Source organism: Furipterus horrens, unplaced genomic scaffold (genome assembly GCF_987537825.1).
Source record: "Furipterus horrens unplaced genomic scaffold, mFurHor1.1.pri manual_scaffold_9, whole genome shotgun sequence".
In the NCBI taxonomy this organism is placed as follows: domain Eukaryota; kingdom Metazoa; phylum Chordata; class Mammalia; order Chiroptera; family Furipteridae; genus Furipterus; species Furipterus horrens.
This window is the reverse complement of record NW_028327179.1, coordinates 31,681,952-31,754,040: the sequence shown is the minus strand read 5'-3', so window position 1 is coordinate 31,754,040 and position 72,089 is coordinate 31,681,952.

Here is a 72,089-nt window from a genome sequence, read left to right as displayed (position 1 = left end):
TCCTGGGGGCACAGATGAACCAGGGATATGTGAAACTAAAGAGATAACTTCCTACATACAATTTTGGGGCAAATATAGACTGACAGTTATAGTAATTCTAATCCAAAAATGGCATAAATGGAAGGTAAAAAGGAATAATGGGACCAGTGCAGTTCTGAAATTAAGCCAGGCAAACTCTAGCCTGAGTTCATCATTTGAGTTTCAAGACTTGGGGATAATCCTTCATGCTCTCTGCTCTGCCCCTTAAGCTCTTATTTGTGCTCTGGAGGATCTTGGCTATGTTCTCTCTGCTCTTGGTTTACCCTCTTAGTTATATTTCCTTTTTTAGTGAAAGGTAACATGTACATGCAACTGACTAATTTCATCATCTTGCCTCCTTCCAGTAGAATTTTGGGCAACCAACAGCCTCCTTTCATTTTTTATTTTCTCTGTTCTTTTATAATTTTCTCAAGGACCTTTATAGTTCATACTTATTTTTTTTTGCGTTTATATTTTTGAGAGATATTCTGCAGTAATTTTCTTGTGATATCTTTGTTTATTTTTTGATGTCACAATAAGTATCACTCCATAAAATAAGTTGGAGCATATTTCTTTGTTTTAAATTTTCTGAAAGACAATGTATAAAGTTGGTATTTCTTCCTTAAATATTTTGTAAGTTTACCAGTGAAGCTATTTGGGCCTGAAGTTTACTTTGTGATAAAGTTTTTAAATATAGATTCCACTTCTTTTATAAGTATAGACATATTCCAGTTATGCATTTTTTCTAAAGTGAGCATTAGTAGTTTGTGTTTTTCAAGAGATTTTATCATTTAATTTAAGTTTTCCTATTTATTTATATAAAGTTATTCATAATGTCTGTAAGATCTGCAGTGATTTCCTTTCTCTCATGCCTGGTACAGACAATTTGTGTGTGTGTTTTTTCCTCATCAACCTTAAGAGAGGTCTTCAATCTTATTGATCTTTTTAAAGAATAAACATTGGTTTTATTGATTTTCTATGTTAATTTTTTGTTTTCAATTTTATTGATTTCTGCCTTTGTATTTATTACTGTCTTCATTTTGCTTGGTTGGATTGTAATTTGTTATTATTTTTCTGATTTCTATTGGAGAAGATTAGATCTTTGATTTGATAGCTTCCTTTCTTATATAAGCATTTAATGACTGAAATTTCCTTCAAAGAGGAAGGAAGAGAAACATCGACTCGTTGCCTCCCATACATGCCCTGACCAGGGATCGAACCTGAAATCTAGGTATGTGACCTGACCAGGAATTGAACCCCCAACCTTTTGGTGTACTAGATGACGCTCCAACCAATGGAGCCACACTGTCCAGGGCAATGTGTTGTGCTTTGATTATCAACGGTTAAAAATATTTTCTAGTAATTTTCTTTGTGATTCCTTCTTTGACCCAAGGGTTGTTTACTTTGCAGATATCTGTGGCTTTTCTAGATGCATTATTTTTGTGACTCGTAATTTAATTCCATTTGGCTAGGAAACACATTATGTAAAATTTCAATCTTTTCAAATATTTTTAAGATTTAGTTTATGGTCTATCATATGGTCTATCTTCATATATATTTTACAAATGCTTTAAAAATGCATCTTCAGTTGTTGGGTGCAGTGTTCTTCATTGGCAGAAGGTTAATGTTGTTATTTAATCCAGCTTACAATTGGTATATAGTATTGTACCATTTAAGGTGTACAATGTGAAAATTTGATACTTGTATATATTAAAAAATGATTACCATAATGAGGTTAGTTAATATATATATTGCTTTACATAGTTACCATTTAGATTAATGAGATTGTTAGTTTCATTTGATTTTTTATGTCTCATTGATGCAATATATATTCACATCTTTACCATTTTAGTTTTTAAAATTTCTTTCTGAGGATTTCAGTTACCCTCTGGAGTATCCTTCTTTGGTATTTTTTATAGTGCAATTCTGTGAGGTATAAATTCAATTAGTTTTTGTTTACATGAAAGTTTATTCATTTCATTTTCATGTTTAGAGTTTATGTTCCCTTGACATAGAATTCTTAGTTGACAACCTTTTTACTTCAGCCCCATGAATATGTCATTTGAATGTCTTCTGGCTTGAAGAGTTTCTAAGTCATCTGGCTTCAGAGGGAGGGTCTCATCCCCTGTTGTGACAAGTGACTCATCTTTATGCAGGGTCCTCAGTTCCAGCTTCTTTCCTTGCATGATACAAAAGCCTTGTTGCTTCCTGGGCTTTGAACTACAAGCCTTTTGGTGACAAAACTCAACATTTGTCCATTCTGTAAAAGAACCCAAGTGCTCTTTAAAGAGATGCCATGTGGGCCTTGTTTCCTTGTTTGAGTGACAAGTAAAATTCTGGATAAATATGTTTTAAATTCTATTATTGGTGGTGACAGGTGGTTTTGATCAACACTATATTAAATAGTCATATGTAAGTGGTTTTTACTTTTAATCAGAGTTAAATAGAAGCCAATGACAATCTCATTTATAGTCAGAACAACAGGAAGTTAGCTCCTCATCTAAGACTTTAGGAAATGAAACTAAGTAATTATTGTAGGAATAGAGGTAAAGTACCAGTCCCTGTATTGTCCAATATTTCTTCTCTTGTGAAATTATTCTGAACTAGAATGCTCAAGGAGCTACAGACAAATTTTTCTTGGGGGAAACAAGCTTTAAGTTGTTTGTGGTTTATTTCTGGTTCCCATTCTTGGGAAGGAAAATGTATCAATTTGTATTTTCAAATTTCTAATTAAACTTATATGCACACAAATTACTATCAATATAGATTTTATATTCTTTATAATTTGTCCTCTTTTCTATGCTATTAACATCAAAATTTTCCTTTAGCTTGGTTAATAAATCACAGTTCACATTTTACATATGTCTGTTAAAAATGCACTGCAAAAATATTTTTATTCATTAAAGTATTTTTTTAATTTAATGGATTGGATAAAATAATATACTTAAGATCTCTGAGAATCCGTGGAGTAATTGTAAGTTCTTAAATGTATGAACTGTTTTCTGTGGACTAAAAGGGGCTCATATGTATGCAGTTTAATTTTCAAATGTAAATGGATGTTCCTATGATTATCAATATTAAAATAATTAAGTTTAAATGTCCATTAAATTAAAGGAAAATGATTTAAAAGATTTTTTGCATTGCACTGTTCTAATAGCTTATGTAAAATTTAATTTGTGATTTATTGAACAAACTAAAGGCAGCTTTTTTTGGTCATTCTGAGTTTTCTAAACAACGTACAATCAAAATAAAAGTGCTCTCATATAGGGATATTTGGAAATTTTAGTTTTTGATAATGTTATAAATACTCTCTTCTATATTTTCAATTTCAATATGGGGTGTCTCTAAAAGTAAATCCAAATTTCAGTTTTTGGTAAGTTTTCTGCAAGATTACTAAAAGAAAAAATAAAGGATAATAATTTACTCTCCACTCTATACCCATAGCACTCTGTATATACCTTCACTTTTTACTTTTTGACACTACTATTAGTTGATTATGTCCATCTTCCTACTGGATATGGATTTCTTGAGGATTGTAATAGTTGCTTCCTTACCATTGATTTCTCCCATGGTGTCTACCATATTATGCTGCATAGATAGTAAGTGCTTAATAAAAAATCTTTGGATTGAATCAAATGAAATTTGTGATTCTACCAGTAGCCCAGGCAGCTGTCAATAGATCAGAAAGAACAAGATGTCCCTGTTATTGAGAAAGTGGATGTGACCAAAGAACAAGGCTCCTGATAAAGTATCATTCAATAAAGATCAGTGTCCTAGGATGCCCCCAAGAGTATCTTGATATTTGGGAAGTTAAAAGGCCCTAGATAGATTTGTCTTATTCTCTGAGGTTTTCAAGTTTAGGTTATCAGATAGATGGGAGTGGGATTGAATCTGCCTAAGGAAGGTTAGGTGTTAGGGATGTGTTACATGTGTTTAATATTTTATAGTTTTAAAAATACTTTAAATAATACACATTTTGTTTAGGGGTTGATTTTCTATGAAACATATATTCTATTTAGGTATTTCATGGCTAGGTTGATATCTAAGAAATTAAGGTTGGGAGAGTTCCAGTTTACTTGGTTCTTCGATGATGTTAATGTCCTAGCAACAAGCCTAAATGTAGTTATAAGAAGAGTAGATATGGGAATACTTATCGAGTGATAAAGTGGTAGTTTAGTAAAAATCAGGGTCATTGAGTTAATGTTTTGTTAGATATCTGAATGTCACTAGAATTCTTTCTTTTTCTTCCAAGATATCTGCCTACTTTGTGGTCTGGCTTATTTTATATTTTTCTTAATGGCACCTCTACTTCTTGTATATATTTTCTTACCAAATTCTTCTCTCACATTGCTGCTAATTATCCTTTTGAGCACCAACCAGATCATGTCTATCACCTGTTTGGAAATTTTGACACTGCTCCTACCCTGGAGAATGAAGTATACTTCTGTTAGCGTGGTGGGGAGAAGCAGTCTGGATTTCTCTGATATGCAACCTTGGATGATCCTTCTTTGTAGCCTGACTAAGGGATGAAGGTCTCCTGTTCCTAGTGGCTGAGCCCACCAATATCTTCCAGTGGGAAGGTGCCTGACATTTCTCATGCTTTTCTGAGCAGCTGTTACACTCAGACTTTAAAATGACAAAGCAGTTAATTTTGACCCAAACTCTGCAAGGACGAGAGCTAGCCCCATAAAAAAAGAGTAACTCAGTGTGGCAGTGGACCATGGAGGGAATGATGTGGTTTCTCTGCTAAAGCACAACAGTGAGGTATGTCCTGCCGAACCCTCTCCCCAAGGAGCCTCTCCAGAGGATGCCATAGGATGGAGAACGGTGGAGAATCTTTGAAACCATTGCACTTCTGTCCTTCAGTTTCAAGCGGTACCAAATCCTTTGCAGTACTCAAGAAAAATGAGATTCTTCACCATATACTTCAAATATGCCTTTCCAGTCCCCCTATTTCGCTTCTTTTCCCCCTTTTTATCCCAAGCCATTTGCTGTTTCTCCCATATTCTGTACATTCATATCTTTATCACTTCTGTTGACAGTATTTTTTTCCTAGCCCATTTACCAGGCAGTCCTACTGTCCTGGGTCACCATAACAATTAAACAGAACTGCTCCATAGTTATTGGCTATCTAGAACACTAAAATCCCATTTCAGTTCATTGTTCTTCCATGGGAGCAAACTGTTTTTTCCTCATCTGAAAAGCTGTCTTTGTAAGCATAACAATTGGGTGATTGTTTAACCATGAAACTATGACTTATTTACCCCAATACGGGCAACTATATCAATGGAAGGAAAAACAGGCCTGCAGTATTACAGAGTTCTAAATATGTATGTTGGGATTTTCATACTTATACAAAACTCCAACCCTCTCTATTTTTCATATATATATGTATATATTTATTCTACCAGGTTTTCACTCAGCTTTCATTGGGCTGTGTATATGAACTATCCCCCGATGTGGCTCCCAGTACTGCCTACTTCTGTAACCAGATTTATAATTCAGTTGAACAATCACGCCATTAGAAAATAAGGAGTTGTCTAATATTTGAGGCTATTTTATATGGGCCCCATGCAGTTCTTCCTTGCTGATAATCCTTATCCTAGATGATTATCATTTAATTCTTTGGAAATGATATGCTTCTTTGATGAAAATTATTCAAAGACTCAGATAATTTACTTTCCATTTTATCTTATCTAGATGCCAACCAAAAGCCATGGAGTATATTCAGTGTCAAGTATGAGGAGTGGAGTGTTTACTTTAGCTGAATCATGAATTAACTGCAGGAGGGACAAGAATAAGTGTGGAGACTATCATAGGGAAGATTTTTAAGATGGCCCCAACATTCCCCTTCTCTTGGTGTACACATACTTTCTCCCAGTTGTTCAATTAAATACTAATATTGGTACTCCTGTGAAGATATCTTACCGATGAATTAAGACCCCAAATCTGTTCAATTAAGATAGGGAAATTATATGTGTGGATCTGACCTGACCTTAAAATTACTTAAACACAGAGAATTCTCTTTAGCAGATTACAGAACAGTAAATCAGAGGTTCAAAGCACAAGTAAGATTTGGTTTGCCACTGTTGGCTTGAAGATGGAGAAGAAGAAATGAAGGAAGCCTCTAGGAACTGAGAGCAGTTCCTGGATGACAGATAGCAAGGAAATGGGGACTCAGACCTACAAGTATGAGGAACTTAGAGTTAGATTTTCTTCCAGAGTGTACAGATAAAAACTTAGCCTACTTGAGACCTTGGTTTCAGCTTTTTGATGCCCTAAGCAGAGAACCTAGTTATGGCTGCCCCATGCTGGGTTTGACTTACAAAACTGTGAGTTAATAAATTGGTGTTGTTTTAAGACATTCAGTTTGTGGTAACTTGGTACTCGGCCATGGAAAATGAATACAGAGGGCACTGAAATTATTGGAATGAGTGATGATAGCAGTTAGCTATGGTGGTGGCAGTGAAGATAGAGGAAAGGTAGGCAGAAGTGAGAGATATTCAGAAGCTAAAATTGACATGACTTAATGAGAGATTGGGGGCAAGGAATATGGGTGTGTTAAAGCAGGAGTCTGGTTTGTCACCATTCATGGTTTGTCACACATTGGAAGATCACCATGCTCAATGGGTTATGAAGTGGTTGTGGGAGGTGAAGAACATGAATTGGGCTTTACACATGTAGAATTTGATGTGCTTTTGAGACAATTAACAGGAAATGCCAAGGAGGCAGTTGGATATGAGCCATTGGTGTGTCGGTGATAAGCAAAGTCATGGGTATGGATTATATCACTTGTGGAGAGTATGGAATGAGAAGAGGATGGAACTTGAAAAATTTTAACATTTGATGGTCAAGTGGGTCTCAGTAAACCTACATGGGAAACAGAGAGGCAATATCTGTGAAACTAAAATACGTTGTGTCATGAAGCCGAGAAAAGAAGTCTTTTAAGGAAAAGAATATAGTGTGACAAATGCTCATAAGATATTAAGTAAGAAATATTGCTTAATATTGGGGTTAGTTAAATGAGATTATTAGTTACAGTGTACCTTAAAAAGAGCTGTTTACATGTAGTGATGAAGGCATAAATCAGAATGGAGGGTGATGAAAGCTGAAGGTGAGGAAAAGAAAACACTGGGTATAGAAAACTCTAAATCAGTTGGCTTGTGAAGAGATTAGGCAGTGGCTGGAGATGTTTGTTATTGTCTTCTATATAAAAAAAACCAGTCCCTGGCTGCTGTGGCTCAGTGGATTGAACGTCGGCCTGCGGACCAAGTGTCACTGGTTCGATTCTCAGTCAGGGCACATGACTAGGTTGCACATCAGGTCCCCAGTTGGGGGCGCAAGTGAGAGGCAACCACACAGTGATGTTTCTCTCCCTCTCTTTCTCCCTTCCCCTCTCTCTAAAAATAAATAAACAAAAAAATATATTATTTTAAAAAATAACAATGCAAAAACTCTACGATTAATGGAATATCAAAATTTTAAATAAAGAAAAATTTGACCCTGCAAAAACAAAATAAAACAAAACAAAAAACCCAAACAACACTTAACATATTTAAAAGCCAAATAGAAGGATCCAGTTGAAAGTTGTTAAATATACAAGAGAGAAGGAGAAATAGGTAACACAGGTAGAGGAGGTGATATCCAAAGAGCCCAGAGGTTAAGATCCTTTAGTGTACCAGGAACAAAAGGGCAGTGATAGATTTCATATGGACAGATTTGCTCATTAGGAAAAAGGTAATTAATGGAGTTCCAGCCCATCGTCATCTGTGACAGCGAGGGGAGGAAAGGAGGCATTAGAAATTGGAGGAGGGGTGGCTAAAATCTAAAATAGTCATGTTGCAAAAAGGGGGACTCAAATGAACAGACTAATACAGGTAGTTTATGGGGAAGCGTAAATGTCAGGATATTAATGGGGATTTTTCCTTTCATCTTCCAAGCGGCTGGCACCCTTTGCCTTCTCTCACTCTGAGGTAAAAATAATCTATAATATCTCCTTCCCTTGAAATGCTGTGGCATATTTTTCATACTATGATGATTTCACTATATTATAACCATCTGCTAACAGGATTTCACCAGTAGGCTGTGAACTGCATGAGACCATTTCTGATGTCCTAATTGACCTATGTACTCCAATAGCTTATCAAAGAATAAAAATAAAATATCATTATTAGGGCCTGACAAAAATAATAGTAATTTTTAAGAATGAAAATTAACCTTTGTTGATCACTAATAATTGTCACTTCACTTTGTTAAGTACATTTTTATTTTCTTATTTATAATTTAATTTGCCCTTACAATCACCCTAATTTGCCTATTTAATAGATTAGGAAAGTAAAGCTTAGAGAGGCAGGGTCTCCATGGTGATACTGCTACTAAATGGAAAACTCTTGGAAGCCTATATCTGTCTAATTCAAAATCCCGTGCTTTTGACCATCACCTTCTATGGCATTTATTAGAAGTTTAATTAGTGAGATATTTTTACCAGCTGTTTAGAAAATTTTCTTTCTTAACCTATGGAAAACAGAAAGATTACAGAACAAAAACAAGGAAAACTGATGTGGGGATATTCCAATTGTCTTAGTCTGCTTGGGCTGCTATAACAAAATACCACAAAATGGGTGGCTTATAAATAACAAAAACTTATATTTCTCATGGTTCTGGAGGCTGGGAGATCAGGGTGTTGGCACTGCCAGGTTCTGGTGAAAGCCCTTTTCCGGGTCACAGATGCTGACTGTCAGCCGTGTCCTCACATGGTGGAACCAGGGCCAGGAGCTCTGTCAGGCCACTTCTACATGGGCGTTAATTCCATTAATTGGGCTCTGCCTTCATGACTTAGTCCTCTCCCAAGTCCTCACTTCCTAGTACTATCACCTTGGGCATTAGATTTTCAACATATGAATTTCAATCAAACATTCAATCCATAGCACTAACCAAATGAATTAGAATTCAATATCACCATTACTGCATCATACAAAAAAACATAAAGCAACTTAGTTTGGTCAGGCATAAGTCTCTGCTTAGCCTATGTAGTAATGAAAATGAAAACAAAGCTTTGGTTCCAAGGCTTAACATGATCTTATTGTTAGTTACTGAGACAAAAATTGGATCACCTGAGAAGCAGGTTCTAAAATTAATTTGGAACATGTTTTAATGCGTTGTAGAAATTCAAGCAGTTACCCAATCCAAATTAAATGAGAAATGGCGGCCTTGTTGCTATTCTCTCTTGTGCTGTCTTTAAGGGAAACATGAAGAAAAGAAAGGTACAAAGATACAAAGATAAAGCACAATTTAGGAGTGAATGGAAACTGTATATGTGAATCATTCCTGGGCTGATCATGTAATGTATATTTCATCAGTCATTGCCATTCTTTCTTCATAGCAAAGAACACTATATGAAAGAATGAAAAAGAGAGAACTTCACTCATTACATTTTGTCACTTATAAGAAAAGAAAGAATAACAATAATAATGTTTAATAACCTCTGAATGTGACATTTTCCAAAATACATTGTCTAATACCACAAATCAGCATTCTCAAATTTAGAAAAATTTATCCCAAATATTTGTCTATCCATCATTATATATCAAAAAACATTTAGATGTGTTGAAAAGAATTTAAGTTAATATTTTAAATGTTTATATTTAAGTCTAAAATATGTTATATAACTTCAGATCAGAATGTTTTGATATTTATGCTATACCTGTTTATGTATATGTTTTTGAGTTAAATTAATAATACTTACTTAAAGGTAAACTTCACATATATACCACTTAACAATTAAGGATTTTAGTTTAATTTATTTAGTTTAAGTTCTATTTTTTTGGAGAAAAATACTAGCAACAAATTAAGAAATGATGTATCATTTTTAATTAGGAATTGAATATATGTTAAAATGTAGGTTGAAGTATAATTGTAGTTGAACTGTGGAAATATGTGAAAAATATTTTATAATATAATTGTTTGATATGCATGAGTTTTATACATAAAATTATTGACTGGATTACCCATATATATTTTCTATATTGTTTATGATTGATTAGATGTATCAGTAAAGATGCTTTTGGAAGCAAGTAACAAAGTCAATTCAAATTGGTTTAAAAGCAAGATTTACTTTCTCACATAACTAGAAGACAAGTTAAAATGCATTTAAATATTGATCCAATAACTCCAACTTCATTTTTTACAAGTCTACTTTTGTTAGTCATTTATATGTGTATTTGCATACAATAAATATAACCATTTTAAAGGTTCTGTTTGATGAGTTTTGACAATTATATACAACCACAACCTTAACCAAGGTCAAACATTCTCTTTGCTCTCAAAAAATTCATTATTGGCTTTTGTAGTCAACTACCCTCCCCCACCTCCAGCCCTAAGCAGCCCTGAGCTTATTTCTAACATCATAGACTACTTTGTCTGTTGTAGAATTTTATAAAGACTACTTTGTCTGTTGTAGAATTTTATAAATTATCAGTCATGGCTGGTTTCTTTTGCTCAGCATAATTCTTTTAAGATTCATTTTGTTGTATGTATCAATGTTGTGTGTATCTGAAGCTGATGCTTTTTAAGTTCAGAGTGGTATTACATTTTAAATATATACTACAATTTATAAATTCATTCACCTGTTGATGGACATTTGAATTGTTGCCAATTGGGGGGCTATTATGAATAAAAGGCTTATAAGCAATTGAGTTTAAGTATTTGTGTTGGCATATGATTTCAATTTTTTGGATAAATGCTAAAGGGGGAATTGCTGAATTTTATGAGTGTATGCTTAACTATTTTTCAATGTGGCTGTACCATTTTATAATCCCACCATCAATATATGAGAGTTGAGGTTATTCTATATTTAAGCCAACACTTGGTATTGTCAGTTGTTTTAGTTCTTATTTTAGTCATACCTTGTGGTATATCATTTGTGATTTAATTTGCATTTCCATGCTGAGTAAAGATATTAAGACTCTTTTTTAGGTGCTTATAGGCCATATATATATCGTGTTTAGTAAATATTTATTTTAAACTTTTTACCATTTCTGTTGGGTTGCTTGCCTTATTAATGAGTTTTAAAAGTTTTTATATATTCTGGATATAAGTTATGTAGAAAAAGGTTAATCCAGTAGGCCTGAGTTGCTCATCCCTTCCATATTTCCAAGAAGGGCTTGTTTTCATTGATGGTCTTTGGCTAGCTCTTGGAAATTTAGTTCATGGAATTCTCTGACTGGTAAGAGTATTTTGCACACTTAGGTCCCTGAACCACACTGTAACAGTTTGTCTATGTAGTTTGTACAAATAATATGATTTATGTTGAACACTTGATATATGTTTTTTGGAGATTAGAAACAATGGTTGCATTCCATTGTGAATATACTAAATGTCACTGAATTATACATTTTTAAATGATCAGTTTTATATTGCATGAGTTTTATCTCAATAAAAAAAACAACAGCAAATTTCATAATGGACAATGGATTTGAATAGACATCTCTCTTTAAAAAAAAACCATATAACTGGCTATTAAGCATATGAAAAATTTTCAACATCAGTAGTCATTAGGAGAATGCATCTCAAAATTACAATGTTGTACCACTTCACACCAAGTGGGATAACTATAATCAAAAAGACAAATGATGATAACTACTGGTAAGTATGTAAACAATCTGAAATTTTCATACATTGATGGTGAGATGTAAAATGGTGCAGTTACTGTGGAAATCAGTTTAGCAGTCCCTCAAAAAGTGAAAAATAGAGTTACCATGTAGTCCAGCAATTCTGCTTTTAGATGTATACCCAAGAGAAATAGAAACCTGTGTCCACTTGTATGCAATGTTCATAGTAGCATAATTCATAATAGTCAAAAAGTGAAAACAATACAAATATTTATTAACTGATAATGGGTAAATAAAATGTTGGATATCTATTAAATGGGATATTATTATACACTAAAAATAAATTAAGAACTGATATTGATTACAACAAAGATAAATCTTTAAAGCAATATTCTCAGTAAAAAAAAAAAAAAGCCAGCTGCAAAAGACCATGGATTATATATTTACATTTATATGAAATGTCCAGGATAAAAAATTTATAGAGACATAAAAGTAAATTAGTGGTTCCTCAGAGCTGGTGGAGGTGGAGAGGGGGATTGGAGAGGAGTGGATATTTACTGTTAATGAGCACATGATTTCTTTTATGGAGGACCAAATACTTTAAAATAGGTTGAGATGATCATTGCACAGCCATGGGAATTTAACAAAAAATGTGGAATTGTACATTTTAAGTAGGTGAGTTGTATGGTATGTGAACCATAAATCAAAGCTGTTGAAAAAGCAATTACTGTGGTGGCTAGTATCTTTCAGTTGAGTTATAAACCAATTGGTAACTAAGTCATGAATATATTCACTATATAAGTGATGAATATCTCCATTCATACATATCCAATACAACTCTCACTCTTTTAAAATGAAATTTGAATACTTTTTACATATACTGAACAAATAAAAATGGAAATACTGCGTTATTTTGCTTAACATCATAAACACCTACAGAAACTTTTGTGAATCATTCTAAAAATGATCAAGAATTTCTTCCAGTTTCAGAAATATTCTTCTGAGAGACACTATTAAATTTAAAATATATATAAAATAATTTTATTGTATAATATAATTGATAAAATATCTAGTATTACCAGTGGTGAGACCTGAAAGGAGTAAACGATGCCAATTAGCTGTTTGATGTAAGTTCTCTAAGTCTTGTCTTCCTTATTTGTAAAATGTGTACTATAATTCTATTTCAGAGAATTGTGGAAATTAAATTAAGTAATGCATGTAAGTCCACAAATAAGTGTTTGACATTAGTACAGCCACAATTATTATTAGTGCTTTTCTGTATGTATGTACGTATTTATATTGGTGTCTTGGTGACCAGGTCTAGAATGAATAATCTCTGACTCTATAGGACCATCAAGTACTCTGAACTTATTAGAACAGATTCCAAATGGTCAGATACTTTCCTTTCTACATTCAGGGTCAGTAGATTGTCAAAGCTGGGGAAGGTGTGCAAGAGAATGGCGCTTCTATGGTCTTTGTGGTTGCATACTATGAAGTTACATTTTACCACTGAAATCTTGGAACTCCACTTTATTTTCAGTGTTGGGTTCTCCATTTATGTGTAAAAGAACTAGATGTCATGCCCTGTCCTATGATGAGAAAATAAAAACCCCAAACTCTGTGACAACCAGTTCTGAGGATACACAATGACATGACTAATTAAACAATGAGTTGCTATTGGGAAATTTAGAACCTTTTTTGTTTTTTGGTAACCCCTTATAATTGTATGCATTGACCATAACACTGAGCAGCTCAGTTTCCCCTCACTACTGCACAATGAATTCCTCTCCAAATACAGAGATACATCTCTATTGTGTGATATTCTCACACCTAAGTTACTTCTTAATTACTCTTCCTTAATACATTGTTCATAGAGTAAAAATGAACAAAGGAAACTACTCAAGTAGATAAATTCTTTTCTGTTTTTAAATGGAACTACATAAGAGATTGGATTTTCATTCTGGTTAACATCCAGTTATCTGGGAATGGGAAAAAAAGAAAAGAAAAACTAAAGGAAAGGAGATTGGAAATACTTTAGAGATTGATTCTGTCAAGTGCTCAAGCAATTCCTTTCTACTAGGCTGAAAAGAAAAAAAAAAGAAAAGCTCCTTAGCTGCAGGTATATACTTATGAAATAGGAAAAGAAGTGTTTCCACATTGTTGGAGCTAATGCAAACTTCACTTTAAAAGATCATTGTCTTCTGTACATTTCTTTGTAATTATCTCAGAAGACTAACTATGTAATGGGTGGCTTTACTGCCCCTTGTGCTTAAGGGAAAACACAGGAAAATCACTGCTTTTTTTTTTTTTGCTGGGTTGTTCTCTTTTTGGTGCTTTTCTTCTTGCTTCTGTGATAATTGAGCTGCCCAAACTTATTTTTCATCCCACTCAGACTTACTTCCTGATAGTCTATATTTTCTTTTTTGCATGGTTTAACATTTTTTCTTTTAGATTTTACACTAATATTAGTTCTGGCTTCCTTATAATATGCATAATTTTATTTGCCTGTATCATATCTCTAAGAGAGTCCTATTTCTCATTTTCCTCTGCACATGTCTAGACAGTTATTAAAGAGAGAATATTGTCAAACAAAGGGACATAAGGGATTCCAGGACAAAGAATATTAGAGGTAAAGCAACTTGGAGTTCAGCTGCTACAGATTTTTGCTTTATAGGTGAGTATACTGAGGTCTAATGGGTGAAGTTATGTTTTCCAAAGATCACACATTACTTAAGTGTCATTAACTCCTCTGTCCCAATCATCACATATGATGATGTCTATATTAGGCTTTCTTTTTTGTGTTGCCAATAGAGGTCATTGATATAGTTATTCAAGTAAGTGATAGCAGTGGTGAGTTCAGGCCCTTTTTCCACAGACCCACTTTGTGGACGTTTAACTTGCTATTGGATTAACAACACTACTATGCATCAGAAAGGTTATCAAAGCATGTGCTGGCTTTGGGGAGGCATGTGGCTACTCTCATCTATTCACACCAGAATAGTGGAAACAAAGAACACTTTTTACTTTGCTGTTGCTGATATAGGGAGCTTCAGTTCTGAGTTTCCTGGATGGGTATCTAAAACACGTTGGTCAACATCACGCAACATAGCTCCAGATATCTGTTTTATGAGCTCATCTTGGTGTGAGTCTCTTGCAGTAGACCTATTTATTGGGTCCTGAATTTCAACTAATTTAACAATATATATTCTGATTTATCTCAAGACAGAGCAATGATACATTATTTTAGAAAGGCATTAATTTTTAATAATATGCATTGTGATGTAAAACTTTAGAAAATTAACAGAACTTGCTAATTTGTTAATGATTCATAGGAAAAAAGAAGTTGCATTAGGCTGGCTCATCTTTCAAAAATATGGCTGCTTCTCTTTTGAAGCACTCTTTAGTTGCCGTCTCTTGATAAAAATCGATGTCTATTTCATTTTATTTACTAGCTACTAATTAATTGGTAATTTATTATGTCAAACAGACCCGTTCAAGTTTCTGACAAAGCCAATCAGAAATTGAAATATACCTAACGAATTCAAATAATGAAAAAGCACTTACTAAATCAGAGAAATTAGCGTTATGCTCCCCAGTGTGATTTTCAGCACTATATTATCAATAAAAATAGAGACAATGAGACTTCCGTAGTGCTACTAATTGCTGTCATCATATGTTGAATGAGCAAGACAGGAAATAAAAGGATTTTCATAAATTATGTACTTATTTTTTCTTTTTATTTTCTTATTTTAATATTTACTGTATTATTTTTTCATTACCATTTAGTCCCCTTATGCCCCTCCCCCAGCAATCACCACACTGTTTTGTATTGAGAAATTTTTTTCCTATTGCATTTGAAGTTTTTGAAAGTTTATTACAGCAACATATAGGCACTGGGTGATACTAACTGATTAATCAAAAAATAGTTAATGTATTAATCAAACTCCAAGTAAAAAAAAACAAACAAACAGACACCTCTCCAGGTCTTTCAAAAAGGGGAGCACCAATGTAGAGAATTCTTACTGGACTCTGGTATCTATTGTTTTGTTTTTAATAGAAAGAATAGCCAAGACACCAAAAAAGCAGAACAAAGCAATCTAGAGGTTTGCAACAGCAGGACTGCACTGCCACCCTAGTGCTGGAGGGACAAAGTGAGATGTGATATCACCAGAGTCCAGGAGCTGGATCTTTCTGTGCAATTAGAATCACAGGGGAAGGCGGAGGCTGTGTGATGGAAGTGAAGCCAGCAGGCTATGTTACTCCTGCCAAAGATGTCACCAGCAGTAGAGAGAGAAGGATAGACATACCCTGGATTTTACCTTGCTCTTAACCCCCAATGTTTTGCTATTCTTCTAATAGTCCTGCCTTCTTGGAAGTCAGAGGGCAAGGGAATGGCAAATGAATGCAGTGCCCTGTGAAACCGAGACGATCAGAAGTGCTGCAAGTGAAGAAAACCTGCACGAGTGCTCACTAAAATATGAAATAAGAAACCTAGAGATATTCAGAAAGATAATACTTATATTTTAAGCAAAGAAACAAAGGATGTCAGGGAATTTCCATTTAACTAATTTACTAAGAGACCACTCAAATTACAACAAGCAGCATTTGTCACTTAATCTTAAAATACAGGGAAGTAGAATAAAACACCCCCCAGCTTTAATTTTGTGTTAAAAGCTCTTTACCAAAATGACAGCTTTGCTTTCATCAAACCTCAAATGAATGCCAAATATTTGTAAAGTTAATAAGTATGTCTCTGTATTCATATTAATGTTCAAGAGGTCAATTTTAATCATCACCATTGTATAACCCATGCAGATGTGTCCAACAACTGGTTGCATTGGCAACAATTTAGTCATAAGTCAACAAAACTCTCATTGTTTTAGTCATAATTATTATGACTGTTTTCTTTATTTACTTAGGGAAAGGTCTAGCCCCAGAAACTTAGAGATAATAACTTCATTTTAAATGAATAAGTCTATGTGATTATAATATGGTAAGTATTTTAGGAGTAAGAGAAATGACAGCCCCGTTTCTATTCTTAAGAGACAATGACATCAAAAACTGTATTCAAGTGCTTACTCATATTGACCAAAAGAAAGCATATGATTGACTGTAATATTGAATATAGATTGGCTTAAAAGTTTAGTCTTCATAGTCTGGCAATCTTGGCTCAGCTACATTCTAGTTGTATAATATTTTGCAAATTGCTTTTGAGCCTAGTTTTCTTTATAGGAATAAGGACAATATGTCCTGTCACATGTAGTTGTTATGAGAAGTGACTAAACAAGGAAAACAGCACAGAATATGGCATGTGAAATGCTCAATAAATGGTAGTTAATAATAACAGTATTAATAATAATAATAATAATAAATATAATAATAGCAAGAGTAGATGGGCAAGACTGAAGGGAAATTAGAACTGGGCTTTGAGGAATCAGAATTTGAATAGGCCGAGGAGGACAGTAGTCCAAAAAGTGCAAATAGCTTTGGGAAAAGCTTATAAAGAAGGAAAAACATATTTGGGGAGAGAGATGTATGGCTATTGGACTGGGAGAAAGCTAAGCAAAGGAGGAATATCAGATCATTGAAGATGTCAAAATTAAGATAATGATAGGTCTCAACCTCTCTAAACACAGGACCAAAGCAAGGAAAGTCTACTTTCAACATTAAAAAAAAAAAAAATTGAGGTATAGTTAACATGTAATAAAATACACAGAACTTAATTGCTCAGTTTTAACAATTGTATACACCTCTGTAAACACCAAAGAACACAAGAAACAAACCATTTCCAGCACATCAGAAATTTCCCACATGCACCTTTCAATCATACCCTCTCGCTTCCATGACTCTCTAATATTCTGTCACTATTAATAAATTTTATCTTTCTTGGAATTTATATAAGCACAATTATTGCAAAGTATCTTCCATGCCTGGCTTCTTTAATTTAACATGATGTTTTGAAAACAGCCATTTGCTGGGTATTGCATCATATTTTTCCACATTTAATTTGATTTTTTATAATATTTCCTTATTATCACTTAAATGTTTTTTCTGATGTTAATTTATATTTCTTATACTTAAAAAAATATCTTTTCCTAGATTAATCTTTTCAGAAAACCACCATTTCACCTTTTTGATTTTTAAATTGTTTGTTCATTCTCTATTTCTGTGCTTTCCCTTCATTTTTAATTTTTCTTCTATTTGCATATAATTTGCTCTTTTTTTTCCTAGCTTCCTTCCAGCTATAAGTTTCTCTTCTAGTGTTGTTTTAACTATATCTTACATATCTTTATGTGCTTTGATTTTCTTCTTATTATTCAAATATACACTCTAATTTACTTGTATGTCTTCTTTGACCTATGGAGTATTTGGGCATACTTGGTTTAATTTCTACATTTTCTACATAGCTATAATTTTTATATATTTACATATTATATTTACTTTAGTATGTATTTCTGTATTTACTTAAATCTGTATTTATTTATTTTTTAATTTTCTATGTTTTAAAATATCTACAATTTCTATATACTGTCTATGTTTCTAGATATATTTAGTGATTTCTAATTTAATATTGTTGTAGCCTGAGAATATATTTTGTGTGATTATAATTATTTGATACCTACTGCAATTTGTTTAAGGTCCATTCTGTGGTGTTAATGAAAGTTCCAGGTGCATTTGTATGTGTAGTTTGCATTTGGGAGTAATATTGTATAATTGCCAATTGAGTCAGATTGTTTAATAGTTCTTTTGAAATTTATGTTTTTGCTGACCTTTTGTCGACTTATTCTAATAGTTACTAAGAAAGATTTGCTATTGTCTGTCTCCAATTTTGATTATATATTTGTTTATTTCATTAGTTTTGTCAAGTTCAATTAATGTATTTTAAAGCTCTGCTATAATTAGGTGTATGCATGTTTAGAATTTGATGTTATCTTGATAAGTTTTTATTTTGCCATTTTTTGTCATCAGTTTTTGAAAGTTTTCAGTCATTATCTTAAATGTTCTGCTTCATCCTTTTACTCTTTTTGTGACTAAACTTACACATAATTGTTTTGTTGTGTTCACTTTTCAAAAAATCTGAGTTTTAGTTGCGATTCTTTCTATTTAATCTATCCTTACGTTTTATGATCCCTCCTGCTATTAAGTTCATTAAACACGTTTAAAAAATTTTTCACATAGTAATTTCATTATAAACATTTCCATATGGTTCTTATTATAACTTTCATGCCTCTGATGAATTTACTACTTTGAAATATCTTCTCCACCTTTTCTCCTTGATCCTCTAGCATTTTCATCACAATTATTTTAAGTCAGTTAATTTCACCACTATGGAAATCACTAGGTCTGAGTTTATTAACTATTTCTTCCTTTCTCTGTGTCATACTTTTTAATAAAATACTGATAATAATTTTATATAAAATGTGAGTAGAGACATAACTACGTAATATTTACCTCCAGAAAGGCACATCACTTTTATCAGGCTGGAACATGTAGGAAGCCCTGTACACCTTAGGGACTATATATCTGAGGCCTCCTTCCTGTCCACAGGTTTTGGTATACTATTGTTAAGTATTTGGTGAAAATAGGAGGTAAATAATTGGTAAGTGGTAACAGATTCAATCTGTAGCTGAGGTTCCGTGGGATATTAATATGTCACACTAATCCTCATGCAGCTATTAAAAATTCAGTTGTTTCTCCTTATTTCTATGGCATATTCTTCTTCCTTTCACCATTACTATATTAATGTCTTATAATTTTATGTATTTTATCTCATTTGCATTTCTTTGTCTTTAGCTCAGTATTATTTTGAATGTTGTGTAGATTGTATTGTTTGGAGTTTTTAGAGTAAACATGATGGTCTCTTGTGACTTGAAACATCTGAGTGAGAAGAACCTAGGAAGCTTTATATTTCAAATTAAATAAATTAAATATCACAATAAAAATGATATGAATGAATGAAACTCAAGATGTAAAGATTTGGAAATATATGTACACGTTAAAAAGATTTAAATGTACAACAAAATCTAGAAGTATCCTCTCACCTTCATGCAATGATCCCCCAAATTATGCTGCTGAATAGAATTGATCAGGATGGAAGTTTACTGTGTAAGGTGAGAAAAATAAAATAAGCTCACTTAGTAGAGATAGAATATAGTAAATTTTAATTTATTATTGAATTCAAGGAACCATTAGGAAATGTAAAAAGTTAGAGAAAGATATAGAATGCCATATACTTAATAATTTTAACACGAGGAAAAGCCAGGAACAGGTGGTGGTTCCATTAATAAAAGAGGAGTATTGATTTCTACTTCTGGCAAATGTTGGACAAAGTTATCCATTTTAATCTCTTTTTGAAAATGGCTCAAAGTATAAGAGAAAATATAAATATATTTTTAAAATACATAGAAGGGTAGTATTTAAAGGAAGAAATAGCTTTTGATGCATATAGTATTTTTAAAAAGCTGAAAATAAAAGAACTACAGTCTTTCCTAAGATATTGGAATAATAACTAAAAAATATTATCAGTAAGGATGTTAACTTAAGATTGACTAATAAAATAGAAAATAAACATGAAATTGAAAAGATCAGTGAGGACAAACATTTCTTTGAAAAAAAAACATAACTAGCAAAATTTCAGTGATGCTGATTTAAAACAATGAGGCACACATATCAGGAATAAAAAAGGTGACATTTATAAGTGATATAGACATTAAAACTTGTAACAATGTACAGTAGTACTATGGAAAATTTAATACAATAATTCTGAAACTTTAGGCAGTGAATAAATTTCTAGAAAATTAATAGCTACTATAACCAACTAGAAGAAAGAAAGAATCTGAATTTAAATTAAAGAATTAGACTAGCAATTAAGATTTTTTTCATAAGTGTAATGCAAGTTTCAGTGACTTCACAGGTGAGTATTACCAAATTCTCAGGGAAGAAACTGTTCCAATTTTATACAAATCTTCCAGATAATATGAAAAAACTTCTCCAGATTTTTTTTTGAGTCTGGTATAATATTGATGCCACCACTACTTGAAAAGAATAGAATGAAGAAGGAAAATTACTGGCCAGTTTCAATCATGAATAGAAATGTAAAAATGCTAAATGAGATATTAGTAATTATAATCCCAGAAAAATAAAAAGATAAAAAAGAATCAAATTTATGTAAGAAACCAAGTAGTTTGGTTTAATATTAAAAAATCAATTAATATAATTCATGACATTAGGAGTTTAAAGGAGAATAATTATATATTTTTAATATGTGCAGAAAAATCCAACATTCATAGAAGATAGAAATCTTAGAAAACTGAGGAAAAAAAAAAGCAAAGTCTATTAATCTAGTACAGGTTATATAAAAATATCTGTAGTAATCTTACACTTAATAGCAAAACCAGAAATTTTTGCTTTGAGATTAGTAATAGAAAAGCTTGCATTTTAATGTATTGATAGACAAATCTTTAGAATTAGTAGGTGAGTTGTTAAAAGTTGTTGGATATAAACTCAATTTTTAAACATTGTCAGAATGATATCAGTGGAAATTGCAGAGTAAGGACCTCCTGAAATCCTTTGTCCATAAAGACAAAAAAAAAATACTAGTAAAAATTCTTCTAATTAAACTTACCAGAATTCTGGAAATTAACCAATGGTTTGCAGCAATCTGGAAAGTATTTATTCATTTTACAGATGAATCTCCATAAGATCACTGAATTTTGTGACATTTAACTTGCCTTATTCCCAAAGTAGGTGAATGTTTCTTACTAATATTAAGATTATTACTCATTTCTAATAAGTAAAATAACATGACTCAATAACAGACATTAGAACAGTGGGAAGAACTAAGAACCTAGAAAAAAAAGTATGTGTAAACAGACACTGAATATATGAAAGAGATGCATAACTGATCAGTGAAGAAATGTGGAATTTTTAAAAAAGATTTTATTTATTATCAGAGAGAGGGGAATAAAAGGTGGGGAGAAAGAGAGGGAGAAAAACACCTGTGTTCAAGAGAAACATCAGTTGCCTCTTGAAATTGACTTGATTTGAGAATATAACATTCCTACACCTTGTGAAAAATAAAATATACCTGGACAAAAAAATGTGAAATGTGTTTAATCACTTTAATAATCAAGGATAAGCAAAATAATACTATAATATCAAAACACTACTTATCATAAAGATTTTCAAAAATTTTGAAAGTTAAGGGTGGTCTGTGGGCTTTACTTTAAAACTGGTTTCTCTTTTCTATCCTAATGGTTTGGACAGAAAGGGCCCAGAGGTCTGAGAGGGGGGAAACCTAAAATATTTTCCTCAGCCCGAACTACGTATAATGGGCAAAAGGGTTTTGGACAGGTGAGACGTGCCTGGCACACCTTCCTCCAAAGAAGCCCTACTTTTTTCCCTAATGTGGGACATTGAAAAATTAATACCTGCCTTTTGTCATCTAGTGGTTATGGATTGAATGATGCCTTTTAACCCTGTTGCCAAATCTGTTGCCCCAGAATACAACAAGGATGCCAGCCTGTTAAACCAAGCACGCTGCTGTCCAGGGACAGCCAACTGACCTGGAGTCTGCACCGTCCTTCCCCGTGTGGGAAGGCAACCCTCCCGTCCACACCCCCACTCTTATTAGGGATTTCTGGACCCAAGGGTAGGTAAGACGATGACCATGTCCAGCTTAAAGCAGCTAGAGGAACTCGAGACCTTCGCCCATTGTCCTTTATAAGATTATAAAGGCCTCGAGTCAAGTGTCGCTGGTTCGATTCCCAGTCAGGGCACATGACTAGGTTGCACGTCAGGTCCCCATTTGGGGGCACGAGTGAGAGGCAACCACACAGTGATGTTTCTCTCCCTCTCTTTCTCCTTTCCCCTCTCTCGAAAAATAAATAAATAAACAAATAAATAACTTTTAAAAATTAAAAAAAAATTTTAAAGGGTCTTAAGTCTGAGAGGGGAGGACTGTTATTTTTTTTATTGTTAAAAAATTAACTAATTAATTATTTAAAAAATAATAATATAGGAAAAAAATTGAAAGTTAGAAAGTACTAATTATGGTAGTTTGAGTTATTGATTCCAGTACTTCACTCCTCTGTAATATAATTACTCATGTGCATCCTTGCCATGGTTTCCTGAAATGTAAAATGAATGTCTTCACTCCTTGACTTTGGGCTTATTTGTGATTTGCTTTGACTGAGGGGATCTAAGTGTACATGGCATAAACAATGGCTTAAACTGGGCTTACAATGTGGGGCTTGCCCTTACGCTGCCCAGTTGTTCCCAATAAAATTTCTATGCATGTACATAGGGCACATGGCATCCACAATATTAATAATATGTACTTTGAATTTGCTTTATCAGTGAACAATCTGTAAATTATGAGATGTTGCATACACATACACATACACACACACATCCCTTTGGTCTCTGTATACTGTTTGCAGTGTTGGGTCATGATCACCCAATAGCTATTTTCTTAGCAAAATGACAAAGTCCATTTTGTTCATCCTGAAGGAGCTGCCTTTCAAGTATTTTTTATCTCTTGCCTTTCCAAAGACAACAAAATTGACCCAGAAGAGTTAGTTTAGTAGTCTACAGAATGACTTTCCCTCTGAAACTTTGGAGAAGGGATAGTGATGTCCTCTGTTTTGAGTATAACATTAGTACAGTGTCTATTGTGTGTCAAATGCCATACTGGGAGCTATTTCATTCTCTGCTTTTGTTTCCAGTGGCCTTTACTGCAGGTCTCTGGCCAATTTTTGTAGGATGACATTCATTCAACCAATATTTATTGAACACCTGTTGTGTTCTAGGAACTATGGACATTAGAGTGAAGGACTAAATCTCTGCTTTCCTACAGTTTCCATCCTATTGAGAAATATGAAATCTAATGCTTTAGTATCAGATTCCTCAGCTCAATAGGTTTCATTAAAACTTAAAATTTTGTCATTCCCTTTTCAAAGTTCTTTGCCTGATAATGCTTGCTGCATTAGTCAGCCTGGGCTGCTATAACAAAATATCACAGACCAGGTGGCTTAAACAACAGAAATTTCTTTTCTAACAGTTCTGGAGACTAGAAGTCCAAGGTTAATGTGCCAGCAGGGTTGATGTTTTGTCAGTGCTCTCTGGGTGGGTTGCAGACAACTGTCTGCTTGCTGTGTGCTCACATTTCTTTTCCTTGTGGGTGCATGAAGATAGAGCTTTCTGTGTCTCTAATGGATGAGGACCCCACCCTATGACCTCCTTTAACTTTAATTATATCCTTATTCCAAATACAGCCACATTGATGGTTAGGGCTTAAATATATGAATACTTAGGGAGAGTGGGTACATACATTCAGTCTATAACACTTGTTAACCTCCTAGTTCCACTCTTGGGACCCCCAGTACCAACTTCAACACTACCTATAGAATAGTACTTTTCCCTGTACTACCTAACTCAAACTCTTAGCCAATTCTGGATCAAAGCTTATTATCATCATCAATCACCATAGATTAAGTGTCTACTTAGTAAGTCCTCCTATTGAGGCACTGTAAAGCTTGACCTTATGAGACTGATTCTTAGTGAATGCCCAAAATCAAGCCTGTGACATAATTTCTTCCTGCCTCCCTATTTGCCCTCTCTGAGGCTTCTAATTTCTGCTACAAGTTTCATACCTATGGCCTGATGCTGTTTACTCCTTACTATATGACAAATGACCTATCATTACTAGAAATGCTGCCTAGTAATTCTGTATCACAGATATTTCCCTGTGAGACTTTGCAGGGCCACCTGTGATATCAAGGGGCTTACTCTAATTTCATGTCCTCGATTGTAGTACATTTGTTAGCACCAAGGTGAGTGATTGTCTCAGAATTTTTTCCAAAACCAGGAAGTCAAACAAATGATTTATTGCTGTTTATACCACAGTTGTCTCTGAGAAACACACAACTGTGCATGTTATTCATGTCAGAAAGAAAAAGGTGGCATAGAAACCAGAGGTTCCTTATGGAACTGCAGAAGATTGTATCAACTGTGTCCTCTAAGATGAGTCCCATATTGACACACAGTTGTGTCATAACTATGGCTTATATTCTCATCACAAGATAAACAAAACCCCATGAGATCTTCTCTACTTGAATGGAATGAATTATTCACTTGGCAAGGGAGATTTAGAATGCTTTATCAGGCAAACTAATATATGCTCATTTTTCTATTCTGAATATGCCTTTCTAAAAAACTTTTCATAGGTAAAGACTATTCCAAGTTGGATACTACTAGAAATATTTTCTATTTTTATGAATGATGGCTCAATATTTCAGTCACAGCTTAAGTCAATCCATAGGATTCTATGTGATTAGAGATAGACTGTGTTTCACTGAAAATACTCCAGTAGGCACAGAGAAAATCATAAAAGCAGGTTCTTTCTGTAGATTCATTAAATTATTAGCTTATTGCCAGGTCAGTCCAGAGATTTGATAGGCACATGTCACTGGTTTTATCTTGAATAAAGGAACATGTCTTTCAGAAACAGATCATTCAGTTCTTACATTATTCTAACTGCTCTGAGATCCAGATTTTTTTCTCCTAATCCCTACCCTTGTGATACTGTGGTAACCAGGGAAATGCTAAAGTGATTATTCATGCAATGATAATTAATATCAATCACTTACACTGTAAAAAAAATTTGTGGACCATAAAGATAAATCATTTGAACTTACAAGCTGAGTAGGGTAAATCCAGCTCCCACAAAATTTATGAAGTAAACTTTTGGTAGAAAACTATTTATATATTACATAAAATCTGTAAAAATGGTTCTAAAAGTTTAGACTTTAATTTACCATTTATCTCTTTATTTTATCATTTGTGCTTCTAAGTATTACAGGCTTTATATCCCCCTATCATTTCAGCTATAGTAATTTATTATGTTCACCTATTTGTCCATTTCCTTGACTTTATTACACTCAACTAAATACAAGCCTTTTTCTTCTTTGTATAAACAAGCACCTAGGTAAAGTCTAGCACTTATTTTGCACTCAACATAAGTGAATACGTTGCTGGCTTACACACAAATGTCCTTTTTATCTTTGAAAGAATGGTTAGAAAAGCTTTCCTATATTGCCAGGAGTTTAGCAAATAAAAATTTTGAAATAAATTTCTGTAAACCCATTTTTAATAAATCTTTAAAAAACACGACTTATTTTCCTTTATGTGATACCATGTAAAATTTTAGCTCATGGATGAATGGGTTGAAGATTTCCACTCAAGATGGTTAATGATAACTGGGCCCAGCTTGCAACTTCAGGTATTTAAACTTTTATATTCGGAGAATAAATCCAATACATTAAGAAAACCCATCCTAGCATTCTTTCTCAGCTTCTACTTATGCCATCAAATAAATTAAGTTTCATAGTCGAGTCATAAAAATTTTAGAAAACCTATTCTCTTGTTTTAGTTCTTCTATTACATATCTTCCAATAAAATGACATCTTAGCCCCCTGTACTTTTCTTTAAAACAGATATAATGATAATAGTCTTGCCTCCCCCAAAAAGATGATTTTGAGTATAAACAAAATGACTATATAGAAGTGTTTTTGAAAAGTATAAAGTGCTAAGCAACTACAGGGGACCCAGACAAATACAAATACAGGAATATGATTATGAAAGTTCTGAGGCTAATTAATACCTTTTATCCTTGGCTCAGTTTTCAAGACTCTTAAAAATGATTTAAGCCCTGGCTGGTGTGGCTCACTGGATTGAGCATTGGCCTGTGAACCAAAAGGTCACTGGTTTAATTCCCAGTCGGGGCACATGCCTGGGTTGCGGGCAAGGTCCCCAGTTGGGGGCCTGTGAGAGGCAACTGATAGATATATCTCTCACACATTGATGTTTCTCTCCCTCTCTTTCTCTCTCCCTTCCCCTCTAAATAAATAAATAAATAAATAAATAAATAAATAAATAAATAAAATAGTTAAAAAACAAAACAAAACACGATTTAATTACATGTGGTTGGGTCTTGATGAGCACTGCTTCCTTCCAGGTCCTAGATCATGGCACTGTGACTTCTACTTCCCCTGGCTAACACTTCCATATCATTCTGAGCTCTTTCCACCACCCCAGCAAATCCATTCAAACGTAGCCACTTCCTATGAGTGAGGAAGGTATCTTTCCTGTTCCTAATGTTTCTCTTCTGTGAATGGAACTCAGTCAGTGTAACCTAGATCTCTCTCTTCTGCTTGGGTGAACCTGGGTAGGGTAACTGGGCGGGCTTGGCTCAGCTCCACTTGTCTCTCTCAGGGATAAAGGCTGCTTACAAGACAAGTTCTCCTCTACTTCACGCTGTGAGTCCTACTTGGGCAAATCTCCACAATGCAGACAGCCTGCATCGTCCAGCACTGCTTGCCTATGTCTGTCTAGTTCAGAGGTCCAGTAATGGCAATTCTGTTTCACTCTCCCACCTGAAAGTCTTCCAGCTTAGCTGCTGATTCTGATTAATAAAAGTAAAAATTTGCTCTTCATAACTACTGTTTATTTTTTTTCTCAACTTGTTCAGAACTTGGGCGTTGAAGAGATGTGATGATTATTGCTCTATCTCTTTCTTGTACCCCAGAATTCTACACACATATGTTGGCAGTGTCTCAAAGTTCTACCTCAAGCACTGACCCTCTAGCTCCAGTATTTGTTCACATCCTCCCAAACTCACCTCTCCATATTAACTTCTTGTTCTTCATTCCTGTATTCCTGGTTCTCTGGCCCCAATTATTGTCTATGTTTTGGTACTCAGTGACCATTTCAAGCAACCTTTCCTGTTATAATGCATTTGGTAACCCAACTTTGTGCGTTTTAACATTGAGGAAGAAAGCACCCACCCTAGGAACAGCCTCGACGGATCCCAGAGAGTCACCACACTTGCCCTAACCAAACCTTCCCCCTGAAAAGAGAGGTTGGTTGGCACATCCTCCAGCAAATGAAGGCCATGCTTACCTGACCTTCCTTTGTCAGCCTTTTCTCTGTTATCCCAGAGAATTTCCTAACAATGTTGGGAACTACTTCCTTGATATGGAGGAAATGTTTTGCTTTTCTCCAGTCCTGCCAATAGACTGCTTGCTCACACTTCCCTTGTGCGTGAGGTTGAAATTGCTTATGAGAAGTTTGTAACTAACTAACATTTCTATTTGGATTCTGAATGGAATATGGTATAGGAGACCTCAGCAGTACACTTCCTTTTTTTTTTTTTTTAATTTGTTGGTATTTAGTTTAAATGTCTTGTTTCGTGGTTTTGACAGTGCTATGATATGCTATTACTTTTCAACTATCATGGTGCCAATTTTTCAAAGGTCACTGAGACACTCAATTTGTGTTTATATTCCATTCCTTACAAGTTGCTGAGGCTTTGGAAGACCTCTTTGAAGCCAGAAATTTCAAAAAGAATTAAAAATTATCTTGGATGTTTAAAATATAATAGGCTGAAGCAAAATTAGAGCTCCTTTAAACTCTAAATTTAAAAAGATAAGTCGATAGGACACAGATTAAGTGATTTTCCCAATGAAAGTTATGCTAAACATGCATGTGAAGATTGTAACAAAGTTGACACTGTGCCTGATTTAAAGCTTCTCCGAACTTCACATTAATTACTGTCCTCTCATTACCAGAGAAGGTAAACATATTTCATCAAACATGTTCTATTAAGTAATTTACTCACATTTTCTACCTAATTAATCATTGGAAAATTTCAACTTGTTTTGCACATTTGGATATTCTCCACATAGAGCAAAGGCAGTCATATAGTTCTTAAGTTCTTGCTCTGTGGAATTGAGGTTTAAGAGTAAATATTCTGTTGGCTAAAGACTCATAGAGATTAAAACCCTTCTGATACTGCTTACTCTGATTTAAGATTATGAACAAGTAACCCACAAAACCACTGTGGGCTTCAGTGGCAGTGGGCTCATGCTTTTGAAACATCATCTACTTTTATAAAGGGGCAAGGAACTTTACTCTGCTCCCCTGGAGTCCATGCAGAATTATGGTTGGACAATTCCATTGCAGGAAAATGAAGAATTGGGAACAATGAGGCCCATCCTCCCATCTTTACAGTAAGGTTAGTATATCCATCCAATATGAGAACAACTCCACTATAGAATTACATTTTGAAGGTTTTTTTCAGCCTGATATAAATTATTGTATCAGATACGAAGTCAGCAGGAAAAAGCAACATCCTAAGGGATTATTGAAAAGAATTTCATAAACCAGTTTTTTTAAAACAAAAATATGTGGCCAGATTTGAATGAAACTAATAAAGAATGGCAAAATACTCAAGAGCTAGCAAAAGCAAATAGCTGTCATTACCTGCAGGCTTGAAAGGGGGCAAATGTTTACTAGGACCTTCTGAGACCTCCAACTATAGGAAAGACCCATCTAAATGAAGCTGAAGCCTTGGTCAAACAACACAGTCTTAGCCAACTCCTGACAAACCAGGGATGAATTGCAGATATAAATACCGTGAATTTTCTCCTCCTGGCCTTAACTGTTCAGACAATGCCTCCTATTGGCAAAACAGGTCAAAACTAGAGGACAAGGAAGCCTGATTTACCTGAATCAGCCCTGAAGCATATAGTAGGGTGGAGAAGGCAGGAAGTCTGTGTGGAGGGGCAAACAGATACGGTCCAGCCTTATGCAGTATCAAAATTTGTTGAATAACTAAATTATTTCCTTACTAGGAAAAATACCTTCAAATTTAATCATCTTACTTTCCTCAGCAGAAACTTTTACTGGCTTATAATTATTTTCTAATATTAATGCAGGTTCTCACACTCATTTTTAATCACCATAAGAATTATCTCTCTTCCATAACAATCTCCTCTTCAAAACACAGCTCTTAAATTTTCCAGTTAAGAGAACCAATAAATTATATTTTCTTGTTTTGCAAAAAGTTTGAGATTCTATGTCTTGTAGCCAAGAGTCCTAATATGACCTTATTTGCTTCCTTCAGTCACACTTGTATTCAGTTCCTTAAAAATGCTCCTTGTGAATGTTTCAGAAATGACTGCAGAATAATAAGTGGCTGAAATTGAAAGTGTCATTCTTTTGGCACCTCATGAAAAATAAAGGAGACACAATAAGCACAGAGGACAAGGTGAAAGACATGCTGGCTTGTATAGTTTCCTTAGTAGAAGTCCAAAAGATATCACAAGAGAGAGATCACTTTATTTAAAAACCAGCATATTCAGAGTTTTGTTCATTGTACAAAGAATCTTGGGGATATATCTGAATTTCACAGAAGTCAAGAGGAATGGTACATGTAGTTGTAAAGAGTTTTGGCCTCAATAAATTTTATTGCAAACAAATTATAATTAGGCTCTGAAGACTTTGCCAGGTGGTGGCACATTTCAGTCTCCTTCAGGATTCATTTCACTCATTTTTCTAAGAAGGACCCTGAAATAATGATGATTTTGATAATGCTACTAAAAATTGTAATCAGAGCTACTATTTTTCAAGGTTTGATCCTGTTTCAAATACTGTAATAAAGCATTTAAATGTTCTATCTCATCTGCACAATAAGTCTATGAAGTAGATATCAATCCCATAGATCTCCAAAAACAGATCTCAGAAATTAACTTGCCACATTCTCTCTTTTATTCTCTGATCATGAGTTTTTTCATTATTACACTCACTACACTTGCATCTTAGCATATGTTAGTGTCTATATTAACAATATAAAAATATTGGCTTAAGGAAAGAATTGAACAAGAACTTCATAACAGAAAGGAGTCTTAGTTGTGTGTTTGTTTAAGCATCTTAAAGTTGATAAAATGTATAATCTATGTTAAAGCTAGGATTAATCAAGAAGATAGAAAAGAGTATATAATCATTTTTCTACCTTTTTGTATTATATTTCAGAATATTTGATGTTACCCTGTAATTTTTTTTTTTTAGGGTTTGAATAGCCGTAGTGAAATTGTACTAAGGATGGAAATGATAATTGTGGCTTCACGCTTGAGACCAAAGTGTTTTTATTGCTGTTTCTCATCTAAAATTAATTACCTAAAAAAGGTAGAGCATGGTATCAATTAAATCAGGAACTTGACAAGTCAAATACAAAGCCAAATATGAACCACACAGTATCTTCTTGCTATATATCTTTTGAAATACCATGAGGCCCATACAAATCACTTGTTAACATATATATGAAAGAAAAATAAAATAAATATTAAATGATAAAAATACAATAATTTAGTCTAAATAGAAATACAATTTGCATTTATGTAGGGCCTTTATTTCCAGATGTTTAAAATGTACTGTGAATAATAGTATGTCTTCAGGCATTATGATGTTGGAAGGATGCTTTGCAGTGTTTGTTCTGAGTAACTCGCCTAATGGTGTCAGGTAAGCTGATGAGAGCATCTAGCCTCCTATTTTTGCTTCATTTACCTCCCAGTATTGCCTTCCTAAAGACTGGAATTGAAATGTAAGGAAGAACATGAAAAACATTAGGATATTTATAGCAACAATCAATTTTTATTAAAGTTCAAACATTTCCAGAACTCTCAGTGTAGTCTATCTGAAAATGCTAAGTATATACATTGTGAGCAACAGATGTTTCCAAAGGAATTGTGATGTGCATGTCATTTTTAACTCTAAATGTGAGATGCCTTTGTCTACATCTTATCATCCCAATCTTTGACAAATGTCCTGCTTATAAAAATCACTAAGGTTTCTCAGTGGTGTGAAATAAACACTCTGGTTTCCAAGAGTACATAGTACTTTTATTGATACTTATCAGTTAACAAGAATTGATATTGAAATGAAAATAAAGTACATGCCTGAGACCTGAACCATTTTGCATAACTTGATCTCTCCATTACAAGGCTGCTCAGATGCTGGAGAGAGGAAGGATAAGTAGCTTTAGCACTATTGGTTTTATCAAATGCAGGTTAAATCCATATTCTTATGAGCAACTGCACAGTGAAAATCCAAGAGCATTTTCTCATTTGAAAAATACACACACATGAGTACACATGCTTCTTTTTATTGATTCATGATTTTAATTTAGAAAAAAAAATCTCACTAATGACTATCTAAATGTTAAAGTAGAGCAAAAATCAATCTTACTAGACATGAAACACTGGACTCTATCTGTTTCTTCATGGTTCTCACTCTGACTTAATAACTATCATCTTTAAATTTAAAGACCATTAATTGAGGGAAAAACATCTCCAGTTTCATGAAACTATGAGCATTTTCCCAAGTAAAATTTTTAGATGAGTTAAATGTCAGTGAACCAGGATTAACCCAATTTCATTTTCAAAAATTTTTATATACATTTTAAACAAAAATAGAAGAATATTGTGAATCATTTACATTGGGAAACATTAATAACAATGAACACTTTTAGCTGGGTTATCTACTTTTGACATATAATGAAGGTCCAGGAGTGGTGAAGATGGGGGAAATGTGTGATGGTAATATAGAGTGCACCACCCAGAAACATAAGCCCTGAATGTATTTCATGAATTCTCTGGGTTCAAAATACTTATGGTAGACTAAATAATGGTCCTCCAAATATGTCCACAGCCTAATTCCAGGAACCCATAAATACTGCCTTTTAAAGCAAAAGAAATTTTGCAGATACAATGAAAGATCTTGAGATTATCATAGATTATCCAGGTGAATCCATGTAGTCTGAAGGGTTCTTATAAAAGCAGTGTAGGGGGAACAGAATCAGAGAAAAGGCCATGTGACATTGGAAGTAGAGTTTGGACTGATGAGCTTTGAAGACAGTGAAGGGGGCCATAAGCTGAGAAATATATGTGCCCTTTAGGAGATGGAAAAAGCAAGGAAATGAATTCACCCCAGAGCCTCTGGACATAATACAAACCTGTTGACACCTTTACTTTAGTGCAAGGAAATTGATTTTGAATTTTTGAACTTCAGAACTGTAAGAAAAGAAATTTGTATTGTTTTAAGCCATCAAGTTTGTGGTAATTTCTTATAGCAGTCACAGGAAACTAATACAATACCTTGCCTCTACATTTTAAAAGCATTTTTTCCCTATTTAACTTTTAAATCCTGGTTCACTGACATTTTAAAGTGAACACTTTACTTTTTTTGGTGGAAAATTTGGGAAGAATATTAAAAAAATAGTGTTGGGGATAAATGAGTTTAAAAATGAACTAACAAGCAAAATAGATGAAGACTCATAGATGAAGAGCAGACTGACAGCTCTTGGTGGTGGGGGTGAGTTAGGGGGTGCAGGGGTCAAGCAAAAAGGAAAAGGGACCCATGGACGTGGACAACAGTGTGGTGATTGTGGTGGGGAGGGGGGTATAAGGAGGATAAATGGTAATGGAAAAAATACAATAAAAATAGTAAAATATTAAATAAAAAAATAAAAAATTCAGGACACCAGATAATATTAACAAGATCGAAACAGCAGGAATCACAGAATAGTACCTATGACTTATAGAAACCACAAAGTACAAAAAACACAATAAACCCAAATAAAAATATAATCTGAGTTTATCTGATGTTAATATAAGCTGTCACCATCTTGATATTACTCTACTGTAGAGCACACACAGATCTTCTTCTAATTATTTCAATCAGAGCATTTACCTCTCCCCAATATATAAACTGTTTTCTTATGGTCTCTTCCCTCAGATTATGTGAACTCTTTTAGAACAAAAACTCTTTCCTCTTTGTGTAGTAGAATCTAAGATTTGGTATTTAGTAAGCATTTAATAAGTGTGTTTTGAATGAATAAATTACAAATACAATAGCTGCTTCTATTAATACTGATTCCACCTCACACCCCCCCCCCCCAGGTGTTCAGATTGATAAGAGATTGCATCCCAGTTACTCTCTGAATGCAGAGCCATTGTGAAGGACCTCTTGAGTCTGAAGGGGGAGAGAGAGCGAGCTTTCACTAGTGGTCAGCACCTAGTCCTAGGCCTGGACAGTGAAGAGGAGCCAAATTCTCCAAGAAAAGCAATTCATTGAAATAGATGAGATAAATGCTGTTGTAAAATACTTCTGTTTTTTTTTTTTTTTCCCTCATGAAAGTTGGCAATCTTCAGACTGGAACTAGCAGCAATAGCTTTAGCCCTATTATGTATATCAAAAGAATACAGAAAAGAGCTAGCAGGAGCCTTGATTTCTGACTTGTGGTGTTTGATCAATCTGAACCTATTTGAAATGATACATCTCATAATGGAATTTGAATGAAGGTAAGAAACTCCTTGCCTCAGGTCAGTTTTCACTTGTGAAAGGGTTCTGAATAAAACCCACGGACAAGGAAAAAGCAAGGAAGGGCAATCTGACTTTACCACAGAACTAAGAGCAGGAACTAAGCCACTATTCTGCTCTATCATGCCTTGCTCTAATTCAGGGTCACTTGCTCTCTGGAAAGCAGGAGAACCTTGTTGAAAATAATTAAGAACTAAGAAGCATGAGAGATCAGATTCTTTGCAGCCTGTGAATTTAGATTTTGTATTTGTTTTCTGTGACAGATGTCAGTTACCCAACAAGCGTCAGGCAGGCAACTTTATGCACAATATGAAGTCTTACATAATGATTCAAGGTGTGCCAAGTTCACCTCCCCATGAATTATTTTTAAGTGAACAAAGGCAATTATACTAAATTCAATAGACTTTTCCAAGAGCCTGTTAATGTGCCCTAGGGTAGAAAATAGATTCTCTCTTTTCAGTCCTGCTTGTAATTTCAACTCTTCTGCCTTTCTGTCCAGTCATTGCTAGGGCGAATTGTTCTGCTGCTGGAGACATCCAGAAATTTAGCCCATGGGATGATTAGCTAAAGAACCCCAGTGTATGTAAATTTCACAGCCAGAAATCAGTACCTAGAGCCCAAGAAAATGTTTTATTTATATTTTTTTAAGTAAGAGAAAATATAAGAATGAAGATATAATAATGACTACAGCTTGGATTATATTCACCTTTATATAACACAGCCGTAAAAGGTCATTTTTATTTACTTCTTCTTTTTAATGAAGGAAAATGTCCATGACCTGAAACCTAGGACAGATAGAACCACTGAATCTGGGAATATAAAAAATCGAACCTAATATATATTCAAACTGTCCCACTCACATATTGGACAACATAGCTTAAGATGATTTTATTCACAGAGTGTTACGTAGAAAAAGCCAGATGGAGTTGATCACCTTCTAAATGAAAAAAGATGTGTTTTATTCAGTAATGAATTTATTGTTACATAAGTTTAATTTCAATTGAACATAAAAAGTGTTTGAAGTTAGAAAGTTGGGTGACCTTGAGGCAGACACACGCAGAGTCTCCCTCTGTCCTTGTTTGCCTTGGCACGGGAGTGTTCTGTGAGTGGGTTATAACCAGGTTAGATAATGATCTGCTTAGCCTTTAAAGTGTTTAAGAGAGGAGTAGGGTATCTGGGGATGGTTTGCCTGGGCCAGTTCGAACTTTCAGGAAAGTAGCTTCTTCCTTGGAACAGTCTCTTTTAATTAACGTAGTGTTCATACTTGTGTGTGTATCATGATGTGAAAAAGGTAAAAAAAAATACTACTCATTCTAGGCTTGAGTTTCTTTATCTGTAAAATGTAGACATTGGACAAGTTAAGCTCTAAATCAATTCAATTCAAAAAACATTTTGAGAGATCATTATATTAACTCCTGAGACTCAAAGATTAACAGAATGTGTGTTGGCCACAATCATGTTTATATTCTCACTGGAGAGACAAGCAAGACATCAACTTCCTGTAATATAAGCCACACTGTGACAAATTTAAGGATCAATTATAACCAAAGTGATACTAAAACTTAGAAGGAATGAATAATTCTAATTGCAGAAACATACACACACACACACACACACACACACACACACACACAGAGGACTTCATACAGAGGTGACACTTGGCCTGGATATGAATGTTATATCTCCAGAAAATTGATTGGGATATAATCTCCAAGGCAAGGGGAGAAGAGCCTAAGAATCGTGGTTTTAAGCATGGATATGAGTCAGATAAAAAAAGTTAGATTACTATTTGTTCAAAATCACAGTATGTGTTGCTTAGAGAGAAATAGCCACTTCTTCACAGGGCCTGCCAATGTAGTAGCTGGGGAAATGGGATTAAATTCAGGTGTTTATATTTTCTTTATGGAAAAAAAAACTAAAAAAAAGGTCAAGGCATATCATAATCTCACGGGGAAATACTAATCAATAGCTAAAATAAGAGTAAGAAGGATACTTGAAAGCAGTATGAAAAGCACCTCCTTTTCTTCTATTCCCTCAGCACAGAGCATTGAATGGCCCTCAGTAATGTCATAGTGTATTAAACAAGATTCTTGAAATGTGGACATGCATGGAAATCAGGCATTTGGCTCACTTATAATTGAAGAGAAAAATTAAATTGAAAGTGGCTCTCTAGACTTATTAAGAATGATAAATGACTAAGATAGGGAATATTAGGATGCTCGGATCAACATAGTTATTGGTTAAAATGAATGTGGGTGCTTAGAGGTAGGAATAGCAGATGCTAATAGCTAATAGCACACAAGACTATATAAAATAAATTATACGATAGATCAAAATATGAATCATATACTCTTTTTGTTTTTACTTTTAATTCTGAAGTTTCAAACAGAGAGATATGAAAAAGGAATCATGTAACTACCCATTGCCTATAGCATCAACATTTATAAATATGCTACCAAATTTATTTCATCTAAATTCCCCCTTCTTTTTTTTAAACAAAAGTTTTATTGAAATATAATTTACATACCATAACATTCATCCATTGTACTATATAAATCACTGATTTTTAGTAAACTTACAGTGTTGTGCATTCACTATCATGATGCCATTTTAGATTTCCATCACCCCCAAAAGTTTCTGAATGCCTGGTGATATCATATGGTATTTATCTTTCATTCCTGGCTTATTTCACTAAGCATAATTCTCTCTAGTTCCATCCATGTTATCAAAAATGGTTAGGAGTTCCTTCTTTCTTTCTGCTGCATAGTATTCCATTGCGTAAATGTACCACAGTTTTTTCATCCACTCATCTACTGATGGGCACTTAGACTGTTTCTAGCACTTGGCTATTGTAAACAGGGCTGCTATGAACATAGGGCTGCATAAGTTCTTTTGAATTGGGGTTTCAGGATTCTTCAGGTATAATCCTAGCAATGGAATTGCTGGTTCAAAAGGTAGTTCCATTTTTAGTTTTTTGAGGAAATTTCATACTGTTTTCCATAGTGGCTGCACCAGTCTGCATTCCCACCAGCAGTGCACTAGGGTTCCCTTTTCTCCACATCCTCATCAGCACTTGTTATTTGTTGGTATGTTAATGATGCCCATTCTGACAGGTGTGAGGTGGTATCTCATTGTGGTTTTTATTTGCATCTCTCTGATGGCTAGTGATGTTGAGTATTCTTTCATATGCCTATGGACCTTCTGTGTGTCCTCTTTGGAGAAGTGTTTGTTCAGGTCCTTTGTCCAATTTTTATTTGGGTTTAGACAATGTTTTTGAAATCCATTCACCAGTTAATGAACATTCGATTATTTTCAGTTTGAGGTTGTCGTGTATAATGCTGCTATAGATATTTGTGTACAAGTCTTTGAACATATGCTTATATTTTTTTCTGGGTAGATACCTAGGAATGTACTTGCTGAATTATAGGTAAATTTATATTTAACATTTATAGAAACTTTCAAATTGTTTTACATTAAGGCTGTACTATTTTAATCCCTGTTAGCAATGAATGAGGGTTTTTCTCTTCATCATTGTAGATTTTCAATATAGATGATCATATCACCTGTGAATAAATATCATCTTACATTTTTTCCAGTTTGATCTCCTTTATTTCTATGTCCTAATTATTGTACTGACTAGACTCTCCAGTACAGTTGATATAAGTTTTTCTTAGGTGCATATTATTAGATTGAATAAATACCCCTCTCATTCCTAACCTGCTGGCAGTTTTTATTATGCTTATAAGGTGAATATTTTACTCTGAAATAATCTATGACTTTTATATTTAAATCAGTTAATATGATGAATTACATGATTTTCAAATGTCAAGCCAACTCTGCATTCCACACATAAATGATATTTGGTCTGATATTGTCATTTTCATATTTTTTACTCAATTAACTATTTTTTTGTTTATATTTTACATCTATATTCATCCATGTTACTTGTTTGTAGTTAACTTTCTTGTAGAGTCTTTATCTACTTTTGGTATCATGGTAATTCTGACCTTTAAGAATGAGTAGGGAAATATTCCTCCTCTTTGAATTTTTAAAATGGTTTGAGTAGAATAGATATTATTTATTTATTAAATATTCTTTTCAGTTCACCAGCAAGTCATCTGGGCCTGGATTTTCATTTATAGGAAGATTTCAAACTAGAAATTCAATTTCTTTTGTAGATATAGGCTATTTAGATTATCAACTTCTTTGTGAATGAGCTTTGGTAGTTTGTATCTTTCAAAGCATTTGTCCATTTTATCTAATTTGATGAATTTATTGCCATAAAGTTGTTTTTAGTATTTCACTATCCTTCTGTATTAAAAGATACCAGTAGAATTTGTAATTCTATTACCTGTAGATTAATTGTGCCTTATCTATTTTCAGAGGTGTTTAAATTTTATTCATATACTTAAAGAACTGTATTTTGCTTTTATCTATTATTTATGTTATTTTAATATTTTTACTTTTACTTTTATTGTTTCCTTTCTTCTGCTAACTCTGTGTTTTATTTGCTCATCTTTTTCTAAATTCCTATAGTACAAGTTGTAGTCATTTTTTGGAAACATTTCTATATGTTCCCTAAGTACTGTTTTAGTGGCAATCTTATAAATTTTGATATGTCGTGTTTTCATTTTTACTCAGTTCTAATATACTTTCTAATTTTGATTTCTCATTCATTTATGAGACATTTAAAAGTATACCATTTTGTTTCCAAATATTTGGGCATTTTCAGTATTCTTTCTAGTGTTGATTTCCAACTTAATTTCATTGTAGTTATAAAACTTACATAAATCCTTTAAAATTTTTGGAACATGTTTTATGGCTTAGAACACAAACTATTTGTTATATGTTCCATGTGCACTTGAAAATGTACTTTAGCTGTTGTTGGGTAAAGTGTTCTATGTCAACTAGATTAAGTTGGGTGATAAAGTTGTTCAACTCTTGTAGGTTATATTGATTTAAATCATCTCGATATACTAATTATTAGGAGAGGAGTATTAATATCTGTAACTAAATGTGGATTTACTTTTTCCCCCCTCGCAGCTTTATTACTTTTAGCTTTATTTTAATATATTGTTAAGAGATGTATAGAATCATTATATTCTCTTATTAAATTTTCCCTTTTATCATTATGAAATGACCTCCTCTTCTACCCCTGGTAATATTTTTTATATCTAATTTACTTTGCCTGATATTAATGTGGCCCCCACAGCTTTCTTTGATTAAAGTTAATGCGGAATATTTTTGCATTATTTTACTTTTAAGCTATTTGTGTTTTTACATGTAAAGGTATTTTTTGTAAGCATCATATAATTAGATCATGTTTTTTAAGTACAAACTGACAATCTTTCTTTTATTGGAGTATTTACATTTGATGTGATTATCGATATGGTTAGCTTTAAATATATCATCTTGTTATTTCTTTTCCATTTGTCCAAATTCTTCTTTATTCCCCTTTTCTTTCTTGTGAAATCAGTTGAGTAATTTTTTTGTTCCATTTTTTCTCCTTTGTTGGCTTATTAAAAATATTTTTTGTTTTCTTATTTTAGTGGTTGCTCTAGGGTTTGCAATGTACGTCTTTAACATATTACAGTTTACTTTCAAATGATATAATTTCTTTCTGCATAGTATAGGATTCTTATTATACTATACTTTTGTGTATTTTCATTAAGACTTTATACTATTAATATTACCTATTTTACACATATATGTAATAAATTCTAAACCTTGGTCTTCTTTAGTAACAGCTCCATTGGCATTATCCTTTTCAGTATTTTTATTTCAAATTAATTGTTTCCTGCATGAAACTATTTATAGTAACATAGATTATCTTTTTATACTTTGCCACAAACGTTATATTTTTAAGGAAGGAGAAGGGCATCAATTCATAACTATGATCAGTTGATATTTGAGTTGAACAAAAAAATATCATGTTCAATTGAACATTTGTGCCTTGGGTGCAGACGAGGAAATGAAGACAGTTATTCCACATATATTTTTATTTCACTTATATACTATTAGGTGTCCACACTTAAAGTACTGGAACCTCCATGAAATACTATAGCAAGAGTTTGTGTGTCAAATATGGGACATACTTCACTATCCACAATTTTTATCAATTGGGTAAGAATGAAGGTAGATGGAGATCAATTTTTAATTAGATACTACAACAGAACATTTGAATTTTCAAGTAGAACATGGAGTTTTCAAATAAGTTAAGACACAAAGCATTTATAGAAGAGACAGATAGCATCTGTACATCATCACAAAGAGACTGGTTATTCCCAGCTTAATGGGTGATAAGAAGCACAAGTGTTTTGTGTTAAGGAAGAAAGCAATACCACCTTACTAATAATAGATACAAAGCTTCTATACTGAAAGAGAGTTTCAAGGAAGTATATAAGCAAAGATGAAAAATTTATTCCATATGATAATGCTATCTGATGTAAAAAGAAAGTATCCAAGGGCAGACTAAGCTGAGGAAAGGAAAGGGATCAGTACTGCCTACATGAACAGGAATCCTAATTTGCTCAGAAAAGTAACTGTACTCTTAAGCAGAGCATTCAAGGAGTTTTACCAATTGATGGTGAAGATGAATTGGAAATTTACATCAACACATCACTTTACATTAAAAATCATGCCTGTGTTTAATGTAAAGAACAATACATATAAGTCTCTTTTCAGAGTGTGGGTTTAGTGATGTTGTAGACTACAAGAGTTCCAGTTATAAGAACCTCTCTAAATATTAATATATAAAGAGATTTCCGAACTTGGAAGATGTATTCTGCCATTGTCATCAAGATTCAAGTGCTCACATTAGGCATAAAAAGTATAAATATTACTCTTCAATGAATGTTAATTTGCCTGGGTGAATTACATGACAATACCATAATTCACAATCATTAGTGTGAACGCTATGTGTATTACTCTCTTGCATTACTATACAGATTACATTCACAGTAAAATTGTACATTTGAAAGTAATTTATATTTTCAAAGGGCATTGTAGAAAATTAACCTTCAAATCCTCTAAAATGATTATACTTTTTATAGTAATAAGGAAAACAGTATTTAGCAAAGCACTCTTTGATTCTTCATGAAGAGAAAATTAATAAAATGATGCAAAGAAAGCACTATTTTTCTAAGGAGAACTTATTGCCAAGTTATATTATTTTTTCTTTTTAAAGGTGTCAGTAGCCATATTTTTCACCATTGTTTTTAGTTGTGAATTCATTGACCTTGTTTCCAATAACCTTAAAGCCTGAGCTTTCAGAAAGAATGGAAATGACACCAGAATAAACTTAAATTGGATAAAAGACTTAAATATACATCATGATACCATAAAAATCCTAGAGGAAAACATAGGTAGTAAAATTTCAGATATCCCACATAGCAATATTTTTGCCAATACATCTCCAAGGGCAATGGAAATAAAGGAAAAAATGAACAAATGGGACTGCATCAAATTAAAAATCTTCTGCACAGCTACAGAAACCATCATCAAAATAAAAAGGGAATTGCCTATATGGGAGAACATATTTGCCAACGATACATTGGACAAGGGTTTAATCTCCAAAATATATAAAGAATTTATATAGACTTACCACCAGGAAGACAAATGATTCAATTAAAAAATGGGCAACATACCTGAATAAACACTTCTCCAAAGAGGACATACAGAGGGCCCATAGACATATGAAAAAAATGCTCAACATCACTAATCATCAGAGAGATACATATTAAAACCACAATGAGATAGCACTTCACACCTGCCAAAAATGGCTATCATTAATAAATCAACAAACAAGTGCTGGCAAAAATGTGGAGAAAAGGAAACACTAGTGCGCTGTTGGTGGGAATGCAGACTGGTGCAGCCACTGTGGAAAACAGTATGGAATTTCCTCAAAAAACTAAAAATGGAACTGCCTTTTGACCCAGTGATTCCAGCACTGGGAATATACCCGAAGAACCCTGAAACACCAATTCAAAAGAATTCATGCACCACCATGCTCATAGCAGCACTATTTATAATAGCCAAGATTTGGAAACAGCCTAAGTGCCCATCAGTAGATGAGTGGATAAAAAAGTTGTGGTACATTTACACAATGGAGTACTATGCAGCAAAAGAAAGGTGGAATCCCTACCTTTTGTGACAGCCCCCTAAATTTTCACTCATACTGACCTCTCTGTCTGGAATATTTTTACCTCTTACTAATTCTTACTGCTATTTAAGTCCTGGTCGTCTTTTGTATCTCAGCACAAACATCACTGCCTTAGGGAATTCTTTATTGTCTCACTAGATTTACTTAGGACTCCTGTTATATACTTTTCCTTTATAGCATTTAATTCAACTGTAATTTAAAAATTTTAAGGTGTCTGTAATCATATAATCAACTAATCTATAAATTCCATAAGGGAAGATATGATTTTCTAGGCTGCTCCTTATAATATAGAAATTCAATAAGCAGTATCTTAGTATCAATGTTAGCAGTAGATCTTAGATATGATAGCATGACTGGCAATCACTGCTAGAACCAAGACTGGGGCAGGTAAAAAAAAGATAAAAGAGAAAACTAAAAGGAATGGAAATTTTTGGAGGATAAAAGATACAGATAATGAGAATTAAGAGGCACCATCTCCTGAATTAGTGATGCCAACCAGATTTCAGCTCGTCTATAATCTTTGATCTATTATTCTTGTCTTTCAGGAATGATGTATTGACAAGGACTCTGAGCTGCATTAGAACTCAGTTAAAGAAGAAATATTGTCATTGATTAATGATGTCTTTCCTGGAGTGGGAGACTGAAGTGATGGTATGTGTGCTATAGGTTTGCCATGTCTATTAAATGGTATTGACAAGTAATTATGGTCCAAGTATTGATCTGCCAAGAATATAGGGTAAAGCTAGCCACTTTAAGAAAATCCACTGAAGGAACACAAAGTTACTGAAAACAAAAAAGCAAAACAATGAAAAACTCAAATACCAAAGACAAAAAAGTAAAACTCAATCAAGCAGAAGTAAGCTTATTGGTATAACAACTGATTTTACGAAGGTGCTTTTACTTGTGGTGGAACACCAGAGTTATCTCCCCCAATGCAGGAAGCAAAATAATATTAATATTTTTTTTAGCATTTTCCACAGACGATGTGATTTAGCTTTACATTTATTAACTCATTTAATTTTCATGATACCCTGTAAAATGAGTACTATTGTTATTCCATTTTATAGATAAGAAACTGAACTTCAGAGAGATTAAATAATTCACAGAACCACTTGAAACACAATGCAAGAGCCAGGATTTTAATCTAGATTTTTTAAAAAGACATATATTCTTGTAACATGGAAGCTCTGTTTGTACCTAAATGTTTCAGAATACCTTAATATGTAAAAAGATAATTTGTAACTGAAGTAAATGCCCCAATAAAGAGCAATGTACTAATGCTTTTCTTGAATACTGAAAGAAGTAATTTTGCAGCTCTATAAGGAGAGCTGAAAGGAATAGTTTGCCATAAAACTATAATAATTTTCATCCCAGGTAGTTTTTTTTTATATAATTGCATAATAAATTGATGGTTTGATTAATTATTTTTGAAGCATCCAAGTAAAACTAATTAGTATGATATTTCTAGAGTCATCACTTTCCGATTTTTGATAGAGTACTAATTGTGGTTTTCCAATTTTAAAATGGCCATAGGAATCTGTATGAATTCTTGAAAATTGCAACTTAATAGCCATAATGAACTATATAAATTTTTGAAGTGCCTCTCTCTTTGGGTTGAGCTATGTTTTCTTAAGAAAATAGGTGTACAATGAGGCTTGCCTTGAGAAGTGACTGTAGTTGATAGAAATGTGCCATAGTCACAAGAGGTAAAAATTCTTTGAGTCTTTGTAAAAAAGGAGCACTTTGATAGTAAGAGCTTCGGAGCCTCAGCCAAGATCAGATAGTTTTCTAAAATAAAAATAGAGCACAAAAAAATAATGAACCAAATGGGAGAAGTTATTTTCAAACAACAGCTCCAACAAGGGGTTAATATCCAAAATATATAAAGAACTGAAATAACTCAATACCAAACAAAAAATCTAATTAAAAAATGGGCAGAAGACCTGAAAAGACCCTTCTCCCAAGAAGACGTAAAAATGGCCAACAGATACATGAAAAGATGCTCAACTCGAGTAGCTATAAAAATGCAAATCAAAACTGCATTGAGATACCACTTCACACCTGCTAGAATGGCTATTATTAATAAGACAAGTTATAACAAGTGTTGGAGAGGTTGTGGAGAAAAAGGAACCCTCATTCACTGTTGGTGGGAATGTAAACTGGTATAATGTAAACAGTATGGTGGTTCCTCAAAAAATTAAGAATAGTGTTATTATATGGCCTAGCAACACCCCTTCTGAGTATCTATTCCAAAAATTTGAAAATATTTACTTGCAAAGATATATGCACCCCTATGTTCATTGCAGCATTATTCACAGTGGCCAAGACATGGAAACAGCCAGTGTCCTTCACCAGATAACTGGATAAAGAAGATGTGATACATATATACAATGGAATACTCTTCAGTAATAACAAAAGATGAAATATTGCCCTTTGTGACAATATGGATGGACCTTGAGAATATCATGCTAAGAAAAATAAGTAAGTCAGAATAAGCTAAGAACCATATGATTCCACTCATATGTGGGATATAAAAGTGAAACTCATGAATATGGACAACAGTATGGTGGTAACCAGAGGAAAGGGGTTTGGGGTGTAGTAAAGGGTAAAGGGGACCAAATATGTGGTGATAGAAAATGATTTGACTTTGGGTGGTGAACACACAATGCAATATACAGATCATGTATCATAGACATGTACACTTGAAATCTATATAATCTTATTAACCAATGTTACTTCGGTAAATTTACTTAAAAAAAATAGAGCAGCCTCCAGTACTACTGGTCTTATATCTTACATAAACATGAGAAATGTTCTAAAATGACAAGAGAAAACAAAGGGCTGGGTATAGTGACTAGGTTTGACACTTTATTCTGTATCAGTGGAATGAATTTCTTTTCCTATATCAAGATGATATTCAGTCATTAACTCTTGTCAATGGTTCTCTGTATCTCTCTGTCTGTCTCTCATTAAAAATTTTTCTGTACAGTAATTTGGTACTCCAAGGTGCCTTTTCATGTTGCTTAACCTAATCCATTACACCAGGGATTAAACTTGAAAGGAAGCAGAGGTTCTGTTGTGCTATTCTGCCATCAGCAGATAGTTGTAATTGTAAAACTCCCAGTTGATCATGAGAGCTCTCACTCTCCACCAGGAGCTATCAGTTTTTCTGTAAAAGACATTATGGGCCATATTACTACAAATTATTTAGTTTTTCTTTTATTCTTTTTTTTTTAATTTTTTTATTTTTTTATGTTCTTGGCTTTTCTTGTACTTTTGACTTGCCTGGTACCTCCAATACAATGTGGGATTGATGTGGTGTTAGTGGACTGCTTTCACATTTATATTGATATGCTGTTTGTTTTAGAGTTTTTGAAGATAGACTTTATCAGATTAGGGAAATAAACTTTATTTCTAGTTTGACATGAATTTTTAACACGAATGTTAAATTGTACTAATTTTTTCCTCTGAATTTATTAAGATGGTCATATAATGGACTATGAAAGATAACAAATAGATTTTCTAATATTGGATCAGTTCTGCACTTCTAGAATAAATATACCTTTTTTAAAAATACATTAATGGGCCATATCTATTAATATTTATATTTAGGTTTCCGTTCTATCTTCATAATTGGGATTAGTCTGTAATTTTTTATTCTCATAAGATAATGCTAACCTCATAAAATGAGTTGTGGAGTGTACCTTCTTTTTATAGAAAAGTTATTTATTTATTTAATTTTATTTTTAGAGAGAGGGGAAAGGAGAAAGAGAGGGAAAGAAACATCACTGTGTGGTTGCCTCTCACTCATGCCCCCAACTGGGGACCTGACGTGCAACCTAGTCATGTGCCCTGACTGGGAATTGAACCAGCGATACTTGGCTCCCACGCTGACACTCAATCCACTGAGCCACAGTAGCCAGGGGATGAGAGTATCTTCTTTATAGCCTCTAGACTTTGTATAACAGTGGAAATAACTGCCTTTGAATTTTGGTAGAATTTACCTTAAAACCATCTGAACTTGTTTTTATTTGTCAGGGTATAGTCGTTACTCATTTTATATTTAAAAACAGTTTAAGGACTCCTTTCTATGCTTAGTTTTAGTTAAGTTTTTTTCTAAAAATGTATTTTGGTCTATGTTTTTGAATGTATTCTTATTGTCTTTCTTAGGTAAATCTTTGCTGTAACAGTTTATTCTTTTTTATTTTAAATATTTTTGTTTTTATTGTCTTTTGTTTATCTTCATCAAAATTGCCTGAGATTTATAAATTTTACTAGGTCTTTCATTAAACCAAATCTTAGCTTTCCTGATCTTTTTCATTTTACATTTTTTTTCCTCCAATTTTATTAACTTGTTATCAGGTCTAAATAGTTTTCTTTCTACTTTCTTTTGGTTGATTCTGTTATACTTTTCTTAACTTAAAGTGGAAGCTTAGCTTATTCACCTCTAGTCTTTGTTTTTTAACATGAACATTTAAACCTATAAAGTTTCTTTCTCATATTTCTTTGGGTACATTCCACAATGTATTTAAGAAACAGAACAGATAGATACAAGAGAAGATTTATTATAGGATTTGACTTACACAATTAGGGAGGCTAAAACATCCCACAATATGCTGTTTCCAAGCTGGAGAACCAGGATAGTCAGTAGTGTAAATCAGACCAGGTGTGAAGACCTGAGAATGAGCTGTGTGCGTATGTGTGTGTGTGGCTGATGATGTAAATTCTAATTTGAGTCTAAAAGCCAATGGAACCAGGAGCAGCAGTGCCTGAGGTCAGGAGAAGATGGATGTATCACATCAAGCAGGGAGAGCAAATTCGCCTTTCCTCTGCCTTTTAGTTCTATTCAGGCCCTCAGTGACTTAGCTGATGTTCATCCACACTGGGGAAGGCTGTCTGCTTTATTCATGTTGCCAATTCAAATGCTAATCTCTTCTGGAAACACCTTCAAAGATACACGCAGATATAAAGTTTTACTAGCTATCTTTTAGCCCAGTCAAACTGATGTAAAATTAACCATCACTCAAGTTTTGAGATTTTTTATTTTCTTCATTACTTAGCTCTGAATATTTTCTAATTTTTGTTATGATTATTCTTCTGTGTATTATTAATGAAGGCTTTAAAATATCCAAATACCTGTGGTCTTTAAAGATATATTTTGTTATTGATTTCTATCTCAATTGTATTTTGATAAAATAGTCTGTTGAATTGAATTTTTAAGTTTCATTATTTATTTTTGAGAGAGGGGAAGAGAAGGAGAAAGAGGTGGAGGGAAATATTAATGTGAGAGAAAAACATTGATTGACTGCCTCCCCACACCCCCTGATCAGGGACCAAACCTGCAACCCATACATGTGCCCTGACCAGGAATCAAACTGTTGACTTTTCAGTTTGTGGGAAAACACCCAGCCAACTTAGCAACACCAGACAGGACTATTGGAATGAAATTTATTGAGACACGATAATGGCCTAATATCTGGCCAATTTTAGTAAACACTCTAGATTCAGTTAAAATGTCTATTTTTAAGGAGTCTGTACTGGCTACTGGCTCTTTACATCTATGGTACAATATTTATAATTTTGATTAGTTTAAACTTAATAGTTCTATTGTTTAATCTGTCATTACAATATATTGTTTTCTTGAGCTAAGCATTACTGAGTATTAAGTAGTTACTTACTTTTCCTTTTGTTCAATTTAGTTTTTGCTTGAATCCTTTACAACTATGCCATTATATATATGTGTGTGTGTATAAAAATATATATTTTTTCTGATTAAATCTTTTTGTCCATATGCAGATGTTTCTGCCAAAAGTAAGGTGTGGCCCTATTTTAACTGTCTGACAATAGAAAATTAAATCTCCTTTGGGGGAAAATGACAAAAAGCAGATAGTCTTCAATACTGCATTATGCAGTACCCAGTTTCAGACACAATGTATGAGACAAGCCAGGTAGCAAAATGATAAAAAACAAACAAAACAATCAGTTAATAGAAACAGACTCACAGGTTTATTAGATTTTGGAGGTATCTATATTCAAGTAAATAGATGTCAAGATAGAGAATTTCTCAAGGGAACTGGTTTCTCAGCTTTAAGATTTTTTATCCTACAAATAGGCATAGGATTTGGAAAAAGTATCAAGAGAAAAAGCAATGCAGAATGCTGGGACTATTCTCTGTACTTTCTTTAACTCCAGGATCTTGGTCCTTCAAGTTCTTATCTTGGTAGCATTAAACATATTGTTCGTCTTGCCAGCTTTATAAAAATGTTGAAAGTTTAGAGCTGCTGCTTCCTGCTAGATCTCTAGTTTGAAAACAATTACTTCCTGGCAATTATTTCAGAAGTGGGGCAGAGAATCTCCTGGTCACCTCAGCATGTTTTCATTCTGGTCGCTCAAGCTGTGGGTGGCCACGCTATTTGCTGTTTATTCACCAGTTGTTTATTCACTTTTATTACATACAGAAATTATTCCCCACGGAAAGGTTGGCCTTTTACAAACTACTCCATCATAGACAAAAGTGGAAATCCTAAATGTTTCCCTTTTAACAAAATAAGTTAATTGATTTTTATTAGTTTTAATTACACCTTTACTTAGGTGTATTGCTATGATCTTTTTCAGTCCTTTTTTCTTTTACTCTGTCTTTTAATTTTTTTCTTCTGCATGTTAAAACTATCATGTCAGATATATAGACTGTTTTTAATATTTTAGTGACTCCGTAGAAAACTTTAGCGTTCATATTTGACTTACTATAATCTGAAGTTGGTATCTTTTTCTCTTCTGAAATAAAGAATTTCAAATATCTAATTTCTATTTGTCCTCTTTCCTGAGTTTAATACTTTTATTGTTTGCTTTTAGTTCCATTTTGCTTATTTAATCCCTCAATATTATTATTATTTCATATTTATGTTTAGTTAACACATGCTTTTCATTTTATTTTTCATTATCCTTTCTTGCATCTCTAATTCTCCTTTTTTCCCCTGGTTTTGTTTTGTTTACATGTTTATTTTGGGGTATTTTTTTTTTTTTGGTTCCACAAAAGTCTTTCTCTGTCTGACTTATTTGACATAGCATAATACCCTCTAAGTCCATCCATATTTCTGCAAATGACAAGGTGTCAGTGTTTTTATTGCTGAATAATATTGCTGTGTGTGTGTGTATCACATCGTCTTTACCTACTCATTTATTGGTGGATACCTAAGCTGCTTCCATATCTTGGCTATTACTAGTAGTGCTGTAATGAATATAGGTATGCATAAATCTTTTCAAATTAGTGTTTTTGTTTTCTTTATACTATTTTCTACAGTGGCTGCACTAATTTACAATCCCACCAACCATGTACAAGTGTTTTCTTCACATCCTCACCACTTGTTTTTCAAATTTTCCTTCTTATAATATGCTAATATTTTCTTCTTTAGGCATTATGTTTTTTAAACTTTTTAAAGTATAGTGAGAGTATATTGATAGTAAATTTTCTAGGTTTTTGTTTGTCAAAAACAATGTTCCTCAAAGTATAGACTATGGAACTCTGGGGATCCTGAGATGCTTTCAGAGGATTCATAAAAGTATTTACAAAAAAATACTAAGATGAGCTTAAATTTTCCGCCATGTTGATATTTACACAGATATTGAAATGCAATGGTGGATAAAACTGTTGGCTCCTTAGGAATGCTTTGACGAAGTGGTAAAAATTACTAATTGTATTGCATTTTGGCACTTAACTATATCTTTCTTATTATTCTGTTTCAAGGAAGGGGAACTATGCATAAAGTATATTGCATACTAGAAAGTACATTGTCTGGAGGAAAAGCACTGTCCAGTGGTTTGAATTGTAAGGTGAATGACCTGCTACATCGTGGAACGCTTCTTCTTTAAAGAACAACTTTCAGACAAACTATCACTATTCAAGTTTAGGGTGTCTGGCAGAAACTTCATCTTCCAAAAAATGTAAATCTGTTACTTCAAGGAAAACAACCAGTGGTGTCCTGATAAATGTTAACAACTAGCTCTCCAGGGAAAAAAAGAAAGTCCTAATGTGTAGATTTGTAGCCAATTTCTGTCGTGTAAATACTAGCATGGCTGATTTCAAATTACCAACTTAATATCACTGAGCAACAAGTTGAAAATAGATCATTGGGTCTCACAAACCATTGCAAACCAGCTATAGCACACTATTGAAAACAGTGCCACTTATGAAGTTAGAGAAAAATAGAATTTTAGAAAATTTGTATACACCAACACGAGCCTGACAGCTTCCCAATACAGACTTTTCTGAAAAATATTAGAGATATTAACAAATATAATTCTTATTGTATAATGAAATGTGTCAACATTTAGAAGATCTTAATAACTCAATGAGCCAACATTTTCCAAATGACCAATGTATTCTGTTAGCAAATCATGCATGGGTAAACAATTTATTTGGAATTCAAGATAGAAAAATTAATTTCATGTGACAGAGTATAGATAGTTTATTGATATGGTTTCAGAGTCCATATTACAGCTAACTTTTAAGAAACTACCATGTATCAAATTTTGGTGGGTAACAAATTCCTTCAAAAAACTACTAAAACACTCCTCTTTTTGCAAAATTATTTAAAATAAATAATTATTTATTTCAATATTTTAAAAAATTGAAATTATTTTATTAAATAAATATTAACATTTTCCAATTATTTAAAATAAATATTTTAAAAGAAAGTCTGAAATGACTGTAGAGAATAAAGATTGGGTGAGGCAGGGTTATACTCTCCTCACAAAAGTTCCTGTTCATACCCTTGAAGTTCCCAAAGCTCTAGTCTAGATTCAGGGAAAAGTCCTGCACAGCCTGAGTGGTGGGCACAGCAAATCACCCCAGGGGGAGTATCACAAATGCAGCCCTTCACTCTTCCACAGGGTTGCACTGTAACACCTCAGGATGCTTTGGGGTTATTCTTCTGAGAAGCTCAGCTGTAATTTAATTTAATTTATTTTTCAACTAATAAGTACTTCTCATTTAATTTACATGTGTCCTAGACCTCTAATGCTTTATTAGAGTAGCCTGTATTTGATTTTAAATTCTCAGAGGGAAGAGACTAGATTTGTTTAGTTCCTTTTGAAATGGCCAAGTGTAGACCATAGCAAAATTTGTATATAATAAACAAATCATGATAGTTAAATTCTTCTCTTCTATAGCTTGGTTTGTGGCACAAAATAGATACTCTTATCTTTCTTATTGATCTAATAAAAGGCTTAATCTTATCCCTAGTGCCCAGAGTTTACAGTAATGAGAAAACAACACAGATTAAAAAAAAAAAAAATATATATATATATATATATATATACCTGAAATTTCTACTATAACAATAGGTAGAGCCCTGGCTGGTGTGGCTCAGTGGATTAAGGACGAAGAGTCACTGGTTTGATTCTAGTCAGAATGTATGCCTGGGTTGTGGGCCAGGTCCCTGGTTGGGGGCATGCAAGAGACAATCAATTGATTTTTCTCTCCCTCCTCCCCCTCTCTCTGAAAATAAATTAAAAAAAAAATTTAACAAAACAAAACAAAACAATGAGTAGGGTTCCAAACGTTTGTAAATCTCTTGTTTAGAAATTGGAAGACATTTTTCTTTGGGGAAATATATTATACAGGATATTTATACCTTTGAATATATCTGTGGTATAGTATTGTATTACTACAACAATAATACAATGCTTAATGGGAAACTTGTACTCAAAGTTGTCTATCAAAGAAACATTCCACTCTAGTAAAGAAATATTTTATCTTTTGCATTAATGTAACACTTTCTGGGTAGTAAAAGCAGAGGCTACTGACATTGTAGTCACTGATACAGGAATTTGAGCTAAAACAAGATTTTGCAGTGAGGGGAGGTAATACTGACTCTGTGATACAGAGGGTCTGAGGAGAGAGGATTGTGCACAGAACTTCAGAGGTAGAGAGACAAAAGGAGTCATAGACTTGAGTTTTCTACTACGGTAACATTGTAGGAGACACTGGCCTCTAATATTTCCTTCTTGTGTGGTCCACACATCTACCTTCTTTGATCTCTGAATCTTAAACACTAACACGCATTATAGTCATGAGTCTTTACTTATTTGAGGAACTCCTCAATAAATTGGGCAGAAGCAAAAAAAATAAGGCATATTGTTCAACTTTTAATCAACACTAAATTTAGAGTTCAACATTTAGAAACTCAGAAAATTATTCAAATTAGAAAACTTGTCATTATAATATTGTATTTATTTCTAGAAAAAGTATGTGAACAGAGTGGTCTGATGCAAAGTAAAGAAATTATTCATCTGTACATATACCTTTATACAAAGTCTGTGTTTTTAAATTTTGTCCTATCAGTTCTTCTTACCCCTAATATTTCCTGGCCACAAAAACAATATAGCATGGGCAAGGAGGAAGATCTGCAAGGGATTGAGAACCAAAATCAATTGGAGGGAAAAAGTTGAATATGATTTCTGTATGTCTACTTTGATGGTTTTACTTTTGACTAACTAGTTTCAGAAATATTTTTAAGCTGTTTAAGACCCTGATGGAATTGACTGTTCTACTAAGACTGGTGGCTTTTAGGAGGAACTAGAAAAATCCATATCAAACCTAGAATAAAAATATTTTATTTTCTTCTATTAAACAAACAAACAAACAAAAAAAAAAAAAAAAACAGAAGCAAATGGGGAGTAATGAAGATAATGAAGATTTAGGAAAAGCAACAATGAGAAGTTCAAAAACTAACATTAATTACATCAGCTGTTTAAGGATTTAACTGATCTGATCCTACAATAATACAACCTCATTTCTCAACTCCCTAAATATTATTTAATAGAAGTTTTTTTATATCAACATTCAGATATGAATTGGCTCCTGAAAACAATGAGCTAGGGCTAGAGGAAACTTTTCACATAACATGTCTTTGCTCTGTTTCTTCTTAAAGTCTATATTTTTTACTGTTAATAAGATAGTAGTGTTCTGTGTTTTCCTGCTCATTAATCAGCCAGTAGCTTCATTGATTCTTCCTGTGAGGCAACTCTATTCAGAAAAAGGACTCATGGTCATGGACAACAGTGTAGTGATTGCTGGGGGGAGACAGGTATAAGGGGACTAAATAGTAATGGGAAAAAAATACAATAAATATTAAATTTTAAGAAAGTGAAAGTGTCAAGATAACAGATCCTCCTGCTTACAGAACAACCACACATGTAGCAGCAAAGATTTATCAAAAAGCCCATAATTTCTTCTTTTATAAGACAAAGTACTTTGGCAACACTGCTAAGTACATTGATGTCTTTAGAATAGGACGACAAAAATCTTATTACTTTTTTTTTTTTTTTCGGTAAGATGGAATGTTGGAATAATGCAGAAGGTTAATGATAATAAATTTCTCATTGTCTTTTTAAAGGCAATCACTATATATATCTATATTCAGTTTTATGACTCAAATAGAAATTTAGGGGCATTTTAATCTTTCTCAAATTTATTTTAAATGTATAAACAATAAAATGAAATCTTTTTATTGCGTAGTTCTGAGATTTTACAAATACAGAGAGTCATGTAATTACTTCCATAATCAAAGTACAGAAAAGTTTCAATATCCCCTTTCTAAAATGTCCTCAGGCTGCCACTTTATAGTCAGACCTATTTCTTTAACCTTTGATACCATTGATATGTTCTCTATCCATACAGTTTTGTGTTTTTCAGAATGTCAAATAACAGAAATTAATAGTAATACGTTTGATCCTAACTTCTTTCAACCAGCATAATATATTTGAAATACATGCATGTTGTTGCAGGTATCAGTAGTTTCTTCCTTTTTAAAAAAGTAATATTACTTTAAATAGACTTAACACAATTTGATTTTTTTTCTCCAGATGAAGGACATTTGGATTGCTTCTGGCTTTTGGCAAATGCAGCTGCTATAAATCTTTGTCAGCAGGTTTTTGTGTGAACATGTTTTTGTTCCACTTGCATAAATACCTATGGACAGGATTTCTGGGTAGAAATTAACTATATGCCTAACTTTATAAGGAACTACCAGGATACTTTCATTAATGGTTGTACCATTTGGCATTTCTACCAGCCATGTATGAGAGTTGCTATTCTGCATCCTTGCCAGGACTTATCATGGCCAGGTATTTGTGCTGTTGTTGCTTTTTTTTTTTTTTTTTTTTTTTTTTTATCATTCTAATAGATGAGTAGTGGAATCTTACTCTATTTTTAATTTATATTTTCATCATCAAGGAGTAATAATGTTGATTATCTTTTCCATCTTATTTGCTATCTGTATATATTTTTAGGTGAGGTATTTGTTCAAATCTTTTGTCCAAAGATACTGGGTTTTCCTAATGTGAGTTTTGAGGGTTCTTTATGTGTTCTGGATACAAATCCTTTGACAGGGATGTAATTTGAAAATATTTTCTTTGAGTTTGTGGCTTGTCTCTTCATTTCCTCAATGTCTTTCAGAGATTAAACAGTTTTTTAATTCTGATGAAGATAATCTTACTTTTCTTTTATAGAATATGTGTTTGATGTCATAGCTAAGAATTCATTGCTTAATTCAGTTCTCAAAATTTTCTCTTAAAGTTTTATATTTTACATTTATGTCTATGATTCATTTGGGTCAATTATTATTAAGGTGTATAAAATATATTAAGGCTTATTATTTTGATTAAGAATGACAAAATGTCCCAGCAACACTGTTGGAAAAACTATCCTATCCCCATTGAATTGGCTTTGCACTTTTCTGAAAAATCAGTTGTACTTTGTGTATAGATCTATATTTAGACTCACTATTCTGTTTTATTGATTTATGTGCCCATTATTTTGCCAAAGCCATACTGACTTAATTACTGTAGTTTTATAGTAGATTTTATTTATTTTTTGAAAAGGCTGCCTTATTTTAGAAAAGTCATATCTACAAAGCAAGGATCCATTTTTAATTTTTAAAAAATATTTTATTTATTTATTTTTAGAAAGAGAGGAAGGGAGGGAGAAAGAAAAAGAGAGAAATATTGATGTGCAAGGGATACTTTAATCTGTTGCCTCTCTCATATCCCCAGCTGGGGACCTGGCCTGTAACCCAGGCATGTGCCTTGACTGGGAATAGAATCAGCAACCTTATGGCTTGCAGGCCAGCACTCAATCCGCTGAGCCACACCAGCCAGGCCTATAATGAATTTTAAATCATATTCTGTGAATCACTTAACTTTATTTTAAAGTTTGGTCATTCCAGTTACTTTAATTTCCCATAAGTACAATATTTTTTATCCTTTTACTTTTAATCAATCTATCAACATATCATTTAAGTTATGTTTCTATCTGCAGTTTATAACTGAGTCTTTAAAAAAAATCTATTCTGACAATCTTTGTTTCTTAATGGGTGTGTTTGGACCATTTACATTAATGTAATAACTTACGTAGTTGCATTAAGCCAATTATTTTATTATTTTTCTATTATTATCATTTGATATTTGTTTCTTTGTTCCTCCTTTCATACCTTCTATTGAATATTTCAATTTTTAGACAATTACATTTTAACTTATGTACTGGTATTTGGCTAATACCATTTTGTATTCTTTTTTAATAGTTTCTTTAGGGGTTAAAACAGACAGACAGTAAGTCCTCACTCAATGTTGTGGACAGGTTCTTGGAGACTGCGACTTTAAGCAACATGACAGAAAATGAAACCAATTCCTATGTCATATTTCTGGTCACAAAAACATCACCACATTTTTAAATAAAGACCCAAAACACATTTATGAAAGATTAATGAAAATAAGTAAGATTATTTTTCAACTCACTTATTCCAATTCAGTGGTCAGAATCTATATCAGCAACTCAGGGCACAAAGTGGAAACCAGCCTTGGACGGGACACCATTTCATTGCAGGGCCACTCACACCCCCGACACACACACATTCATACTGGGAAAATTTAGTCATGCCAGTTAACCTAACATGCACACCTTTGGAGTGTGGGAGGACACTGGAACACCTGCAGACTCATGCAGACATGGGGAGACCATGCAAAGTCTACACAGACAGTGGCCTTGGCTGGGAATCAATTTTATTTTTTCATCAACATTATGACAAAATGACATTGAACAAAGTGATATTATTCAAGGACTTGCTGTACCTAACTTTCAAAGTCTTCTTAGTCATTTTATTTACAACCAGTCAGAAGATCAACAAAGAGAGGAGGAGATAAACAACACTATAGGCCAGCTGGACCTAACAGATGTAAACAAAAACTCTTCACCCAACAATAGCAGAATATACACTGTTTTCAAGAGCATATGAAATATTCTCAGAGATAGACCACATATTAAGCCATAACAATAATCTTAACAATTTAGGAAGATTAAAATCATACAAAGTATCTCCTCTAACAACAATGGCACAGAATTAGAAATCAAGCAGAAACAAAACAAGTCCACAAATATGTGGAAATTAAATAGTGCACTTAACCTATGGAGGCACCCCAAGTACCCATCAACAAAGTGTATAAAAGAAGTAATGGTACATATATGCAATGGAATATTACTCGACCATAAAAAAGAACAGAATCTTACTATTTGTAACAAGAAACCTATAGCTGACATTATACTTAATCATTTTCCCCATGGCTTAAATACAGATTGGTGGATCCCCTTCACTGAGTGCGCAGAAGCACTTGGAATGCATTTTATGTATTGAGCTCACTTCTAATTACATTCATGTTCTGTCTTCCTCCTCTTCTTGTCCTATATTACTCATTCTCTTATTAGAGATTTTATATTTTATGAGCTGATATAAACAACCTAAAGTCCTTTTGAAACAAATCATAGATATGACTAAATAAAATATAGCATGTTATTTAATTTAAAAAAACACTGAATAACCTGAATGTATTTATTCTACCCAAATAATTTATAGTTTTAAATAAATTCTAATCCAAGTCCCATTTTGAAAGTACGTGACATAATTCTAAATGAACTTCATGGGAATAAAGTGATAAAAATACCTGAGAAAATGTTTACAAGAAAGTAAAATCACCACTGATAATGAGTTAAGTTGCCCTATCATATATTCAAACATTTTTAGAATTGTACTCATTAAAATAGTATGGGCTTTACACAATTCTGGCCAGAGACAGTAGTAAAAAGGTACATGTTAGCATATGGCAAAATGAGTATCACAGGTTAAAGTGGATAGGATAAATTCATGATAAAATGGCTTGAAGAAAAAAATTATTTCATATCATATAGCTAAATAAGCTCCAGATACATTAAGGATTAATACTTTTAAAGAACAACATACAAATCTAGAAGACATATGTTGAGCTAACCTTTGTGAGAAGAAGCTTTTGACATGTAAGAAATAGGACATACTTTGACTCTTCTAGTCAGAAGAGACACAAAACAAAAAATAATAATCATTCTACATGTCTATATATAATAACCATTAATTTATTCATATAGTAATAAAAATTAAGGGAGGAGAGATGGTATTATAAGGTTAAGCAAGGGGGAATTGATAGAATACTTGCAATTTAAAAAATGGTTAGAGAGTGAGGAACCAAGATGGTGACATATGCTAATTAACTCAATGGTGGGAATCTTTCACAAGGTACACATACATCAAAACATTACATCGTACACTCCAGATGTAGTACTTTTTTTTTTTGTCAATTATACCTCAAAAAGATGAAAAAATTAATAATGGTAGTAAGAGAGAGTTTTGCTGAGATGGTAATACTTGCAAAATGATCTCAGAGAGGTAAGAAATCAATTCACGTGGCTCTCCTGCAGCAGAATATTTCCATACAAAGGCAACAGCAAATACGAAGGTCCCGTGGTGCCCCTGAGGAACAATAGAGGGCAGTGTGAGGTGGGGGAGAGGGAGCCGCTGAGAAAGGAGAAAGGGGGACTATGTGAACAAAGTAGACTAACACAGGACTTTGGCTCTTGTTCTGAGTCTAATGGAAGTAATGGTAAGGTTTTAACCAAGGAGTTGACTCAATAGTGCTTCTGTTCTAAAACAGTATCTCTGGCTATTGTGCCGAAAATAGACGATGAACAGACCAGTCAGAAGCAGGAAGACCAGACGTGAAGTTTTTGAAATAATCCAAGTAAAAGATGATAAAACCTTATACCAGAGAAGTGGTAAGAGAGTAAAAGAAGTTGCATAATTCTGGATATAATTAGAAGTTAGAGATGGCAGGAATGCTGGCAAAGGTGGTATATATAAAATAATTAGTTGCATGGACTCTAGGGCTGGACTTATGAGCTCAAGTTTCAACTTTAGAATTTGTTAGCTATGTTCCCCTGAACAAGCAACTTTGCCTTAGTTTCCAAATCTTAAAATGTGGATAATAACAGTGTCTGCATCACATGGTTATTTTGAGGATTTAAGGGGATAAGCTATATAAAGTGTTTAGAATAGTGCCAGGCACATAGTAATTACTAGGTAGAGTATTATTATTTTTAGACTTAAGAATATGAGATAAATGTTGAATCAATGCTGACATTAGGAAATACTTAAAATATAAATTATATTCTATTGAGTAAACAGCATCTGGTTATAGAAAACAAAAACAAATGGGTAACATAATCCAATTAAAATCTGAAAGTTATTTGCATATGCATACAAAATCCCAAAATATTTCCAGTGGATCACTCTAGATAACAACATTGTGGGTAACTCACGTTCTTATTATTTTACAAGTTTTCTGCAATAAATATACAGGTTCTTTTACAATCGCAAAGGAGTTACTGAAATTTTTAGAAAATAATTTATTTTGAAAAATGAAACCAGTCACCCTATTTTTATCATAAATAAAATAAGTAGTTAAATAAAATAAAGAGTAGAAGGGGGGAAAAGGAGAAAGACATTTCCTAAGGTAACTGGAAGAGTTGAAAGAGAAAGTAAAAGTAAATGGATATGTTAGAAAAGATTAGACAAATTAGTATCAACTGAATTCTAAGTAAAAAACATCAAAGAAAAGAAGGCTCTCTGGATTGTCTGTAATCTGGAGAAAGAGGTGTCTAGTGAGAGTTCCTCAGGTGGCCACTAGGGGGTTCCTGTGGTCCAGGAGCCCTCATGGGCCAGAAACAAGCGCGGGCTGGTGGAGAGTAAAGGGACCTGTCTATAGGGAGGGAAGAAAAAGAAAGGGACAGGCTTGTCCACATTTGTGTGGTATATTCCTATACGATTTTGCAGTACTGTATACGTATGTTGTTAAAGTTACGTAGGTTTAAGAGTGTAGAATAAATGTAAGGTTCCTACTTCGCGGGGGGGGTGGGTCTGGAACGTAATACCCGCGATAAGCGAGTGAATACTGTATCCTAGAATCAATGAATGTTAGGTCTGGAAGGGACTTCATACATTTTCCAAACTTAGTCTTCATTTTCAAATTATGAACTCACTGATGTTACAGAGCTGGTGAGACACAATTGGATAAAACCCAAATCTATTCAGTGCTTTTTCTTCCATTTTACAGTTAGAAACCCTGGGATAGTCAGTACATAGAACTGACATCACAGCATTGGAACCTCAAAGTGATTCAAGTGTTGAAAGTGATCTCCAGTATTGTTTTCTCAAAATAATAATAGCATGTGATATTTGGAATATATATGTCTATTATAGCTACTTCATGTTTTCATGTAGAGCTTAACTCAATTCTAATGGTCAACTCTGGCAAATAAATGTCCATTACTCACAGTCTGGTAGTTACTGATAAGTTCTTTTTTCTTTACTGTTTTAGACAACTCCAGGAATTAACTGTTACAAGTCAACTTTATTGGTAGTAAAAAAAGAAAACAAACAAAAATACAAAAATATACCACTTTAAATTGGTCATACTTTTTAAATTGATGAAGTTAGGTATAACCTTGTGTTCTGGTCTCCACCTGTACATAAACCCAACACCCTCCCTGTTTTTGGCTCCTTCTTTCCCCCCCTCAAAAATCTAATCGCAGATAAGACATGCCATTATTTCTGCCATACTTTATTCATTAAAAGTGAATCAGTTAGTCCAGCCCAAACTCAAGGGTTGTGGATTATACAAGGCCATGAATACTAGGACATGTGGATCTCGGGGAGTCACCATTAGAGGTTTCCTACAACAGAGATGATTGCTAGCAATAAATAGTTAAGAGTATGTTGTCAAGCAGCACACAGTCTGCTTTACTTACATTAAGCCTGTGCTGATAATGAGGCAGCGGGAAATAGTGTACTGTTATTGCAGGACCAATGAGCTGCCAGAGGATCTGCAGTGTTGTTCCAGCTTCATCACTTAAAGTTACAGGATGTGCACTCTGAGGATTGTAGGGGGAATCCCTAGTACTTATAAATATTCCACTCAGCTGCTTTAAACTTCTGCTGAAGATATCTTAAAGGACAAGGAGAGTTACGTTTCATCTCTGTACTGGGAGCTGGAAGTGTGGGGGGAATCTATCTGCCAAAAGAATACATTAAAAAAAACCCTTAAAATGTTATGTAAATTTTATATTCTCCTTTGTTCCTTATAGTTAAGTATGTCACTACTAAATTAAATGATATTCCATGAAGATAGACCAGTTCATGTTATCATGTTAATGCCTTAGCATAGCATACTGCGCACTGAGAATGAGGACCTTCCAGTGGTATGTTGGTAAACTGGCTGTGGAAGGAGGGAAGCTCTCGTTTGTAATGTTTGCCAATTTTCCTGGTGTAAATGTTTCTACCGGGCCCAATTTATTGAATGTGAAGTTGGGAAATACTGTGACAATCGGATCTTGAGAGCAGGTTTGCACTGGCTCTCACACCACTGGGTGTCATTTTACCTCCTTGAAAGCCTTGTTATTCATCTGTACATTGAGGATAGCGTTTTTGGTCCTGCCATTTCAAAAGATAACTGGCTAATCATTTGCCGGAAAACAACATTTTAGATCAGGGGTCCCCAACCCCCACCTGTTAGGAACCGGGTTGCACAGCAGGAGGTGAGCTTGAATGAAATACACTTGAATCATCCCGAAACCAGCTCCCACCCTCCTGACCTCCTCCCTACCCCATTTGTAGGAAAATTGTCTTCCAGGAAATCAGTCTCTGGTGCCAAAAAGGTTGGGGACTGCTGTTTTAGATAACCAAGTTATACAACTTGTAACAAAATTAAACTCTTGCTGGGTTAAATATTAAAATGTAGAGACTGAAAAAAACAATATAAAATGTGCATGAATATTATATAATATATGGGGAGGAAAAAGACTTCTTCAGCATCATAATCAAAACATAAACTGTAAAGGAAAATATTGATAGAACAAAAGTAACTCCACTTTATGGCAAAATAATAGTATAAACATAAATAAAGTACATAGGTATTTCTGTAGAAAGTAAGAAAATAATAGTAATAATTTTAATACTGTAATATTTCACATGGTTTCTTGGATTCCTTTACATATGTGATTATTAGTTAATGCACAAACTAAGTTTTGAGGTTAGGAGTCATTATGATCATTCGGGGTATAAGGAACAAAGGAGAATATAAAATTCACATAACTGAGTCTCAGAACTGAGTTGTCCTGCTCTCAGTGTTATTTTTGGGGGAAATAGTAAATAGTTGCTTTTTCTGGATTCATCACTCTGTCTAGGGCTACCATCATATCCTGCAGTTGTTAAGCGGCCAATTACTTTTTTCCTCAAGTTGTTTTTCACTGAGAGATCCTAATAACTTGAAGGAGGTTCCATACTAAAGCAGAATTATACTGATGAGGACATTTGTTTGCTGGCCAGGAATCACTAATCATCATCCAGCAAACAGTTACAGTCATCACCTTGGTTATTTTATTTTCTGATGTTGACTGATTTTCTAAATAATGGTATCGTCACGAATCAAATTATCCTAATGGAAAAGGAATTATCAGTATGATACATTATTGCTATATATCCAAAGGATCTGAAATTATAATATTTGCACTGATTAGTAATGTTTCTTACAACATACAGGCAAACAAAGATATTTAATTAATCTACATGTGATAGGATAGCACATTTTTCACAAATTGCAGTAAACAAACAAAGAAATAAACAATTGATTCCCTAAATCAGGAAGGTGCAATAAAAGTGAACTTTATAATAAACTTCCTCACTGGGAGAAAACAAAATAAAAAACTCTAGTTGTATAATAAGGAACTGACAATTTGCAAACAGTACAGGAGATTTATTCTCAAAATAAAATCTATGTGGTTTTTTTTAAAGTAACTATTTGTAGTTAATCAGAAGAGGGGGGAAAAACTGCCAAGAGGAGATCAGACCATCTCAGGTACTTTTTCCACCTCTCCTTCCTCCAGAACTAAAGATGATCCTCTTCCTTCTCAGCAACAGAAATGGAAAAGGGCAGGGTTCTAAAAATAAGGTTAGAAAGCAAGCCCAATTTAGGAATGGAGGAGAGGTAGGGCATTTTTAGTGGAACGGAAAAAATTAAGAGTGAGGCGCTGAGGATGACTAGATCTGGGGAGAAAGGTAGAAAGTCTGGGGTTGGGGAGCATGTTGTAGCAATCAAAGCAACTACCATTTGGTTATATAAAGAGATTGACGGCCTGAGGCTTCCTGCTGGTGGATGATGTGTTCAATAGAGGTACCACAATTAACAGTGTGCATCCTTTTCCCCTTTTTCTCTGTTTATTTGGATCTTTGTGAATCTTATTGATCCTTCCTCCCACAATTCCATGTGTGGGAGAGACAAGTCTTTTCATACCCCCATCCACTTCCCCATCTCAGGTTGCAGATTAGCTTCTTAACCTCTTCAAGTAAAACTAATGGGAAGACCAAAAAGCTGTGTTGGCATCACGTGACTACCCAGTAAGTCCGCCCTGACAGTGGTTCCTCAGCAGGTATATTTCATCTCTCTGTTTATTTTAGGGTAGCACCTGGAGTCAGGAAATTGTCTTCTCTTTTGTTTTATTGCACTATGAATAGATCAGCTTTTGGGTTCATTTAACCTTTCCTAAAGCAAACAGGTTTCAATTGCTGTATTGTTTCATTGGTGAAGTCCGAAGCTGTGATAGAGGTGCAAGAACTTCATCTGCATGGGGAACTAGAAACTGTAGGTGTAATTTAACCATGCTGTTTTCCTGTGCTTGCATAATTTTAACACTTGACTTTAAAGACTTTTGGAAAAAGAATCATAGGAAGCGTAGGAAGGTACTTTTCTCTGCTAAGGTTTTGAATTTTTGCTTGTGGAATGGCTTTCCGGAATTTGGGAGGTAAATAAGATTATCTTGTTAAAAGAGATGACCATTACTTTCCTTAAATTTTATTACCCATTGTGTGTGCAGGTGGCTATTCCTTAGGTATTGTTAGTTCCATCCTGTGAATGAATGTCCATTCAGCAGCTGAGGATAATGTATGTATTGTAGCAGTTGCTGTTTCTCACCAGGTGTGAGGTGGGCAGCTTAGATACTATTGCTCTTAACAATGCATAAATCAAAATCACGACAAACGATTTTTAGAGAGAGACCTAGAGTACAAATTAAGGATGTTAGCCCCTGTTTAATGATCACAGAACTTGGTATCCAATCTGATAAGTGGAGATTTGTGTTTCTTCTCCCAGATATCAAGAATATACTCTTTCGACTTTTGGCAAATGTCTCTCTTTTACCAGTAACATTTGTTCAATTCCTGATTTATTTAGAAACACTAAGGATACAGCATAAGAATATTTATCAAGTTTAAATCAATAAATTAGTCTTTCTGCTTTTGAGTGGTTGAATGGAATACATTGACATATCTCTCACCAAAATTCAACAGAAAAAAAAAGCACTTGCTTTGGTAGTAAACTGAGAACACAAGTAGAATCAGTGAAACTATGTAAAGTAACTGAGGGGTTTCAAAATTTGTTTACCTTTGGGAAGCTTTCGTGTTTGGGTAACAATGCAGATGAAAAGAAATATTGGGGTTCTGTTGTGAGGAACTATGTTTCCAATTGCTGGTTCATATACTGTGTTATGAACTGTATTAGTCAGGGGTCTCCAGAGAAACATAACCAATAGTATGTATATATCTCTCTCTATATAGAAAGATGCTCTATTATTGTAGTGGTATGAAATAAAAAATGGCCTAAATACTACATGCAGAGTAATCAAAATAGAAGAGATAAATGTAGCATATTCATATGACATACTATATAACAGATAAAAGCAATAAAATAGTTCTCCATGTATCAACAAAAATATAGTTAAAGTATTTTTATGAGAATAAACAAGTTAACCATTACACATTGAGAGAGAAGGAAGAAGAATGCCAAGAAGAAGACTCAAAATTATAATCATTATTAAATAGTTCTGGGGACATGGGAGAAAACTGGAATTGTGTTTGATATTCAAATAAAATGTTAATTTTATTGTAATGTTTCAATATTTTATGTGCTGTATCAGTAAGAATAGTCTAAAATATACTGTGATATATCCTCCCATATCAGTGGTTTAAAATAGCAAAGATTTATTTCATATGTTGCTGGTTTATCACAGTCTGACGAAAGTGACTATTGCTTTAACTTACTCAGGGACTTCATTGTATAGAGCAGCCACTATCTCAAAAGCTAGAGAATAAAGGAAACTCTATAGGGGGTTTTGCTTTGGCAATTAAATGTGTGACCTAAAAGTAGAGTGTAATAGTTCTGCACACAGTAAGGAGAGTTCATTTCTGCCATAGGCATGGACATGAGAAGTCAGAAATATTCAGAGAACAGAATTAATTCCCACCACACAGGAGACTGTGGTTACCTCCTCCTACTATTGGTCACTTAAAAATGGAATGAACCAATGCTTAAGTTAATAAAAAAACAGATGGCCAGGTGTAAATGTATAGGCTAAGATGACAATTAGGTAAATTTATAATATGAAAAACTTTGAATAATGGGTTAATGTAAGTTTGAAAGAGTATTTGCACTGACAAGGTACAAAACTTCTCCCTGGTTCTGAAGTCTTCAACATTTTTATGAATGAACTTGATGAAAATAAATTATGCAAATGCCATTTCCTTAATAGTAAAGGGCAATTTACTACATCTTGCAATCACTCTGAGTGAAAAAGATGAACAGTCTCTTCTGCCCAAACCAAGATGAAGTATCAGGGAACTGATTTACCGTCCTACCTGAAACAACTAAAAATTTGTACACAATAAATAAACAACAACATTTAAAACTTTAAAGTAAGACTGCAAAGAATGATGACACCTGAGTCATGAGAAATGAACAGGGTGAGCCCTATGATTAATCTTGAGAAAGTGGCCAAGCTGTGGCTCAAAGAGGGGAAAATCCAGGTAGGGCTCAGCAGTCTCACTGGTTAAGGAGGAGAATCTCAGAATCTGTAGAGACTAAGGTGGCTGGAGTTCATGGAGAGAGGAGTACTGGAGAGGAGAAAGTTGAGTAGAGAGAGATATCTGGGTAGTATTTAGTAGATTACTGGTAAATATATATAATGATTATTCCCAAGTATAGGAAAGAACCACAAAAAATGATTAGAGGGAACAGAACCTGGAGAATACCACAGCCAGGAATGGTGCCTTTCTTCATCAGCCAGACTGGGGAAATGTGTAAGTCACAAACTGTTGGGTATAGTGTTCAGAAAGATCTTTCCTTAGTCATGGGGAATAATCAGATCTAGACTAAACTGGATTGCATCTAGCAATCCTTAAGAGAAAAATCTAAAGTAACCAAACTATTTCTAAATAACTACATCTCAGAAAAAAAAACCCAAGAATAGAAATAGAAATATATTTGGCATCTGGCATGCAACAAGGCAAAATGCATAATGTTTGACATTCAATCAAAAACTACCAGGCATGCCCAAAAGCAGCAAAATACAATCCATAATAAGGATAAACATCAATCAACCCAGAACTACACAGATGTTAAATAGAAGATAAGGATATTACAACAATATTATAACTGTGTTCCACATGTTCAAGAGCTAAAGGAAAGACTGAACATGTTAAATGGAGAATGGAATATATACAGAGACCCGAATCAAACTTCTAGAGATGAAAACTACAATGTCTGGGAAGAAATATATTCCAGATGAGTTTAAAAAGAAAAATTAGTGCACTTGAAGATATAATAACAGAAATTATCTGAAATAAAAAATGTAGGAAAAATGACGCAGAAGGTTCAAAAAAATTAACAGAACACCTGTAAGCTGTGGGACAAATTCAAGCAGCTTAATATCATTTCATTGGAGTATCTGAAGAAGAGTCAAGAAAAAGAAGGATAGAAAAATATTTGAAGAAATAATGGTAAAATTTTTTAAAAATTGGTGAATGTTATAAACCAATAGACTTAAAAGGCTTAAGAAACCCAAGACACACTATGATTTTTTTCAGAAACTACAAGTTTGGTCATAATGAAACATCTTTGAAGTAATGAAAGAAAAAAGTCAACCAAGAATTCTAATACCCAGCAAAAACATTTTTTACAAAAGTATAATAAAGACATTTCCAGACACAAAAAAGCAAAAGAATTCATCCCCAGGAGACTGACAGTATGAAAAGGGTTAAAGAAAGATTTCAGTTAGATGAAAAATAATGCAAGATGAAAATAAGAACCAAAGAACATGGTAAATGGTAACTGTGTGAATAAGCATAACATTTTCCTATTATTTAAATCTATGTAAAAGATCACTGATTGCTTAAGCAAGAATAACTAAAAACATAGTATGAGGTTTATAAACATATAGAAGAAAAGGAAATCAGGCCTGATTTACAGTGCCTATATGGTATGGTAGCACCACTTGAAAGTTAACATTTGCACTACTACAGCATCCCACTGCTGGCCTACTAGAGTATAGGAAAGGGCAATCGCCGTAGATATGATTGTATATTGACTCTTAGGATATGACTTAGAAGCAGCAAGATTTGAAAATTTAGATCAATGCTAGAGAGATAATTATATCTAATACATGAGTGTGAAGGTACTTGTATTTCATATGCATGCTCACCTGTCATCCAGTTCAGAGGAAGCTCTAAATAATTAGGTGGACATGATGATGTTTGTCCTCTGTCCTTTAAGTGGGCAGGTTGCAGGCCAGCTTGTTAGTGTTGACTTTGCTGACCTCTACTCCCTTATCCTTCCATGTAAATCTATAATTCTCTTTATTATAATGATTTATACATGAAATGCAGAAAGTAGGTTCTCTTTTGGTGAGTAAACTTGGACAGATACAGCATGCGACCATGAAAATTTACATTTACAAGCATCACTCCAATTGCCAATGTATAGGATAATAAAGAAATGGCTTAGCAGCATGTTTGAATGACAGAAACTTTCATTAATAAAGCTTCAACATGAGTGAATAGAATAACTCAATAGGTCTATTAAAACTATTTCACTCCCCTTGATACTTATCCAGAGCACTACTTAGAGTATACCAATCTGTTTTATATGCTATAATCTAGTGGACACACAGGAATAGGTTAAGAGAATGACAAGTTATGACATGAACAGAACTATTGAAAGTCCTTCTAATTTTATCCTGGGATAGAGAGGATTAGGTGGGGTAGAAAATAGAGTAGACTAGAGGATATAAACTCGATATTTGTAGGACTATCAAATGGAAGAAGTTTGAATTAAAAACATTTTAATATCATAAAGGCATAAGACTAAGACCAACCAAAAATTGTATTATTTGAGCAAGTAACACAAATCCAGTGTATGTATTTATATGTTGATGTAGCTCTCAACTAATTTTCTTCCTTTTAGTTCTCTTTTCATTGAACTATCATGGATACACTAAGTCCTGTTATTTCTTCTTCCGAAATGTAGCTTTGCTGTGCCTGCTCCCTACCATATCTTCATCCTCCATGCTAAGACCATGCCACCATCCTAGAAAATGGCAATTGCCCTTAGGAGGCCTCCTTATTTTCACCCTCAGTCTCACATTTATTCTTATCAGAGTAACCAGAGAGACTGTTTGAAATATGAATTGCATCTTTTGTTCTTGCCACTTTCCTACTGAAAATGCCACCATTGCTTCCCATTTCTCTTAGGATAAATTCTGAATCCCTTGACATACAGGACACTCCTTGAATCTGTTCTCTACCTTTTTTTCCTGTCCTACCTTGTATAGATCTTCCCCATATTCAATATTCTCCTGCCATGCCAGCCTCCTTTAGTTATTTAAATGCTCTGAACTCTTTTCTCTCCATGGACCTTTCACGATGTTTCCTCTTTCTGGAACAGTGCTCTTCTGATCATTTTCTTTCCTTTCTAACTCTTATACACTTGGTCTCAATTTAAATTAGTGACATGCTACCACGGGTAGCAAGATATTTAGCAATATCTTGAGATATGTTTGGCTGTTACAGTTGGGGTGGTACCACTGGCATCTAGTAGGTAGAGGTTAGGAAGCTGGTAAATAATCTACAGTATGCAGGACAGCTTCCTACAGCAAAAAATTGTCCCGCCTAAGACTTCAATTATGTTGGGGTTGAGAAACCCTGATGTATTTATGACCACCTCAAAGTTTTTATAATACATAATATAAAGTTAATTCACTTTATTTTTCTCACACCATGCTGTTCTTTTGCTCAGCAACTCACCTAAATTTTCAATTATATATTCAGTTCTGCATCTATTTGTTTAATGTCTGTTTTTCCCACTAGATTGAATTCTGTGAGAACAAGGAGCATATATCTATTTGGTTTCTTTACTGGGTAATCAGTGTTTGACACAATATCACAATATCTGGCATACAGAAGATGATCAATAATAATTGTTTAATGTGTTGTTTAGTAAGGTTTATTATTGAGGACACTATTTTAGAAACCAGGTGGAAATAGTTATTCAACACACTGTCATTCAAGTCCACGTAAAATGAAGCAGAGGACTAAGACATACAAATAACCAATTAGAATACAGGAAAGATTAAATAATATCCCAAACAGAGCTAAAAATAATATGCTGAATAAATTCCAAGGAAGGAAGGGACAATTACAATAAATTTGGGTTTAGGAAAGATTGTCATCTTCTTTTTCACTATCATTTTAAGGATAATTGCCAACTGACTAATAATGTTGGAGTTTTTCTCCTCTGGGCTGTGAGTGAGACAGGGCTTAACTCACCACATTGCCAAATGGTAATTTCTTAGAAACTTTGTAGTATTATTCGCCCCTCCCCAATTAAAAATGGCGAACTTGTATTTCTTGAGCTTAAAGTAATAATTCTATCTTAAAATGATTATTTTAAATATTTAAGAAACCCAGAACTCTTTATCCTGGAGTCCAATTCCTAGAACATGACAGGATGCAATCATTGATCATTCTAATGTGATAAATTGGCCAGTTATTATTACTGTCTCAATTTAGAAATTAAGATTATCTGTATCAACAGTAAATTAGAGTTATACTTTCGGTGTGTGTGTGTGCGTGGGTTTAACATTCACACATTCACATATTCAGTTCTGTGTGTATGCAGAACTAAACACACATGCAACATGTACACATCTTTTCCTACCGCAGATATGCACCAGGTCCTATGTACTTGATGACTGTAAAACAATTTTTTGGCTCTTCAGGATTTTGGGGGTTCTGCACTTCTGTTTTCTTTAAGTTACTAGTATTTTGACTCTTGATCCCCACTTTAAACTAAGCCCTGAACATGACCTGGCAATGCAATGTTTCTCTCTTGTAGTCAGCTGCCTTTCAATTGCCACACAAGACACTCAAACAATTCTTTGTGATCTTTCAAGTCCCAACATTTATTTTTCCTTCAACTGTTCAGTCTCTACTTTGCAGACAAAGCAGGAGCCATTGGTCGGGGTCGGACAACCACCACCAGTACAACATCTACAGCCAAATCTACCAGCCTGCTTTTACCTCTCTTATTCTTTTCCACCTAACCAAGTGAAGAAATAATTCCTCCTCCTTCTTCTTAAAGCCAAATTCCCTGTTTCTCCCTCCTTTCTTGTTTCTTACTTCCCTGGTGATCTCATACTATTCATATCTATTCACAACCTCCCTTCTGTGCTAGGCACTTCTCATTCACTTTTAAATCCTTGGGCCCATGCTTGTTCCAGTTTGTTTCTGTCTTGCTAGCTTCACAATCAAACTTCTGGGCATCCTTGCATCCTCATCCTCTATCTAGTTCTCAGTTCAGTCCAACATGACTGCTGTCTTAGACACACCTGTGGAAAAGGTCCTCTCTGTCACAGGAGGCAATGGGTATTCTTTCTGGTCAGTCAGCTGCCTGAGACGTGGCTGAATGCTCACTTGGCTTCAAAAGACTCAATTTTCTTGCTTTCATGACACTTTCATGGCTTTTCTTCTATTTCACTGTCTACCTTTCTTCTATTAGACTTTTAGCTGCAGGAGTCCTGATGGTTTCATCCCAGTCCCTATTTTCTTCTCTCTCCACCAGCTCTTATTGGTTGATTTTTACCACTTTGGTGACTTCAGTTCCACCTATATAAGGATTACTCCATCTTTGCATCTCTAGCTCAAATTTCCCTTCTGAGGCCCAGAATAAAAATACCACAAAGTCTATTCTAAAGCTCCAGTCATGTGTTTCTGGGTCTTTTAAAACAACCGTGTCTCAAACTGAAGTTATGATTCCCCACACTGCCTATGCCCCCTATACCCTCAAATGGCACCCACAACCAAGCAACCAACCAGGAAGCAATGATTCGTTCTTGATTTTTCTTTATATCAGCTCCTATAGACATTCACACATTATATAACATGAATTCTACCTCCCTAATCTCTTTCAAATGCTTCCACTTCTCTTTGCTACTTTCTTTTACCCAAATCCAAGCCACAGCCATCTCTTGCCTAGACCAGTGCATTCTCTTCCCATGACAATTCTGTTTTCATTCTTATCACCTCTCTCTGATCCATTCTTTGGAGCAGAGCATAGAATCTGGAGCAGAAACTCCTCTGAATGGTAAATAGTGAAGGTGGATGGTGCCTCCCTGAGTTGTATGCACCGTGACTCTGACCTAAAGGTAATATTCCACTTAACTTTTTTCAGTGACTTTCTCCTTCTCTTTAATTTTAAAATAATTAATTTGAACTGTAAATTCCCTCATGATATGGCCCTGTCTACCTCATCTTCACGCTTCTGCCATATAGTTTTTCACTCCTTGAATTCCCTAAATTCTCCTTATCCCCAAGCGGAGCCTTTGCATTCCTTCTTCCTGGAAATAAAACTCTCTGACTAGTCACCTTGATAAATTTTACTTGATTTCCATGTTTTCTTCCTTAGAGATCAGCATTTGCTTGTTTCCAGTTAAGGTTTACTGATTAGAAACTTAGACACTGTATTTTTCCCTCTAACTTTTGTTACAATTACAAGCTCCAGGGGCACTGGGACTGTGTCTGCCTCACTCATCTGTACATCCCCAGTGGCAGAACAATGCTCAATAGATATTTGTTTAAATGAACAAAGTATTGGGATTCTCAATGAAAACAGTAACTAAATTATTTATATAAAGTATTTACTTTCTGTCATGAATTGATTGTCCTGACTGCTTACATAGTCAAAAAGTACTTATTGAATCGCAAAGCTGCATTTATGATAAGTATGTCCTATTAACAAATAGACTTACCTAAAGATGATTCTCAATGATATTTCACAGGCTCATATTAGTTCCACAGACGGTGGCTGGCACAACTTGTTGTATCTCTTAGGCCTTGAGTAAGTGACAGCGTGGTCTAAAAGAACATATTTATGGAGCTCTCCACAAAAAGTTTACATGTAAGCATGCACACCTTTGAAAATAAACTGTACACAAGTACCAACTGTGAAAGCAAGTAAGACAGCGAGTAACAGGCAGGCAATGAATACATCACAGAATCTTACTGAACACAGCCTTGGGATTCTGTTCCTCTAGAGGCACAAGAAGTTCAGAACAATAAAATGCTTTTGATTTAAGTAACTATTCTATCGGATGTATCTCTTATGTCTTTTTTTTTTTTTTTCAGATTTAATGTGTTTTATTGATTAAATTATTACATTTGTGCCAATTTCCCTTCCCTCTGCTCCCCTCCACCCGGTGGCCCCCCTCCCTCCAGTTGTCCCCCCCTTTTAGATTATGTCCATTAGTTGTGCATACAGTTCCTCCCAACCTCTCTCCGTCTATTCCA